This window comes from Oncorhynchus kisutch, linkage group LG29, assembly GCF_002021735.2.
Source record: "Oncorhynchus kisutch isolate 150728-3 linkage group LG29, Okis_V2, whole genome shotgun sequence".
NCBI lineage: Eukaryota > Metazoa > Chordata > Actinopteri > Salmoniformes > Salmonidae > Oncorhynchus > Oncorhynchus kisutch.
In genome coordinates this window covers 9590499-9655097 of record NC_034202.2, presented here as the reverse complement: position 1 = coordinate 9655097, position 64599 = coordinate 9590499, and the positions used below count along the sequence as shown (strand labels likewise).

Genomic DNA, 64599 nt, shown 5'->3' with positions numbered 1-64599 from the left:
AAGAGAGAGAGAGAAGAGAGAGAGACACAGAGAGAGAGAGAGATGAGAGAAGACAGAGAGAGAGAGCACAGAGAGAGAGAGAGACACCAGAATTAGCGCAGCAGCCTGGTTTGGTCTCCGAGGGGAGGCGAGACAGAGCCGAGCAGCTGTAAGTAAAGCCAATGAAAGCCTGCAGGGCTCTGGTCCCCTGGTACAGACAACCGCCACTGGCTCACTGTGATACTGGGTGGAGACCAGGCAAAGGCCTTAGCTGACAGGTGGCTGAAGGTCCTGGCTACGCGCACCGATTGCAAACTTGAAAATTGGGTTGACGCCCCGGTGCTTTGGGTCGGCCACGGTGAGGAACCGTTCAGTTACCACGGGGATCCTCGGTAGTGTCTGTTGGTCGGGGGGGAGGTAGAACAGGATCAGCCAATCAGCAGCCGCATAAAGCCGGCAGAGGTCAGCTCGAATAGGGATGTAGGGTGTCGTCAGACAAGACGGGACCAGAGAAACGCGGTGTCATCCTAGCGTCCACACACACACACACACACACACACACACACACGAAGCACAAACCTATCCCAAGTCAACAGCTCTCAGCATAAATTCCTTGTGTGTTTGTGTGTGTGTGACGTGGTGCTATGATTCTTGTGGTTGTCCGTGTAGGGATAAAGGGATAAAGTGTCCATTATCACACCGAGGCTACTCACCAATCTTCTGGTTGAAGATTTTGTCGAACGTCAGCTCATCTCTCTCCTCTAGGTACTTCTGCATCACACTGCGAATACTGAGAGAGAGAGAGAGAGAGAGAGGAGAATAAAATGTTAGAAACATACTTAATTACCCCTCTTCATCCCCTATGGGAAACAAGGCTACAATGAGCTCCACAATGTTTGAAAACTAGAGCCTACTTTAAAAACAAGGGAAATACACATAGACAGGGCATTGATACAAATCACAGAGCACTGGACTCCCCTCCCCACTCTGCAACCTCTTTCTCCTCCTCCCTGCCCTCTCCTCTCTCATCTCTCCTTTCATCTCCCCTCCACCTTCATCCCTGCCCTGGTTTGGGCCTCTCCCTTCCTGCCACCTGTCCCCGTCGGTCCCTGACAGGATGGTGAGGAGCAGGCAAACGGAGGACCGGAGCAGCTTGCCCTCGGAGAGGGTGTTAATGAGAAGAGGGCAGGGGGAGAACCTATCAATTAGCGCCCCCCCTCCACGGGCCCATTAGCACACACACAGGGAGAGAGGAAAGCTACCACACACCACACACACAGGAGAGAGGAAGTTACCACACCACACCAAACACAGAGAGAGGAGGCGTAAAGTTTACCACACACACACACACAGGAGAGAGCGAGGAAAGTTACCACACACACACAGGAGAGAGAGGAAAGTTACCACACACACAACAGGAGAGAGGAAAGTTACACACACACACACACAGGGAGAGAGGAAAGTTACCACACACACCACACACAGGAGAGAGGAAAGTTACCACACACACACACACAGGAGAGAGGAAAGTTACCACACACACACACAACAGGTAGAGAGTGAAAGTTACCACACCCACACACAGGAGAGAGGAAAGTTACCACACACACACACAGGAGAGAGATGAAGTTGACCACACACACACACAGTAGCGAGGAAAGTTACCACACACACAGGAGAGAGGAAGTTACCACACACACACAGGAGAGAGGAAAGTTACCACACACACACAGGAGAGAGGAAAGTTACCACACACACACAGGAGAGAGGAAAGTTACCACACACACACAGGAGAGAGGAAAGTTACCCACACACCACAGGAGAGAGGAAAGTTACCACACACACACAGGAGAGAGGAAAGTTACCACACACACACAGGAGAGAGGAAAGTTACCACACACACACAGGAGAGAGGAAAGTTACCACACACACACAGGAGAGAGGAAAGTTACCACACACACACAGGAGAGAGGAAAGTTACCACACACACACAGGAGAGAGGAAAGTTACCACACACACACAGGAGAGAGGAAAGTTACCACACACACACAGGAGAGAGGAAAGTTACCACACACACACAGGAGAGAGGAAAGTTACCACACACACACAGGAGAGAGGAAAGTTAACACACAGACAGGAGAGAGGAAAGTTACCACACACACACAGGAGAGAGGAAAGTTACCACACACACACAGGAGAGAGGAAAGTTAACACACAGACACAGGAGAGAGGAAAGTTAACACACAGACAGGAGAGAGGAAAGTTACCACACACACAGGAGAGAGGAAAGTTACCACACACACAGGAGAGAGGAAAGTTACCACACACACAGGAGAGGAAGGTTAACACACAGACAGGAGAGAGGAAAGTTACCACACACACAGGAGAGGAAAGTTACCACACACACAGGAGAGAGGAAAGTTACCACACACACAGGAGAGAGGAAAGTTACCACACACACAGGAGAGAGGAAAGTTACCACACACACACACAGCTGCAGGAGAGTAGAGCACGTTCCACATGGCAGCACATTGGCCAGACGGACACCTTGCCTGAGAGAGGGAGAGATCTTAGATGTGTCTATTACTGCCAGTGAGCCAGTGGCACGGGCGCGCGAGAGAGAGAGGGTGCGAGTGAGGGAGGGTATGGCGAGAGAGAGGGGGGCGCGAGAGAGGGGGGGTGCGAGAGAGAGAGAGAGAAAGAGAGAGAGAGGGGGGGGGGGGGGCGAGAGAGGGAGGGTTGGCGAGAGAGCAGGAGAGACGTGGGGCGAGAGAGAGGGGGGGCGGCGAGAGAGAGACAAAGCGTTTAGAGACAACCAGCTTCTGTTGTTTATTGTATTGATTAATTCAATGGGATTTATTTTGTTCTCTCAGAAAAGCACTTCAGCTGTAGACCTACTAGAGTTGGGCAGGAGGCCAGGCGCGCACGCGCACGCGCACACACACACACACAGCACAGTTTATTCGAAATTCTCTCGTGGATCGTTGTTTACCTGACATCATTAGTGTGGTGTGAATGGTTCTGCTGTATTGGGCTGGACCAGACCTGGCAGGTTCAGATAACACTGAATAACACTAGAAGACGCTAACTAGCGCGGCATACGCCAAGTTTAACAGTGGTTGATAATAGTGGAGACGCTAACTAATAGCTCGTTTTTAACACAGCAGGCAGATGCTAACTAAACCTATGGTAAAAGAGATGCTTAGCTAGCGAAAATACTAACTGCTAGTTCATAACATACCGGTTGATGCTAGCACCAATACTAACTGCTAGTTTATAACATACTGGTTGATGCTAGCACCAATGCTAAATGCTAGTTTATAACATACTGGTTGATGCTAGCACCAATGCTAAATGCTAGTTTATAACATACTGGTTGATGCTAGCACCAATGCTAACTGCTAGTTCATAACATACTGGTTGATGCTAGCACCAATACTAACTGCTAGTTTATAACATACTGGTTGATGCTAGCACCAATGCTAACTGCTAGTTGATGCTAGCACCAATGCTAACTGCTAGTTTACTGTAGTAAAATTGTCTGAGGCGCACGAAGACACTTTTACTGATGCCAGTACAGCACCAATAAACCCGAAGTAAAACCAGGGTAGGAATTAAACAAATAGTAGCAGCAGTAACAGCGCTGGTCCTGGATCTGCCTACGGAGGGCCAAACTGTACCCAGTCCAGTGTCAGTAATAGCTCTCCTCTGCTCTGTCTAACTGAGCCACAGGAACCAGGATACAGGAAGTAGACTCTTCCTCATTCACTGGGGGCCCAGGGGTGAGTCATAGGCATGCCTGCCTGACTGCTGCAGAAACAACAAGCCAGCGAATCCCTGGTGGACATGACTTGGATACATCTGAATGGGTAAATAAGCAACTTGGAGCCAATTCCTGAGTAGCCAAATCAGCCAAATCTGCTACGATACCGTAACAATCCAACCATTTCAGATGCATGAAGCACCTCGGCCGTAGGGAGGAGAGGCTGTTTCTGGACAGAGCCACGGAGAGGCTGTATTCCAGGCTCTCACAACCGGGCCGTGATCTGGAGTCTGGAGAGGAGACGAGGAGAGGAAGCTTCACAGCCCACAGCACCCATTTGAATCTGCCTCCTGCAACTGGGGGGGGCCCAGTCATCCTTCCAGTTGACACAACACACATCTCTCGTCTCTCCCTGATCCCACTCAAACAATACAGCGCCCCCCCTATCCTGGACTCCTCTCTATCGCTTCTAGTGCTGCCGTCAACATCCCACCTCTGCCCAGCAGGCAAGGCCTGGAGAATGTAGCAGCACTGCGCTCTCTACAACGTCACACACACACACACTACCCTAAATACACACCTCGAGAAACACAGAAACAACTCTTAAGACGACATATACGCACAGCCCCAAGCGCGCGCGCACACACACACAGAGCTGAAACAAACAAATCCACACACACACAGCAAGCTCAAAATACCAACTATTTATTTGCCTCACGGTTTCAGAAGTGCCTTTACAAGACATTTAAAAGCTCACATCAACTCTGGCTCTCAGCACACTTCCCCTTTCCCCCTCTACATCTCCCCCTCGGTAACTCCCCCCTCGGTAACTCCCCCCTCTACGTCTCCCCCCTCTACGTCTCCCCCCTCTACGTCTCCCCCTCGGTAACTCCCGCCTATACGTCTCCCCCTCGGTAACTCCCCCCTCTACGTCTCCCCCTCGGCAACTCCCCCCTCTACGTCTCCCCCTCGGCAACTCCCCCCTCTACGTCTCCCCCTCGGCAACTCCCCCTCTACGTCTCCCCCTCGGTAACTCCCCCCTCTACGTCTCCCTCTCGGTAACTCCCCCCTCTACGTCTCCCTCTCGGTAACTCCCCCCTCTAGGTAACTCCCCCTTCTACGTCTCCCTCTCGGTAACTCCCCCTTCTACATCTCCCTCTCGGTAACTCCCCCCTCTACATCTCCCTCTCGGTAACTCCCCCCTCTACATCTCCCTCTCGGTAACTCCCCCCTCTACGTCTCCCTCTCGGTAACTCCCTCTAGTCGGATTGTCATCATAGCCAATTCCAGGAGAGCACACACATTATCCCAGTGATAATCTTTTAAATCCTTATCAAATTAAAAACAAATCATTTCCATAAAGCCGGCCAGGGATCAGACGGGTCAGATCTAGTAAGTGTTTCTGGGACGGCGGCGGGGTGGCACTGTAGGCTAAAACAGTCACTATGTCCACTTGAGCCGCTTATGTTTGGAAGGACTAGCCTATGTCACAGCCCACTACAGTAGCGATGCTGCTGACCCTGGTCTGATGGTATTAGTGCTTTCTCTCAATCTGCTGTATTAATTCCCGCTGTGCTGTATGGTAATCCTGGCTTTAGTACACACACCGAGACAGACAGACAGACAGAGAGACAGAGAGAGAGACAGAGACAGACACAGAGAGAGAGACAGAGAGAGACAGACAGACATAGAGAGAGAGACAGAGACAGACAGACAGACAGAGAGAGAGACAGAGAGAGAGAGAGAGAGAGAGAGAGAGAGACAGACAGAGACAGACAGACAGCGAGACAGAGCGACAGTGAGAGAGACAGAGCGACAGTGAGAGAGACAGAGCGACAGTGAGAGAGACAGAGCGACAGTGAGAGAGACAGAGCGACAGTGAGAGAGACAGACAGAGAGAGAGAGAGACAGACGACAGAGAGACAGACACAGAGCGACAGCGACAGAGCGACAGCGAGAGAGACAGAGCGACAGTGAGAGAGACAGCGAGAGAGACAGAGCGACAGCGAGAGAGACAGCGAGAGAGACAGAGACAGAGAGCGACAAAGCGAGAGACAGCGACAGAGAGACAGCGCGCGAGAGAGAGACTAATGTAGCGTAAATCATAAAGAGCAGGCCATGTATAGCTTACTACTTCAGCCGGAGTTAAAGCAAACCCCACTATCACATGTTCTTTTATTACAGAAGAATAGCATCTTATCTCTTATGCCCTGTAAACAAATACTTAACGGATGATTAGCAATACAATTCCCATCTACACCTAAGCTCAATGCACACAGATACAACACACACCTGCCTAGAAAGCAATAGGCTAAATTCACAGAGATTGGCCTCTGAAGAGCAACCTCTTCCAAAGCTTATTAGATGAGGCAATCTTTTCCAGTCGAGATTGACACCCGCACACTTCTCCTGACGTGTGGAGTGGGATCGACGCTACGAGGGACAAAGGAGGAGTCAAACCATCTGGATACCGATCCCTTCGGAAGTAAACAGGACCTTCAATGTTGGGGCAGGAAACTTGCTCTCCACAGGGGGGGGGGGGGGCGGCGAACAGCAGGCCTACTCCGTTTCACTTTCACAACGCAGCTCGTTAACTAGCTCGGAGCCTGACAGAGCTGGGACTGTGAGAGGATGAGGAAGTCACAGAAGCCTGACTATGACTGGATAGAGCACACATAGCCACTTTCGGAGAAGTTGCCTCGCTAAATTGTAAACACCGACACTCACAGAATTAGCTAGCTTTCTCAGTGCCAGAACGTCTTTTTTTCTGAATAGCTAAGCACCCGATTCTACTAATCAAAGCCGTGGTTGAAGACTGACGATATAATATTAATCCGGTGCGTTACTGCTCTGCTGGAGCAAAGGCCTGCACCTCCCACAGTGGAAAAGACTCTGGTTTCAATATGAGACCAGTGTAGAACAGTAAAGAACAACAGTCTAAATTTGGTCTAGGTTGTAGTCTGGACCTGTTCATTGACAACATTTATAGCAAACAACAAGTGAACAAGGGGCTTTGCCAAATGGCCATGGTCAGTCCAGCCTGCCCTGAACACACACAGTGGGGTTTCTGTCAGCACAATGGCATCCATTTGTAGGCCAACTTTGGCCCGGTTCGTGATTTGATTTCATCAATAGATGTGACTAAACGCATCACGTATTGAATTTCACTAAAAAAAAGGATGTTACGGATATTATTTTTTGACTCTATCGTATCGGTGTTGACGTTAAATGGCAGTAGTGTTTTTGCACTAGTTTGCTGGGCACCAACACACTTCCTTCATGGCTTTGTTCTCCATCTCTAGAGACAATTTGTTTTCAGCACTTTTTTCCCGTCCATGACTGAAACGCGTGTTCTCGTGCCTCTCTCGTCCCTTCTGCAGCAGACACACGGCGAGAAATGTGTTCGGGACATCGGTGCAAAGGCATATAGAATCGTGAGAATCGCTAAAACATATCGTATCGGCACCGAAGTAGCATGATAATATTGTATCGTGGCAATTCCCAGCTCTGGTGTTTTAATCATAATAAATGACCGAAGGTTCAAGAACAACAGGTTTTTGGGGTGTTCCATGCCCAGTCAAGTACAATGTATCCCCTTGAATATTTGAGTCTCCCTTTCCAGGCAGGAGATTTCCGTGGTACCAGTGACGTCTCCTCGCTAGCACTTGCAGCACACTCAAACTGATGCTGAACAGCAACCTAGCGTGTGAACAAAACCACGTGAATAGCCAAGGAGCACGAGGACAAAGTCTCACTTTAGGAGACTTTCTGGTAAATGCATGTGCAGTGGGCTTCTAAAAAATGAATCTTTCAGCACTTCACTTACACAGCCCCTTACACACTTACACAGGAGGTCTGTCTGCACTACAGCTCCCGTCAGGCAGTGGTGAGGAGGTCTGTCTGCAGTACAGCTCCAGTCAGACAGTGGTGAGGAGGTCTGTCTGCACTACAGCTCCAGTCAGGCAGTGGTGAGGAGTTCTGTCTGCACTACAGCTCCGGTCAGGCAGTGGTGAGGAGGTCTGTCTGCACTACAGCTCCGGTCAGGCAGTGGTGAGGAGGTCTGTCTGCACTACAGCTCCCGTCAGGCAGTGGTGAGGAGGTCTGTCTGCACTACAGCTCCCGTCAGGCAGTGGTGAGGAGGTCTGTCTGCACTACAGCTCCCGTCAGGCAGTGGTGAGGAGGTCTGTCTGCACTACAGCTCCCGTCAGACAGTGGTGAGGAGGTCTGTCTGCACTACAGCTCCCGTCAGACAGTGGTGAGGATGTCTGTCTGCACTACAGCTCCCGTCAGACAGTGGTGAGGAGGTCTGTCTGCACTACAGCTCCCATCAGGCAGTGGGGCGCTGCTGCACAAAACACCAGGGGTGTGTTCGAGCCTCGCAACGGAAACAATTGACTGTTTAAAGAACCAAAATGGAAGTAAACAGACCTCCCCGTTTTCGTTCCGTTTGCCTCTTATTGGTTCCTAGAGTAAATGGTGTCTGTTGCAAGATGTTTCCGCAAAACACAAAACATTTTGCAACGGAATCAGTCTAATGAATTCACCCCAGGGTCGCAAAACCTTCAGAAAGAAATATATAATGGACAGACATCTAGCCCATCTCCAACTTGTAGAATAGGCAATTGGTCTAAAGCTCTTTTCACGACAGTTATATCTGCAACGTTACAGAAAGCTCACATATAGAGACTGTATTTTGTAGAATAGAAATGACCTGTGTCAGGTAGAATAGTGAATCATGTCAGCTCTATACTTAAAGTCTCTAAGCTAGTTGATGAACAACAGGCTACCTGCCATTTGGTAAAACGTTCAGCAAATCAGCAAGGCTCACTCGGATTAACGCAAACGTATCACATTATCAGAAACAACTTTGAGGAAGACATTGGATCTATGTTCGTTGCTCGCCACCACGCTACATATTACAACCGCGAAAAGTCCATCAAGCAATAGACGGAGACAGCATAACCTGCTGTGCTTCTGAAGCTTTGAGGCTTAAGCTTGGTAAGGGATTTTAAGCCAAGCCGTTACAGCCATGAGCCTAGGCTACAGACACTTCTTAACATTTTATCTCATGTTCAGCACGTCCATCCTCTTTTAGCTGTTCAATTCACATTTGACATAAACACCCTGAGAAACTGACGTTGAGAATGCCACCGATGTCTTTTGTTGGTGAGGAGTGGACATGGCCACCAAACCCTCCACCAGATCATTCTTCCCCGTGTAGTCTTGACTTCCTACTGTAACAGACGAGACAAACAAACCCTGACTAGAATTTAAATGTACAGCTAATAAGCTAAACTGGTGTGTGTGGGTTTGGCAGAGGAAGGTGTAGCCAAATCTGAAAAGGTCAAATTGGTTTTCTGTTATAGTAAGGCATTTTATTTGTATTTTTCTCAAATATCATATTAATCCTGTTTCACAAGTGTGTACTAATGCGCATGCAATTTGGAAATGTGTATATATATTTTTTTGCATATCCCAACTCTCCCTCAGTCACCCTTGGGGAGTGGGTCACGGCCAGGGTCATACCCAAAGTGCTTATAGCAAACAGTTTAGCATGAATCGTATCTAAAGGTCACAGACAACAGGACCTTTCCACACTACTATACACCTAACGGGAGATAACATCTTTGTCTGGACTGCACAGCAGTTAGCTCCAACAATAATAGCTGACAGAATGTGTTGCTATGGTGGCATCAATGGCCTCGCAAACACCACACACTCCAAAACGCAACATTTCCATCGCCTCGCATTTGCCTACAACATCCCAATGGTAGCTGCCTGCCTGTAAGCCTGTATTTGTTATTCAAAACTTGTGTGTTAATAGATATCTTAAAACACCAGTGATTGAGTGGGCAGAGTCAGGCAATTGAAGGGGAGAGATACACAGATGCGAATGGATGGATGTAGTCTGATTAAATGAGGCTGTAATACACAATTAATTGTTATACACAGCCTGAAACTAATCCCTGCAAAATAGTGTAAATGTTGCTTACATGCCAGAATGTTTAATAAAATTACATTTAAAGATGCACTATGCAGAAATCGCTTGGCCATTTCCTGGTTGCTAAAATCCTAAGTTTGCCTAATTTCACTTTATGTGACAAAACAAGCAAATATAGTGTAGAGAATCATTGTACCATCTAAACCGCTGTGAAATACATTTTCCAAAATGATTATATTTTCAGTTGTTTGAAGCTGGTGCATGAAACTGAAAGAAGCAAAAACAAAACATAAGAATAGGAAGCATAGAAATAATGCACATAGTACAGATCTACAGCTTCTTAGACTTGATTTTAATGAGTGACATATCTATAACTCACATTTCTATGTGAATTTGGTCAGGTCGCCCCAAAAAAAGTGACATATTGCCGCTTTAAAAGCTTACTCCACCGATTGTCTGTGCGGTTTGTCCTTCTGCTGTTCTGGAGACAAAATAACCACAGGAAAGCATTGTTTTCCCGACTTTTTAGAGAGCCAGTAGGTATATGGTTCTGTTCGTCAACAAGGTAAAAATTAGTTTAATATTGGATATTCATTTTTTATCTCGTCAATAGCTATTGAATCAAGCATGCAATGACAATGAAAATGGTATATTCTGAATCAGGGGAGGATGAGGAACAACTGACACCTTTTTTGTGTGTGACGTTTCTTTCTCCGCAAGCTTCAATGCCATACAACTCTCCTTCCGTGGTCTCCAATTGCTCTTAAATACAAGTAAAAACTAAATGCATGCTCTTCAACCGATCGCTACCTGCACCTACCCGCCTGTCCAACATCACTACTCTGGACGGCTCTGACTTAGAATACGTGGACAACTACAAATACTTAGGTGTCTGGTTAGACTGTAAAAACTCTCCTTCCAGATCCATATCAAATCCAACCACATCTCCAATCCAAAGTTAAATCTAGAATTGGCTTCCTATTTCGCAACAAAGCATCCTTCACTCATGCTGCCAAACATACCCTTGTAAAACTGACCATCCTACCAATCCTCGACTTTGGCGATGTCATTTACAAAAAAGCCTCCAATACCCTACTCAACAAATTGGATGCAGTCTATCACAGTGCAATCCGTTTTGTCACCAAAACGGATTGCCATATACTACCCACCATTGCGACCTGTATGCTCTCGTTGGCTGGCCCTCGCTTCATACTCGTCGCCAAACCCACTGGCTCCATGTCATCTACAAGACCCTGCTAGGTAAAGTCCCCCCTTATCTCAGCTCGCTAGTCACCATAGCATCTCCCACCTGTAGCACACGCTCCAGCAGGTATATCTCTCTAGTCACCCCCAAAACCAATTATTTCTTTGGCCGCCTCTCCTTCCAGTTCTCTGCTGCCAATGACTGGAACGAACTACAAAAATCTCTGAAACTGGAAACACTTATCTCCCTCACTAGCTTTAAGCACCAACTGTCAGAGCAGCTCACAGATTACTGCACCTGTACATAGCTCACCTATAATTTAGCCCAAACAACTACCTCTTTCCCAACTGTATTTAATTTTAATTAATTAATTTATTTTGCTCCTTTGCACCCCATTATTTTTATTTCTTCTTTGCACATTCTTCCATTGCAAAACTACCATTCCAGTATTTTACTTGCTATATTGTATTTACTTTGCCATCATGGCCTTTTTTGCCTTTACCTCCCTTCTCACCTCATTTGCTCACATTGTATATAGACTTGTTTATACTGTATTATTGACTGTATGTTTGTTTTACTCCATGTGTAACTCTGTGTCGTTGTATCTGTCAAACTGCTTTGCTTTATCTTGGCCAGGTCGCAATTGTAAATGAGAACTTGTTCTCAACTGGCCTACCTGGTTAAATAAAGGTGTTCTCAACTTCCCTACCTGGTTAAATAAAGGTGTTCTCAACTAGCCTACCTGGTTAAATAAAGGTGTTCTCAACTAGCCTTCCTGGTTAAATAAAGGTGTTCTCAACTAGCCTACCTGGTTAAATAAAGGTGTTCTCAACTAGCCTTCCTGGATAAATAAAGGTGAAATAAAAATAAATAAATAAAGATTTCCAAGAAATCTAAAGTAAACTAAGCATCCGTGTGGATCGTTCTCCATCCTCCTGATTTGGAATTTAACATTTTCATTGTCACGGCATCCTTGGTTGAATAGCTATTGATGGGAGAAAAACAAATATATCCAATATAAAACTAACTTTACCTTGGTGTCGAACAGAACCATATACCTGCCCCTCAAAAAGTTGGGTACAACTGCTCAGAAAACCAGAAGAGTACATTTAAATGACATGTTATTCAACATTCTAGCTTGTAGGGTGCATTTACATGATTTTGAAGACATTTGTTTCAGACCGGTAAACACATATTTTTTTAACTAGGCAAGTCAGTTAAGAACAAATTGTTATTTACAATGACGGCCTAGGAACAGTGGGTTAAAGGGGCAGAACGACCGATTTTTTTAGCTTGTCAGCTCGGGGATTCGATCCACCAACCTTTCGGTTACTGGTCCAATGCTCTAACCACTAGCCCCCCCCCCCCCCCCCCCCCCCCCCCCCCCCCCCCTACATGAACACAACATATCTATTTCAATCACTTCGGAGTATTTACTCATTTCTCTTACACTGGGCTGAAGTACACACCAAAGTATTTACTCATTTCTCCTACACTGGGCTGAAGTACACACCAAAGTATTTACTCATTTCTCTTACACTGGGCTGAAGTACACACCAAAGTATTTACTCATTTCTGTTACACTGGGCTGAAGTACACACCAAAGTATTTACTCATTTCTCTTACACTGGGCTGAAGTACACACCAAAGTATTTACTCATTTCTCCTACACTGGGCTGAAGTACACACCAAAGTATTTACTCATTTCTCTTACACTGGGCTGAAGTACACACCAAAGTATTTACTCATTTCTGTTACACTGGGCTGAAGTACACACCAAAGTATTTACTCATTTCTCTTACACTGGGCTGAAGTACACACCAAAGTATTTACTCATTTCTCCTACACTGGGCTGAAGTACACACCAAAGTATTTACTCATTTCTGTTACACTGGGCTGAAGTACACACCAAAGTATTTACTCATTTCTCCTACACTGGGCTGAAGTACACACCAAAGTATTTACTCATTTCTCTTACACTGGGCTGAAGTACACACCAAAGTATTTACTAATTTCTCTTACACTGGGCTGAAGTACACACCAAAGTATTTACTCATTTCTCCTACACTGGGCTGAAGTACACACCAAAGTACTTACTCATTTCTTACACTGGGCTGAAGTACACACCAAAGTATTTACTCATTTCTCCTACACTGGGCTGAAGTACACACCAAAGTATTTACTCATTTCTCCTACACTGGGCTGAAGTACACACCAAAGTATTTACTAATTTCTCCTACACTGGGCTGAAGTACACACCAAAGTATTTACTAATTTCTCCTACACTGGGCTGAAGTACACACCAAAGTATTTACTCATTTCTCCTACACTGGGCTGAAGTACACACCAAAGTATTTACTCATTTCTGTTACACTGGGCTGAAGTACACACCAAAGTATTTACTCATTTCTCTTACACTGGGCTGAAGTACACACCAAAGTATTTACTCATTTCTCCTACACTGGGCTGAAGTACACACCAAAGTATTTACTCATTTCTGTTACACTGGGCTGAAGTACACACCAAAGTATTTACTCATTTCTCCTACACTGGGCTGAAGTACACACCAAAGTATTTACTCATTTCTCTTACACTGGGCTGAAGTACACACCAAAGTATTTACTCATTTCTCTTACACTGGGCTGAAGTACACACCAAAGTATTTACTCATTTCTCCTACACTGGGCTGAAGTACACACCAAAGTACTTACTCATTTCTTACACTGGGCTGAAGTACACACCAAAGTATTTACTCATTTCTCCTACACTGGGCTGAAGTACACACCAAAGTATTTACTCATTTCTCCTACACTGGGCTGAAGTACACACCAAAGTATTTACTCATTTCTCCTACACTGGGCTGAAGTACACACCAAAGTATTTACTCATTTCTCCTACACTGGGCTGAAGTACACACCAAAGTATTTACTCATTTCTCCTACACTGGGCTGAAGTACACACCAAAGTATTTACTCATTTCTCCTACACTGGGCTGAAGTACACACCAAAGTATTTACTCATTTCTCCTACACTGGGCTGAAGTACACACCAAAGTATTTACTCATTTCTCCTACACTGGGCTGAAGTACACACCAAAGTATTTACTCATTTCTCCTACACTGGGCTGAAGTACACACCAAAGTATTTACTCATTTCTCCTACACTGGGCTGAAGTACACACCAAAGTATTTACTCATTTCTCCTACACTGGGCTGAAGTACACACCAAAGTATTTACTCATTTCTCCTACACTGGGCTGAAGTACACACCAAAGTATTTACTCATTTCTCCTACACTGGGCTGAAGTACACACCAAAGTATTTACTCATTTCTCCTACACTGGGCTGAAGTACACACCAAAGTATTTACTCATTTCTCCTACACTGGGCTGAAGTACACACCAAAGTATTTACTCATTTCTCCTACACTGGGCTGAAGTACACACCAAAGTATTTACTCATTTCTCCTACACTGGGCTGAAGTACACACCAAAGTATTTACTCATTTCTCCTACACTGGGCTGAAGTACACACCAAAGTATTTACTCATTTCTCCTACACTGGGCTGAAGTACACACCAAAGTATTTACTCATTTCTCCTACACTGGGCTGAAGTACACACCAAAGTATTTACTCATTTCTCCTACACTGGGCTGAAGTACACACCAAAGTATTTACTCATTTCTCCTACACTGGGCTGAAGTACACACCAAAGTATTTACTCATTTCTCCTACACTGGGCTGAAGTACACACCAAAGTATTTACTCATTTCTCCTACACTGGGCTGAAGTACACACCAAAGTATTTACTCATTTCTCCTACACTGGGCTGAAGTACACACCAAAGTATTTACTCATTTCTCCTACACTGGGCTGAAGTACACACCAAAGTATTTACTCATTTCTCCTACACTGGGCTGAAGTACACACCAAAGTATTTACTCATTTCTCCTACACTGGGCTGAAGTACACACCAAAGTATTTACTCATTTCTCCTACACTGGGCTGAAGTACACACCAAAGTATTTACTCATTTCTCCTACACTGGGCTGAAGTACACACCAAAGTATTTACTCATTTCTCCTACACTGGGCTGAAGTACACACCAAAGTATTTACTCATTTCTCCTACACTGGGCTGAAGTACACACCAAAGTATTTACTCATTTCTCCTACACTGGGCTGAAGTACACACCAAAGTATTTTGCAACAAGAGCCTTTCAAGGAGCTGTAATTTATGGTTTCACATGTATTTCTTTTTTGCACTCCATATTTTGTCACCGCCTTTCACCCTGCATTGGTATCTGAAGCCTGATTGCACTACGGTGTGATAAAAGTGTATGCAAACATGAACTAAATAGAAAACGGATATGTGAAAATGTACAATTGCAAAGCATGCGGAGTTCTAATGAGCTCTGCCCCGAAACAAGGCCAATAATAATACCCGTTTCATATTGTTATCTTTAATGATTTCTTATTGGTGTTACATTGTCGGGAAGGAACCTGCAAGTGCACATTCCATTGGACAGTGTATATCAGATATCGTAGAAGTAATAAAACGGTATGATCTGCTGCTCGTCTTGGTGGGATCATTTTCACATAGAAACGTTGCTTTCTTGCAGACGCCATTATCCGGGGCCTTGCTCAACTAAGGTAGATAAACAACAACATATCAGTCGTAGCAAGAAAAGGTTTCTGTGAGCTTCACTAAGATGCTGTCGCTGTTCGGCCCGGCTACTTGCAAATGTATCCTTAAATACAAAATACCTGCATTTTAATTAAATACATTCCAAAATCTAAGTATTTTGTTGTTTATCTTTCGACACATTGACCTTGGTGGTATTTAGCCATTCCCTGATTAATCAGGCTAGGGTGGATGCAGAAGACCCCTCCATCGATTGAGCTCTTCTACTCTTTCACCACATCATTCCACCATAAACAGATAGGCCTAACAGATTAATGTAGCAGATGAATTGCATACTATTTATATTCAAAGCAACAAACAAATAAATAAATAGCTTCTGCCAACAGATGGTGGTGGTGGTGTCAGCAGGGTGGTAAAAATCTACTTTTTGGTCCACCAGCCGCAGCGGCCGCAATTTTACCGGCCACTTAAATGTCTGAAATATAATTCGAATTAAGATGAATCACAGAAAAGACTGTACAAATCACAGAATAGTGTACACACCAACCCGCTTTCAGCACTTTAGCATTCAGATTCTCTCTTCCAGAGCTGACACACTCAAATATATATATATATCATTTATTTTTACCTCAGCTTTGGATAAAATAAACTGCCCCCAAATGCAATGCAGCTGGTAAGAATGGACATTTTACCAGACAATGCCAAAATCTACCCGCATTGATAGATGACTCTTGGTCTGGTCTTCAGAACCCATCGTTAATAAGCATCATTAAAATGATATAATTCTAGGATGGCATTATGTCAGATGCTAATTGAACTAAAAGTGGATTTGAGGGATGGGGCCTCAGATGGTAGGGACCCTGAAGCCAGAGACAGCTGACGAATTGTTTCCTTTAGCGAGATACTGCAACTGACTTGACACATTTAAATTAGTTTGGGTTTATCTCCCTACAGACAGACGCACACCAATTTGACTGGTAAACACTGACTGACCGAGGCACAATATAAGGCGGATGAGCAATTATGTACCTGGGTTCAGGCAGTATAATTTTCTTGCTCGCCCGGGCCGCTGGAGTAGATTTGCTCTTCTCCATCGCCATCAAATAGCTGACATCGGCGAGAACTGCTTCGAGGTCCGCCATCTTCAACCTTGGGTGGACACCACACCTGCCGTGGGAACGTTTTTTTTAATTTATTTAAGGAAAAGACGAAGCGAATGTCCACTGAATCTAGCTAGATCCAACCAGGGGCGACCAAGACAGCTATGCGGATGACAGGGGCGACCATCCGAATGGAGCGTGTCGTTTTCTTCCTCTAGGTCTGGCAAACACGGTCTCTCAAAACACAACCATTGTGACAGAAAAACAAACACACACAAAAACCAAAAAAATGTAGAGGAGATTGATAGCTCAATAGATGACTCGTTTATTGAGAGTTCACTCATCTGGTTGCGTGTTGTCGTCTTCCCATCAATAAGGTTCCGTTTTGTGTAAAACGTGTGTTGCGGTTTCATGGACTCCGAATATAGGCAGTTCAAAATAACAGCAGACAAGATTGATGAGATTTTCGTTTCTGCCTCCCCCCCACCACCACATTCAGAGCGCTTCACTTATTTAGATGGGCCACCTGCTAGATTTGGCTAACTAGCACGCCAGCTAGTTGGCTAATAACTGTCAAAGCCCACTGATCCTGGATGATTGGTTTTTTATCTTCTTGGCAAGCTAAAAAATCATGTCAACCTTGCGGTATGTGCGAAGCTTTCGAGCTTCCTAACGGCGCCTTGTCGCCTATGCTGTTAACATAAAACAATACATTAAGCGTCTACGAAGATGCTGCATAAAATCTATCGAAATGGCATCCGACGAAGACATCCCGTGAAAATGACGACAAGGGGAGAGAGCTAAAACAACAAGAGGAAGCCAGCTTCGCCTGTAATCACACAACAACAACAAATCGGACCACGAATGAATAGTCAGGATGCCGTATAAGGTAGGTTCACATGTATTCACCAAAACGAAGACTCGGGACAACAACGTGCTTCTTCATCAGGAGGACATTTGTCGCAGAACACGTCGCCATATAGATGCGGGTTGCTAGCTGAATATCCAGGCCAGCATTCATCAGCTAGATATCCGACTAAAATCCCTCTAGCTAACAAGAAAACTATGTTATTGGCGCTACGGTAACTATATATGCAATATTTAAACAAATCATGCCACGACAAAATCAGCCAGTTCACGTTAGTTAAATGTAGAATCTAGGGAGACAGGGTTGTCTACGACCAAACCGCTGCGCAAAACGTCGCTACTTCGGTAACGAGTCACTTACAGCCGCTTAGCAAGTAGCTAACCCCGTGCTGTGAACCAGTTCAATTTCAACTAACCCGCTAACGTTAGATAATATACTGACTCGGCTAGCGCAGGTAGCTAGCTAACAGCCGCTCTAGTCGCGCCGACGCGAAACCCACTCGTGGAGTTAGCGATCTCGGCTAACGAATCCCTTTCCTCGGGCAAACGCACCTCGTTTAAAAAAAAAATACGGACCAAACCGCACACCATTTGCCATAATCATTGCTTTCGCCCAGTGTCGTGGGCTCTGGCACGGAGACACCAGTGGCTAGCTAGCTGTTATGATGGGGGGAGGGGGCGTTGGAAGGAGGAAATTGGCTAGCTAACGTTAGCTCGGTGCGCCGTCCGCGGTCTCTCGCCACTGGAAGTTGAGTCTTTTCCCGGGCGACCAAACAACTTGCTAGCTAAACCAACGGGCAATGGGAGATAAACTAACAACCTAAGTGCATGTCATTTCGTCTTCCAATATCAGCTGCCTGTCAGTGTCTTCCTCGGTCAAGTGTTGTGACCATACGTTTCTTTTCCTCCTCGTTGCGCGCTACGCGAGACACGTTCCTCTTACTACAGTAGCCCGAATGGATCCGGTAACGAGATCCGCTGAGATCGGTGCATTCGGCAGAATCCGACGCCGAATGAGAACGTCTGATATCCTGTTTGTTTGCGTTCCTCAGAGGCACAGGAATTATTCCTGTTATCCCTGGTGAGTCCGAGTAGAGACCGTTGGCCGAGTCTCCCGTGTGCAGCTGTGTGGTGGGTTTGTGTCTCCCCCCCACCCAGTGTATTCTGTGTTCTCAGAAACGAGCGAGTTCAGCTACTGTGAAAGCCCCACTTCCTCACGCTGCGACCGAGAAGCCCGGAAACCATGTCATGGAGCCGGATCGCTCATGGACGGGGAACTACGTGATTATAAATGCCCTGTTACGATTTTATTAAAAGAAATACCATTATATTAAATGAGCACTAGTCTGTTTAACTAAAAAAGAAAATGCATTATTTGTAACAGTGTTCAAAAGAGGGCGGTAGGCACTGGGCACTCATTATGGGCATCTTTTTTTAAATTACTAACACATGAATAATAGATGGCTGACACATCTGGGAGATAACTAGCCGGATCAATCCAACGGACCATTCCCTGAATCATTAGACAACCCATTTGTGTATCTCCAAACCACTTTATTGTAGGCGTATGTTGGAGACCTGTTTAATCAGATTTTGAAGCATATATACACATATTACACATATTTAATTGGGACGTTTGATTTTCCTAAAATTCAGTAGGCAAATGAATTGGCCAGTAGGCCTTCAATTATGTGCTGCACTGTTAATAAAATACTAATTGCTGACGCATTTTGTTGGGCTTTACAACCTATACAACAGTGATTTATTTTTGGACAAGTATTTTACAAATGGCAAGCAAACATCTGATGAAAGCACTGCAAAATTGGGCCGCAATGGCCATCCCAAATGGTATGGGGGTCAGCCGAGCTTCCTCCAACCCACCTGACCCTTATCATAGCCTGTCTTCAAAGGCCACTTTGTCTCATAATTCTATTTAACAATGTACGTCATCACACTGTTATATTTGATTTAACCAAGCAATATTTTATTATTATATTTTGTCAATAGATTGATCTTTTTTGTTGTTGTGTGTGATTACTGTCATGGAGATGTAGCGCCACCTGCTGGCCAGTAAATGTAATGTTTTCTGAAGCGCTCCAGCCTAAAATGTCTCAGTAGCCATGTGGTTGTTTATTTGTTTGTTTGCCTTTAGCTATATTCAGAGAGGCACAAGCATGGACGGTAGGTCAGTGAGGTTTTATAAAGACAGTTTATTCAGCATTGGGTAACAGTGGGGTTAAGCTTGGGATAACGGTGAGAGGTTACTGCTGAATGCGGCGGATGGACTGGATCTGAGGGGTCTGGGAGTGGGATCCGAACTCCCTGAAGTGCTTGTACTCGCCACAGTGACGATCACACTCCATGATGTACTGGTAGCCACGGTATCCGGGGTACTGGTAGCACACGAAACTGGTAGGTAGAGAGACAGAAAGAGATTTCAGAGTCAGTTGGCGATAATGGATACTATGAGGCTAAGGGAGTAGTCAAACAATTAGATTGGAGAGAGGTTGAAAGAGAGGGAGAGAAGCAGATTGGAGTGAGAGAGAGAAAGTGAGTGAAGTAGAGGGAGAGAGAGGTTGACTGTGGTAAGGGCCCGGCTACTCACGCTCCGGACTGGACCCTGAGGGAGCCGACCTCGTTGTTGCACCAGCCCATGGCCTGGAGGGAGGGGTAGTCGTCGCTCAGCTCGCCCTTACGACCAAGGAAGTTCTCGCGCTCATAAATGGTCATACGACACTCCCTGTGGTTCTGGAGGGGAGAAGACGGAGGGGGGGGGGGGGGTTGTCAGTCAAGAGGAAGAGTGTGGAATAGGTCGTGATAGAAGCAGATAGGAGTAGATAGAGAGCGGTAGTTTAGTTACTCACAGCGCAGGCAATGGGCCTGAAGGAGGTCATCCTCTCGATATGGTAGGCATTGCTTCCTCCGAAGGCGTCGCACTGGGGGTACTCTCCTCTCTCCAGCACAAACTGCTGGCCCTGGTAGGAAGCATGCTCATAGCCAACCCAACTATAGGAGCGAGAGGGAGAAAGGGGGAAAAGTAAGACATCACATTGAGATCTCTCATTTTCCCATCAGCCTCTCTGAGCAATAGTTCTAAAGACTGAAACCAGCGAGTGGAAGGTCTGCTTTGAGTGTTTCTGCGGGTTGGGGATTTTTAAGTGGGGATTTGTGTGTAAGTACTCACGCTCCACTCTCCACCCTGAGGGAGCGCACAGTCTCGAACCCGAACTCCATCACATTGCAGCACTCGGAGGTGAACTCGTGCCGACGACCCTGGAAGCACTCCTCGTCGAAGACAATGATCTGAGAGAGAGAGACATGAGTTACATACTGTATCTGGTCTATTTACCTGGACAGGCTGCTGTAGGGGAGGACGGCTCATAATAATGTCTGGAATGGAATAATGGAATGGTATCAAACACGTGGAAACCGTGGGCTTGGCGCATTCGACGAGTTCCATTCATTCCGTTCCAGACGTGACTGTTAGCCCGTCCTCCCCAATTAAGGTGCCACCAGCAGCCTGTGGTGTGCAGCCGGAAGTGTCTCTCCAGCTCTTTAGAGTTAATATGGTCTGTGATTCGTCTAACTCCGCGGGAACAGAAAGAGTGTGCCTAGACCCGACCCTGCTGTCGACCGAACAGGCCCCTGTGACAAACGGTTTGTTCCTGAGCTCAGGTTGTCACATTGATCCCAGACACCTGTTTCTCCCGCATCTCTCTGGTTTAACGAGTTTTCCTGGACCCCACAGACTGAGCTCAAATACTTGACAAAAATCCTCCTTCTTTCCCTGCTTCCTTCCTTGAGGTAATCACTGATCTGCCACGGTTGGAGAGGTGGAGGTCAGAATTCGCCTGCATTGCTTTTAGGTCACGGACGGATGTATTTGAAACATGTCCACTGCAGGCCTTTGATATGATGCACACTCAGTCACCCAGTCTCACATACCTTCCAGTGACCGGAGAACTTGGTGCAATGGTGAGTCATCTTGTTGTCTGGAATGAGAGAGGACAGATAGCAGGGCTGTTATAAACAATAGTACTTTTTACAACGAGCAGAATGTGACATTTGGACAATGTGCAACTCGGGATGCTAATTAGACCGCTGAACGTTTCTTTCCCACCCATTCATACTGGCATTATATACACACACACACACACACACACACACACACACACACACACACACACACACACACACACACACACACACACACACTCTCTCCCTCACACACACACACACACACACACACACACACACACACACACACACACACACACACACACACACACACACACACTCTCTCTCTCTCTCTCCCTCACACACACACACTCACACACACTCTCTCTCTCTCTCTCTCCCTCACACACACACACTCACACACACACACTCTCTCCCTCACACACTCACACACACACACTCTCTCCCTCACACACACACACACACACATTCTCTCTCTCCCTCACACACACACACACACACACACACACACACACACACACACATTCTCTCTCTCCCTCACACACACACACACACACACACTCTCTCCCTCACACACACATACATACATACACACACACACACACACACACTCTCTCCCTCACACACACATACATACACACACACACACACACACATTCTCTCTCTCCCTCACACACACACACACACACTCTCTCCCTCACACACACATACACACTCTTTCTTCTCATATAAACACACACACTGCCCCAGACACGCAACAAAGTTCGGCAACAAAGTTGGCCCATATCAAAAATACTGACCATCGAACAAATTTTCAGGTGAAATATATATATATATAAATATATATAACAGAGTAAAGTAGCTGGTGGAGGGAGAAAACGGAGCAGCATTGTGCTTCATCCCCTATAATAGAGTCCAGTGGCAGATTAGTACAGCAGGACTCCCTCCCTGTGTAATAAACAATTCATATTGTACCACCGCATCAATGCTATTCTACGCTACATGGCTTTTATGTACTGAAACGGCCCGTACAGCTCGAATGCTCTAGAATGTGAAAAGGCTGGTTTAGCTATGTGTTGTTCAGGGCTAAAAGGCTTGGTTTAGCTATGTGTTGTTCAGGGCTAAAAGGCTTGGTTTAGCTATGTGTTGTTCAGGGCTAAAAGGCTTGGTTTAGCTATGTGTTGTTCAGGGCTGAAAGGCCTGTGAGTATAGTGTCCCAGCGAGTCCCAAAGCAGGCGCTGTGTAGTGACTGGCCTGAATAGCAGGACCATTGTGTGATGCTGGATTGAAAGCGTCAGCAGCTATTTACAGACCCTGTACTGGAATGAGGAAAGTCCAACAGACCAGGGGCCACATCTAGGATATTCCCCTTTAGGTCTCCTTTTCCTATTTATTTTTTTCTGCCACTCTTTTTCGATTTTTCTCTCTATTTTCCCCCTTTTTCTTCCGATTGTTCTCTCTCCATCCCTTGTCGGCCCCTGGTCCTTGTTCCCGGGGCCCAGAGTTATGCCCCTGGGCCTGCCTGGTTGCGGTGTGAAGTGGTGACGGGCAGACCGAGTCATTATGGGGCCTGCTACCCTACCCTAGGCACTCTGCCCTGCTCTGTCTTCCTGCCTGCCTGGCTGGGTGGATGATCAGGCTGGTGCTATGGTTCTCTGGGTGGGACAGAGAGACTCACCTTGCTTTGATGCCCTTGGCTGTCCCGGAATGAGAGTGAGAGGACTCACGCGCCCCCACCCTTTTAAAGCCTCCCCTGGCAAAGGGCCACACTGAAAGCCCCAGCTCAGCAGCGGGGAGGAGCCTCTCTTTGTCCCTCCGACAAAAGCGGGGGTTAATCTATAGAGGGACTGAAGTGCAGACGCCACACTATCACCCAGGGCAGGGACCAGGGGTAGGGAGAAGAGGAGGAGAGAAGAGACGAGTGCAGGGCACTTGGAATGTCAAGGGGTGATGAGAGGAGGGGGATTCCCTCCAAAAGCCACGTACAGTAGCCTACACTTGATTTCTCTCTCTCTCTCTCTCTCTCTCTCTGTCTCTGTCTCTCTCTCTGTCTCTCTCTCTGTCTCTGTCTCTGTCTCTCTCTCTCTCTCTCTCTCTCTCTCTCTCTCTCTCTCTCTCTCTCTCTCTCTCTGTCTCTGTCTCTGTCTCTCTCTACCTCTTCCTCACTATCCCCTCCTTTCATTTCTTCTTTATTTCTATCGTTCACAATCACATCTCATGGGTTCTTGTGGGTCTCTCAGCTAACGAGCTGTATCCCAAGAGCCCTCATGGATGACCCTGTCCTCTCTGTTGACAAGCATGTCATGTCCTTTACTCACCTGTAGGGAGAGACCTGTCTGTCTCTCTGTCTGTCTCACTCTGGTTCACCTCACCTCACCCGCTCCGTTGCAATCCCTGCCCCCTATTTCCTCCCAAAGGATCGATAAAGTATTCTGTCTGTCTGTCTGTCTAACTGACTGACTTAATTGTTATTATGTCATCACTAATGCCTTTGGTCGATTGTCACGGTAAAACGTTGACAGGACTGAAACCGAACATCTTCAATATAAACATACAAGTTCAACTTGTGCACGGTTGACTTTTTGAGACTGTTGATGACCGCCCCACCATGAGGCGCTGTCATTCCGTTTAGCCCCACCATGAGGCGCTGTCATTCCGTTTAGCCCCACCATGAGGCGCTGTCATTCCGTTTAGCCCCACCATGAGGCGCTGTCATTCCGTTTAGCCCCACCATGAGGCGCTGTCATTCCGTTTAGCCCCACCATGAGGCGCTGTCATTCCGTTTAGCCCCACCATGAGGCGCTGTCATTCCGTTTAGCCCCACCATGAGGCGCTGTCATTCCGTTTAGCCCCACCATGAGGCGCTGTCATTCCGTTTAGCCCCACCATGAGGCGCTGTCATTCCGTTTAGCCCCACCATGAGGCGCTGTCATTCCGTTTAGCCCCACCATGAGGCGCTGTCATTCCGTTTAGCCCCACCATGAGGCGCTGTCATTCCGTTTAGCCCCACCTTGAGGCGCTGTCATTCCGTTTAGCCCCACCATGAGGCGCTGTCATTCCGTTTAGCCCCACCATGAGGCATGGAGCGTCGAAGGGGCGCATCTTATTTCGCCCTGCCAATTATTCATAGTTAATCTGCAGCATGATCAGAGCGCCCCCATGTTTCATAACACAGAGCAGCAGGAGGCTCCATTTGGTGCTGGAATGTGGACATCTCGTCTGGCAGATAGAGAGAGAAACATAAACATAGAGAGAGAGGAATAGGCCGAGCCAAGAAATGAGACAGAGGACCGAGTTGGAAGAGGGTCAGCAGCAGGCAAGTCTTGCTCCAGCAGCTTTAGCAGTAAACCCTCAGACGGGTTACACGTCAACAGTGGAACGGACCGCTTCGAAGAAAGAGAAATGGTGGTTATGAACTATTACAGTTGGTTAACCATTAGGCTTAACCAAATGGCTATTGTCATTTGGACTTATGCTGTGTGTCCTTTTTATCCCGACGGGAATATTCTTTTATTTCATTAACTTTCCGAAATATGTTAACCATCACAACTGAATCAATTCAAAAGTATAAATCGTGCCTTTTACATATGCATTTATTTCATTTGATGTTGAACAAACTGTTGTTCTAATGAGGTCTGTGTGTTGCTGGTGTAGAGGAGTCAGGCGCAGGACAGCAGATATGCGTAAATAAACGTATTTTACTCAAAATAGACAAAAATACAATGAAAGCATGCCCACATAACAGACCGTATTACATACAAATAAACATGGGGGAACAGAGGGTTAAATAATGAACAAGTCATTGGGGGATTGAAACCAGGTGTGTAAGACAAAGACAAAACAAATGGAAAATGAAAAGTGGATCCGTGATGGCTAGAAGGCCGGTGACGTCAACCGACGAACGCCGCCCAAACAAGGAGAGGGACCGACTTCGGCGGAAGTCGTGACGGTTGTAGTGTTGTAGGTCGGTACAAAAAGAAGAAAACAATTACTCAGAAAAACTTCACAGCACTAAAAGAAGGTTGCTTACAATCATTTATTCATTCATGAACACATGTTGTTATGACATGTTGTTATGACATGTTGTTATGACATGTTTTGACAAACTCTGTTATAATGCGTAAGCTGTTTATAACACATTAGCCATAGCTGTAGTATTGGACATGGCTTTTGCATTAGCCATAGCTTTAGCATAGCCATGGCTTTGGATTAGCCATAGCTTTAGCATAGCCATGGCTTTTGCATTCGCCATAGCTTTAGCATAGCCACAGCTTTAGCATAGCCATGGCTTTGGTGTTAGCGAGCACAGCGCTGCGCTGGCTGTTATGACAGCAGAGTGACGACCCAGTCAACCATTAGTCAACAGAGAAAGGAGCAGAAACTAGACTGGTACTAGCCTCCCTCTCTCTGACTGGATCCTGTGGAAAGATGGTATCTACGGCTGTATGGCTGCCTTTACACAGCCAGCTCAATTCGAATCTTTTTTTTTCACTAATTGGTCATTTGACCAATCAGATCAGCTCCTTTTCCCAATAAAAATATCAGAATTGGACTGCCTTTGTAAACACAGCCTATGTTTCTGATTCTACACGGGCCTGCTAAGAATGATAAGATAACATAACAGAAGAATGACTCTGAATTACAAATAATACAGAGATAGCTTTCCTAGACATTGATAGGTGCCCAGGTTTCCATGTAAAATTGGTCTAATGTATTTTTGCATTTTATCTGTTGAGATCATCATTTGCCATTATTTTATACACTTTTTTTGTACCCTTACTCAACCAACTTTTACTCTTCCAACCTTTACTCTACCAACCTTTACTCTACCAACCTTTTACTCTTCCAACCTTTACTCTACTAACCTTTTACTCTTCCAACCTTTACTCTTCCAACCTTTTACTCTACCAACCTTTACTCTACCAACCTTTTACTCTTCCAATGTTTACTCTACCAACCTTTACTCTACCAACCTTTACTCTACTAACCTTTACTCTTCCAACCTTTACTCTACCAACCTTTACTCTTCCAACCTTTTACTCTTCCAACCTTTTACTCTACCAACCTTTTACTCTTCCAATGTTTACTCTACCAACCTTTACTCTACCAACCTTTACTCTACCAACCTTTACTCTTCCAACCTTTTACTCTACCAACCTTTTACTCTTCCAATGTTTACTCTACCAACCTTTACTCTACCAACCTTTACTCTACCAACCTTTACTCTTCCAACCTTTTACTCTTCCAACCTTTTACTCTACCAACCTTTACTCTACCAACCTTTACTCTACCAACCTTTACTCTTCCAACCTTTTACTCTTCCAACCTTTTACTCTACCAACCTTTACTCTACCAACCTTTACTCTACCAACCTTTACTCTTCCAACCTTTTACTCTTCCAACCTTTACTCAACCAACCTTTACTCTACCAACCTTTACTCTACCAACCTTTACTCTTCCAACCTTTTACTCTACCAACCTTTACTCTACCAACCTTTACTCTTCCAACCTTTTACTCTTCCAACCTTTACTCAACCAACCTTTACTCAACCAACCTTTACTCTACCAACCTTTACTCTTCCAACCTTTTACTCTTCCAACCTTTACTCAACCAGCTAGTTTTGGACTCATTATGCCCTAGTAGTGGATTGTCATCACAGCTGTACCCTTGACATTCTATGACACACAATGGAGATAGGATCGAGAGAGATGGAAGGAAAGAGTAGTGAGACTAAAGGGTTGGACATTCTCCTCCAGGTTATTTCTATTATTCCACCTCTCTCTTCCATGTCGCCATCACCCTCCTTTGCCACACTTCTAGGTGCTTTTTAATGCTGTGGTGCTGTCTGTGTGTTAGCTTCATGTCTATGTGAAACGTGTGTGCTGTCTGTGTGTTAGCGTCATGTCAGTGTGAAACGGGTGTGTGCTGTCTGTGTGTTAGCGTCATGTCAGTGTGAAACGTGTGTGTGCTGTCTGTGTGTTAGCGTCATGTCTATGTGAAACGTGTGTGTGCTGTCTGTGTGTTAGCGTCATGTCTATGTGAAACGTGTGTGTGCTGTCTGTGTGTTCACTTCATGTCTATGTGAAACGTGTGTGCTGTCTGTGTGTGCTGTCTGTGTGTTAGCTTCATGTCAATGTGAAACGTGTGCTGTCTGTGTGTGCTGTCTGTGTGTTAGCGTCATATCAATGTGAAACGTGTGTGTGCTGTCTGTGTGTTAGCGTCATGTCTATGTGAAACGTGGGTGTGCTGTCTGTGTGTTAGCGACATGTCAATGTGAAACGTGTGTGTGCTGTCTGTGTGCTGTCTGTGTGTTAGCGTCATGTCTATGTGAAACGTGTGTGTGCTGTCTGTGTGTTAGCGTCATGTCTATGTGAAACGTGTGTGCTGTCTGTGTGTTAGCGTCATGTCAATGTGAAACGTGTGTGTGCTGTCTGTGTGTTAGCGTCATGTCAATGTGAAACATGTGTGTGCTGTCTGTGTGTTAGTGTCATGTCAATGTGAAATGTGTGTGCTGTCTGTGTGTGCTGTCTGTGTGTTCGCGTCATGTCAATGTGAAACGTGTGTGTGCTGTCTGTGTGTTAGCGTCATGTCAATGTGAAACGTGTGTGCTGTCTGTGTGTTAGCATCATGTCTATGTGAAACGTGTGTGCTGTCTGTGTGTTAGCGTCATGTCAATGTGAAACGTGTGTGTGCTGTCTGTGTGTTAGCGTCATGTCAATGTGAAACGTGTGTGTGCTGTCTGTGTGTTAGCGTCATGTCTATGTGAAACGTGTGTGTGCTGTCTGTGTGTTAGCGTCATGTCTATGTGAAACGTGTGTGTGCTGTCTGTGTGTTAGCGTCATGTCTATGTGAAACGTGTGTGTGCTGTCTGTGTGTTAGCGTCATGTCTATGTGAAACGTGTGTGTGCTGTCTGTGTGTTAGCGTCATGTCTATGTGAAACGTGTGTGTGCTGTCTGTGTGTTAGTGTGTGCTGTCTGTGTTTGGGAGACAAAAAAAGACAGTCTGTGTGAGATATTATCAGGTCTTTTACATGTTCTTTGATAATAATATTACATCATTTTACCTTTATTTAACCAGGCAAGTCAGTTAAGAACACATCCTTTATTTAACCAGGCAAGTCAGTTAGAACACATCCTTTATTTAACCAGGCAAGTCAGTTAAGAACACATCCTTTATTTAACCAGGCAAGTCAGTTAAGAACACATCCTTTATTTAACCAGGCAAGTCAGTTAAGAACACATCCTTTATTTAACCAGGCAAGTCAGTTAAGAACACATCCTTTATTTAACCAGGCAAGTCAGTTAAGAACACATCCTTTATTTAACCAGGCAAGTCAGTTAAGAACACATCCTTTATTTAACCAGGCAAGTCAGTTAAGAACACATCCTTTATTTAACCAGGCAAGTCAGTTAAGAACACATCCTTTATTTAACCAGGCAAGTCAGTTAAGAACACATCCTTTATTTAACCAGGCAAGTCAGTTAAGAACACATCCTTTATTTAACCAGGCAAGTCAGTTAAGAACACATCCTTTATTTAACCAGGCAAGTCAGTTAAGAACACATCCTTTATTTAACCAGGCAAGTCAGTTAAGAACACATCCTTTATTTAACCAGGCAAGTCAGTTAAGAACACATCCTTTATTTAACCAGGCAAGTCAGTTAAGAACACATCCTTTATTTAACCAGGCAAGTCAGTTAAGAACAAATTCTTATTTTCAATGACGTCCTAGGAACAGTGGGTTAACTGCCTGTTCAGGGGCAGAACGACAGCTTTGTACCTTGTCAGCTCGGGGATTTGATCTTGCAACCTTTCAGTTACTAGTCCAACGCTCTAACCACTAGGCTACCCGCCTCTAACCACTAGGCTACCCGCCTCTAACCACTAGGCTACCCGCCTCTAACCACTAGGCTACCCGCCTCTAACCACTAGGCTACCCGCCTCTAACCACTAGGCTACCTGCCTCTAACCACTAGGCTACCCGCCTCTAACCACTAGGCTACCTGCCTCTAACCACTAGGCTACCCACCTCTAACCACTAGGCTACCCACCTCTAACCACTAGGCTACCTGCCTCTAACCACTAGGCTACCTGCCTCTAACCACTAGGCTACCTGCCTCTAACCACTAGGCTACCTGCCTCTAACCACTAGGCTACCCGCCGCTACTCCATTATGATCCTTCTCATTTGGAAAATACGAATAGGGAGCATAACTTTATTTTATTGATTGCTCTCAACTAACCAGATGAAGAAGAAGAAGATCACCAAAAAGCACCAGTCCGGACAAAACGTACATGAATGGAAATAAATTGCAATCCCCCCCTTTTCTTAATCAACTTTTCCCACTTCAAAATCAAATGTTTTGCCATTTTGAATCATAAGTCTTTTATCTTTTCGAAACTAAGCTCAGTGCTGGTGCAGTTTCACCTGTTAGAGTTAGAGAAAGATACAGAATGTGTGTGTGTGTGTGTGTGTGTGTGTGTGTGTGTGTGTGTGTGTGTGTGTGTGTGTGTGTGTGTGTGTGTGTGTGTGTGTGTGTTAACTCCTTGCTCCCTCCAGGTCTATGCATTCATGTGCCCTAAATGCTACTGTAGCTTACAGGCCCAGCTCACTAACAGAGGGGGAAAGTGCCATTGTCAGGGCTTTCCATTGACAGCAAAGTGCCTACAGGCAGCGGGGGGGGGGGGGGGGGTTCTGGTTGTTGCGATGACCCAGGGGGCTTTGGTCCAAACCAACTCTGATGACGCTGGTGCTTCTATTGTCCACCGAGCCCTTGCGTTCAGCCTTTGCCAGGGTATAAAAGCTAGGGTTCTGCGCTGAGATGGCCAGCACGATCCAGCCTACCCCACACGGCACAGCAAGCTGTACACGCAGGTAAGGACACACACCACACCAACTGAAAACAGCAGTCGATCCACAGCAGCAAACAGCGCACAGAGGCCCACTCCTCTCAGCCTACCATGCCCGGGTGTGTCACCCCCAGGCGGGGCAGAGCCCCTAACAGAGGCTCAGGCCTCAGGGCCTACATGATGCACTCAGACCCCAGGCTGGATTGGTACAACGGGTGGTTATTTTCTCCTTGGAGATTCTGATCCATCCAATGGAAGTGTTTGGCTGCTGTTTCCTGCCTCAGTTAGTTACAAGACTAAGAAATAGTAACAGATACACAAACAAAACACATTCAACTATGTAGTGAGAACACACCTTTACCTGATCTGTGTTTTGATCTTTTTTTCTCTCTCCCTGTCCCTCTTTCTCTCAATCGAACTCTCCATCTCCCACACTATTCTCCCTTTCCCTTTCTGCTCTCTCTCGCCCTCTTTCCCTTCTTACTCTCTTTTACTCTCTCTGCCTGCCCCATCTTCTTTCCTCTGACATGCCTCTCCTCTCCCCATCATCTCACATCTCTCCATTCTCCCTCCCTCTAACCCCTCTCCCTCAATCCATTCCTTCTCCCCCCTCCGCGCTCTCCGTCAGAATCTCCTGATCCCTCACCATGTCTCAGACCGCCAAGTCCGCCTCCAGCCAGGGCACTGATGTCAAGGACAAGGGAGCCCCTGCCCCTGCTGCCACTAGCAAGGCCACTAAGACCGGAGAACCCAGCGTTGGAAACTTCCGAGTGAGTCGTCACACGTCCATTTAGACATACAACACAACCCAGTTGAGAGCAAAGTCCACCCGTTGTGTGGGAGCAGCAAACAGCTTAACGTTAGCCATTCTCTTTGAACTTTTCATCTGAGCCGGGCTAATTGACTACGGATGGAACATCGTACAGGGGCGTTCGTTGTGGTTGGTAAATATTGCTACTTAAGTCGGCGTGTCTTAAGATGACCCCAGAGATCTTGCAGCCTTCACAGCAGTACGGGTCGGCTTTGGATTTTATAGTGGAAGGCGGTACAGGTAGTCCGAGGACAGGAAGAACGTCAGAGCTTTCTAACGGATCGACAAACTGAATGGTACAAACGGTAAAGGGCTCTGAGACCTCATTACATACCTACAGTAGTAAAAGGCACCAAATGCCCTCTAATTCTATGGCAAAAGGGTCAACATAGAAAAACAAATATCTGCGGACGACGGACAGTATCTCACCCTTGACCTCTTCCAGGGATAAATGGCATCTAAACTCTGACCACTCACTACCCCCCTGTAGATCATGCTGTTCGACCAGGAGAACTTCCAGGGCCGAATGATGGAGGTCCAGAACGAGTGCATGAACGTGTGTGAACGCGGCATGGACAGAGTGCGCAGTATCATCGTCGAGTGCGGCCCGTAAGTGGACACACACACCTACAGGGCAAGATTACACACACACACACACACACACACACACACACACAGTCACACACACATCTACAGGATACAATCAATCATCTCTACATGCTAGTCCAACACACAGGAAGACAAACTCAGACTGAGCCCAAAACATTTGAGCCCAAAACATTTGAGCCCAAACACTGATGCTGTCATTTTTCGTGGCCTTTTCACGCACATTTAATTTTGACCCGTCTTCTAATCCCTCTCCCCCTTGTCCCCGGCGGCCACCCCTCTCCAGCTTTGTTGCCTTTGAGCAGACTAACTTCCGTGGGGAGATGTTCATCCTGGAGAAGGGAGAGTACCCTCGCTGGGATACCTGGAGCAACTCTTACCGTAGCGACTGCCTCATGTCCCTCAGGCCCATCCGCATGGTGAGGAACACACACATTCCCGAAACACACACTGTCACATTTTCCTATATACGCTCTCTCACACACATTCCAAACATGACAGTGTTCCCTCCACACCACAGGACAGCCTGGAGCACAAGATCTGTCTGTTTGAGCTCTCCGACTTCAAGGGCAATAAGATGGAGATCCAGGAGGATGACGTGCCAACCCTCTGGGCGCACGGCTTCACCGACAGAGTGGGCAGCGTGAGGGTGCCCGGCGGAGTGTGAGTGTACACAGACACACTCGTACTTACGCACACACACCAGAAATCAATTTCATGGATACTGGGACCGAAAAACCCTCACCTATATTGAAGATTAAAAAAAAAAAACAGATCTGTAGGCTGAAGCAAGACATAGAGCAGCAATACATTAGCATGATGTATAGTGACCTATGTGTGGCCCAGAGCCTGAGGCAGAGTTGCAGGTTCCTGCCTAGTGACAACATGAGGCCTTGTGGGAAGTGTCACTGTATAAAATGAAGTGTTCAGGCAGCCACGGGGAGGAGGGGCTGGGTTTAGAATGTCACACTTTAAAGTGGAAACACAGAACTCCAATGTGACTCATGTTGTCTCTAAAAAAACAGCCTAAACAGCCTATGACTATCAATGCAAATGTAACAACATGACCTTCTCTCCTTTCCTCCTCTCTCCAGGTGGGTGGGTTACCAGTACCCCGGATACAGAGGCTACCAGTACCTATTTGAGTGTGGTGACTACAGACACTACAACGAGTTCTGTGCCTTCCAGCCTCAGATCCAGTCCATGCGTCGCGTCAGGGACATGCAGTTCCACCAGCGTGGTTGCTTCAACCTCACCTCCGCCAGCAAGTGAGCGACCTCTGGTGGATGCACGCTGTAACTGCAGCCAGCCAGCCAGCCCTCCCTCACTCAACCCGCCCATCGGGCGCTTTTTATTTCTCCAATCCTATTCCTCCTTTCCTTCCCTTCACCCACCTTCACCCCTCCATCCTAAAGGGATGGAACGGCAGCATCGTACCGAACGGAACAACTTAAATGACTTTTTATGATGCCAAATAATAAACATGTTTTGAAAAACTAGAATTCCTTTCGCCCTGGACTACTTTATTCAAAGCCTTGTGTTCACTGTGACAACATTTTGTGACAACATTTTGTGCCTCATTGTCCCTTTCTCTCTGTTTGATATTCCTTGTTTCTTTCTCTCTCTTCCCTTTTTGTCTGTCCAACTGTATTCTCCCTATATGTCTTCCTTCTGTTCTTCTCTCTTCCATCTGTTGGACTGAGAAAGGACCATCTGATTAGTGAGGGGTTAAAGGCTGAACACAGCCCCTCTCACCCGCTGACAGACAGTCCCGGGCTCTCAGTTGTAGATTGAACAGTAGAAATGATTATTGCCAAACAATGAGGATGCATGTAGATAAAGCATTGTATAACGTTAATCAACGTCACCTTGAGTCGGCTCGCGAGTGGCGCAGCGGTCTAAGGCACTGCATCTCAGTGCTAGAGATATCACTACATGCCCTGGTTCGATTCCAGGCCGTGCTTGGGAGTCCCATAGGGCGGCGCACAATTGGCCCAGTGTCGTTAGGTTTTGGCCGGGGTAGGCCGTCATTGTAAATAAGATGTTGTTCTTAACTGACTTGCCTGCTTAAATAAAGGTTACATAACAATTATAATACATCTCTGAAGGTTCCGAGAGCCCACGTTGTCCTCCAAAGCTGTTGCTAAGTCATAATTGACGCTTCCGCGTTGTGCTGTTTTATTTCCGATCGTTTTCAAAACCTCCACAGATACACAGCAAGTGAAAGCAGATCTGCAATTTGTTGAAAGCACAACGGTACAGGCTTGGATGCACATCATGCTAATCAATAAAAACCTTTACATTTGCTACTGTGTTTTGCTTGTTTACAGCGCCGCTTCATTTCATAGGGAAATTGTCGCGATGCGCTCGATTGTATCACCAAACATGTTATACTTGTCTGAATTCTATATGGGTCTGGTCTGCTTAGTTCATTGACTGTATATGAACCAGAACTAAAAATAGGGAGTGGGATGTCTCGCGTCCTCTTCCGTCTCTGTATGATTGCACAAGCAGCACACTGAGGATTCGTCAACATGGCAGCACTTTTCAAAGCTAGAAAAGGTCTGTATTACAATCAATGCACAAACTATTGACGTGCTCATTTGTCTCTCAAATACAACGTTTTTTTGTACTTGCTCTTTTGGTGTGTTGACCCTTCGACAATTAAAATAGACTTGGGACAGTTATTTGCCGGGGTTATAAGATGTGTATAACTAAGCTCATTGGTCTATCTGTGCTAACACTAATGGCGAAGTAACGACCGCTAGCTGCATATGTGAGTGTGTGGTTAGCTTCTAACCCATCTCTAAAATAAACCCAGTTATGCATTGCTAGAACCCTGCTTTTTATAGTGGCGGTCAATAATAACTTCCAAGGCAACGTGAATGGGGTTAATGATCGCAGTCGTAACGTAAGCATCATTGACATAGTTTATCGTTCACAGAAACCCTGTTTGCGCTGGCTGCTTGGGTGGTTATCGATGTCGCAAATACACACGATTGGCATTGTACCGTAGTGAATATATTCACATTTCTAGTTTTCTGGTGTCACCTCAAGTCTTCACTCGAGCAGGCGCGTTCTCAATGGGACACGTTAAGGACGCGGTGGACGGATGATGACCTTTCACCTAGTTTACCGCTGTGCTGGTCAGCTAACCCGGTATGTAGATTATTATCTAGATCCTGTATGGGTTCAGTATATCACATTACATATTCTTGAGGGAATTTGCACAGGTGAATGACTATTCTTTGTAGTTAGCGAGACACACAGCCTACATCCATCAGTCAAACCTTAGATTAAGAGAGCAATCAAGGTTGCTATATAATAACTACATCATCTTCATCAACTTCATCATCGGTAGGTCATTTTTCATGTCCACTTTTCAACCCTTACCCCAGAGGCAGGGAGTTGTGGGCGGGTGGGTTGGGTCCATTTATGATCATTGGTTGGGTGTCACACAGAATCGACCTGGACAGTTGGATTCACACAGGTGTAATGCAACACTGATAACTGTCTAACAATAGTGTCACGATGATGTAAATTCATGCTAGACATGAGCAGGTCCTACAGTACTAAAGTCTCTCTGTCTCTCTCTCTCTCTCTCTCTCTCTCTCTCTCTCTCAGCCCTTGGCCTGTGTGGCTGTAGATCTCTGTCCTCGCTAGCTGGGCTACCAGAGATGCATCAGATGATGAGACAGACCTGTAGAGACTATGCAGACAGAGAACTGGCTCCTATTGCTGGCAAATTAGACAAGGAGCACCTCTTTCCCGCCCAACAGGTACTCACACCACTAAACAGGAGGTACACACACACTCTTAACACAGTGGTATTCAAACTTTTTCAGCAGGGACCCCCAAATCTAATGACACAACAAATACCCCAAAATCCATTACATTTTCATCTCTCTTATCAAAATGAAAATAAACTAATACATACTCTACGTCTTTCTCAAAAAAAAAATGTTATATTGTCCCATGTTATAATCTGTGCTCATAATTGTTTTGTCTCCCTCATAATTGTTGTTGTTGAATACCACTGCATCCACCTGTGTGTTTGTACAGGTGCGAGAGCTGGGTGCTATGGGGGTGATGGCTGTAGAGGTTCCTGAGGCGCTGGGAGGAGCAGGTATGGACTACCTGGCCTACTCTCTGGCCGTGGAGGAGATCAGTAGGGGATGTGGCAGCACTGGATGTGTGGTCTCGGTCAACAACGTACGTAAGCGTGTGCGTGTGTGTGTGTGTGAAAGAGACTGTCTTTTGTCTTGCACTGATACAAAAGTGTGTGTGTGTGTGTGTGTATAGTCCTTGTACATAGGGCCGATATTGAAGTTTGGAACACCGGAGCAGAAGGATCAGTGGATCACCCCTTTTACAACCGGAGAGAAAGTTGGCTGCTTCGCTCTGAGTGAACCAGGTACAAACACCTTTGTCCCAGAACCCTCCACTCACTTCTACGCTCCAACCTGGGGAAATGAGTGGTTGTTTCACTGTTGATGTCTTTTCTATCCTCTCCTTCACTCTCTCTCTCTCTCTCTCTCTCTCTCTCTGTCTCTGTCTCTCTCTCCTCTGTCTCTCTCTGTGTCTCTCTCTGTGTCTCTCTCTCTCTCTGTGGAAATGGGTGGTTGTTTCATTGTTGGCGTCTTTTCTATCCTCTCCTTCACTCTCTCTCTCTCTCTCTCTGTCTCTGTCTCTCTCTGTGTCTCTCTCTCTCTCTCTCTGTGGAAATGGGTGGTTGTTTCATTGTTGACGTCTTTTCTATCCTCTCCTTCACTCTCTCTCTCTCTCTCTCTCTCTCTCTCTCTCTCTCTCTCTCTCTCTCTCTCTCTCTCTCTCTCTCTCTCTCTCTCTCTCTCTCTCTCTCTCTCTCTCTCTCTCTCTCTCTCTCTCTCTCTCTGTGTCTCTCTCTCTGTGTCTCTCTCTCTGTGTCTCTCTCTCCTCTGTCTCTCTCTCTCCTCTCTCTCTCTGTGTAGGTAATGGTAGTGATGCAGGGGCAGCGTCTACATTAGCCAGACAGGAGGGAGGGGAGTGGGTACTGAACGGGACTAAAGCCTGGATCAGCAACTGCTGGGATGCCTCAGCTACTGTCGTATTCGCTACCACCGACAAGTCACTCAAACACAAGGTTAGATACACCGCTGTTGGAGTCGAACCATGGTTAAACACCTCTAGTCCCCCTCTCTCTCCCCCTCTCTCTCCCCCCTCTATCTATCTCTCTCTATCAATATTTTATTACTTTATCAATGTAACTCATGCACGCAATTCATCTTGTTGCTGCTATTTGTGGGTCCGACAACAAAAATCATTGTCCCTTCCCTCCCTCAGTGTATATATTCCCTCCCTCTGTAGGGTATCAGTGCATTCCTGGTGCCCATGCCTCACCCTGGCCTTTCCCTGGGGAAGAAGGAGGACAAGCTGGGCATCAGAGCCAACTCCACGGCCAACCTCATCCTGGAGGACTGTAGGATACCCCTGGGCAACATGCTGGGGCCACGAGGGTCTGGCTTCAAGATAGCCATGGTGGGATTGTAGGGTAGGGTGGGGTGGGGGGTGTTGCGTGTGCGAGGGGACGGGTGTATGTTTTGTGGTCCATCTCCGTGCGTGTGTACTGATCCCCTCTCTCGCCACAGCAAACCCTGGACGGTGGGCGTATAGGCATAGCATCCCAGGCTCTGGGCATCGCTCAGGCAGCTCTGGACTGTGCTGTGGACTACGCTCACAAACGCACCGCCTTCGGAGCTCCCATTGGCAAGCTTCAGGCCGTACAGGTATGCGTGTGTTAAAGTCTGTGTTTGAATGTTAAGGTGTGTAAGTGTCTGTTATCAAAGGGGTGTGTGTGTGTGTGTGTTTCAGTTCAAGCTGGCGGACATGGCTGTAGCTGTTGAAAGCGCTCGTCTCCTCACCTGGAAGGCTGCAATGCTAAAAGATGCCAAGAAACCCTTCACCAAGGTACATACACACACACACACACACACACACACACACACACACACACACACACACACATTCACACACACACCACACACACACACACATACACATACACATACACACACACACACATACACACACACAACACACACACACACACACAACACACACACACCACACACACACACACAACACACACACACCACACACACACACACACAACACACACACCACACACACAACACACACACACACAACACACACACACAACACACACAACACACACACCACACACACACACACACACACACACAACACACACACACACACCGTCCTCTCTGTCACACTACGTAACGTTGTACTCCGTCCTTCATGTCCCTACAGGAAGCAGCGATGGCCAAACTATCAGCGTCGGAGGCCGCTACCTTCTGCGGCCATCAGGTACGCATCACGGAGCCCGCGATGTCATGTTTGCTAGTGCCTGACTCTATTGATCAATAGCGGATTTGACAGAATTCACAGAAAATCTCAGATTGCTAACTCCTTCTAATGTTCTTTGCCTTCTGCGGAACTACAAGTCGATCCAGGTTCTTGGGGGAATGGGTTACGTGACGGACATGCCAGCAGAGAGGCACTACCGCGACGCGCGAATCACTGAGATCTACGAGGGCACCAGTGAGATCCAGAGACTGGTGATAGCCGGCCAGCTGCTGAAGGAGTATGTACCATAGAGACTTGCGGGCTGTGCCCCGGATGGCAGTCTATTCGCTACATAGTGCACTATTTCTGGACAGACCCCAACGGTCAAAAGTGGTGCACTATATAGGGAATAGGGTGCAATTTCAAATTGGCCCATAACAGCCACGACACCCAGGACTGCGTTCAGGACTGCAGTGTTCAACAGTGTTGCACAGTGTCGTCAGCGTCAGTCAGCTACTGAACTGAAGGAATGTCAGACATGGAGACAGACTCGCACAGCTCTGGGTAGAAGTTGCCCTTAACCACAGATCTAGGATCAGATTGCCAAACTAATGCCCAAATCCTAACCTCAACTGTTACGGAGAGAATATTTGTCCCTGGACCAGTGGATAGAGGCACCTTGTACCTACCACTCCAAAGGGACAAGAAGACCAGGCCTGCATTCAGGACTGCGGTGTTCAGCAGTGTTGTGGAACACTGCAACATGCATCCCACCTTACAACATGCATCCCACCTTACAACATGCATCCCACCTTACTTCAACTTTGTATAACGATTGCAAAACAATCCAAGACTGTCTCCGGTTTGAAGCCATTTTGTAACTGTCGATATCAACATGGAGATAAATATCAACCTTTCCGCCTTCATAATATTATCTGCTTTGAACTGATGGTGTCTGGTAATACAAGCTAGTAGACCCTGTCGGTGTGAGGTGCAGTGCCTACTAGAGCCACAGGAGGGGAGTGTAGAGTTTGGACTGCCCTGTCCTGCCGTCACCTGCACTTCAAACGACGAGGGAAATCACAACAACAACGTTTGAACACGTGTAGCATCCCTCCTTAGTCTCTGCCGTGTAAATATTCACTGATCTAAAAGTTCTGTAGTCATAAAACAAGGACTCCACGGCATACTGTAGTTGGCTAACGTCGTACCCAGGCTAGGCTGGTGGATGAGACTAGTAGTTAGCCTCCTCCTCCATGGAATCGGATCAATAATTACTTCAAGCAGGGGGGGGGGGGGGGGGGGTAGAGATGCATTTTGAAGTAATAAACAGGGTCACACACACACCTTAGTGTTCCTGTCGGTGCCTGGTCTGATGCTGCTCTCCAGGCTGCACAGAACCAAACATATGTTTTTTTAAATGGAACTGCGACGACTAGGAAGTAGTTTAATGTTTTTTTTTTGTCTTTATGACCGTCAGTTTTTAGGGTTAATGAATTCATCTCAGTTTTGATATAAAGATCTGTTCAGATGAAACTGTAAATGCCACAGCTGGAGAACCTGTTTCTGTCTGAGTTTCAAAGATGAAAATGATATGTTTTACGATGATGCCCTACACAGCCCAAGCTTGTGCCTCAACATAAACTGCTGTTGTTCATATTTTATCATAATTGATGGTACATGATGAAATAAAAAACATATTTTCATGTTAAATAGTGACGCTCCGAGGCTGTTTTGTGACATGGCAACATGTCATTATTAACAGGTGGCAGCTGAATTGGGGAGGACAGGCAGGGACAGAATGAAGAAAATTGTGTTGAACACATGGTTACCATGTGGTTGATACCGTTTCATTCACGCCATTATTATGGGCCGTCCTCCCATCAGCAGCCTCCTGTGCTAAAGGGCCGGTTTCACAGACCCAGGTTAAGACTAGTATAACACAATCACACACATTGTTTCACATCAATTGCTTTTAATTTGCCATGCACTTAACTCTTAACAATCATTTAAATCATGTAGCTGTTATTTAACTCTTAACAATCATTTCAATCATCAGGCAGATTAGGACTTAATTTGACTCCCATCAGGACAGACATGGGAAATAAATTAGAATCATCATTTTGTAATGTCGCAGATCCAGGGCCCAGTTTCAGGATCGCGATGGGAATTTATGCTTAGGAGTGTTTTAACGATGCATTTCTCCTCCATCAACCGAAGATGTAACGTGCGCATCCCAAAACATCCCGCAAAGAGAACGTTCGCTAAGTGTGTCGTTGAGGCATGTGCCGATACTGATTGGATCGAAAGAGACAGCGCTGCTCTCGGGAGGTTGGATGATCTTTCTCCACTGAAATCTTTCCTTAATTAACATTAGAATGATTCCACAATAATGATGACGGATCAGCTACTAAAAAGATATCATCACTTATGGCAGCAACTATTGAGTCGGATTATTCTAATGCTTACCCCATAATGCAATAAATCAAGATTTTTGCACATCATTGCGCACATGTTGATACACACCGTGAAAAATATCGAGGCAAAATGACAGACAGTAGCATACAATTAGCAAAATAGAACTCAATTGAATGAACGTGACATCTATTTAAATATTATTGAATTATATAGGCCTATGTCGCCTATACTGTAGGCTAATTATCTTTTTAATGCAGTCATTAAGTGATTCACAAGTATCAACCAAGGAGCATCAATAAGTACATATTCTAATCTAAAGTAAGGGTTAGTGGCAATCATTGGCGACCTGTCATTCAGGGCAGGTGGGGCTGTTTTGAGCCCCACATTTTTAGCCCCCCCAAAAATATATATACAGGCTTGCCTGTTTTGCATGTTATTTTGGCATTCATACGAGTCACATAGCAGTTTCCAAAATGTAGGTGTTTCAGCCTCGCTCAGTGCTTTCTGTGGTGGTGGGGCAAGCCAGCAGAAAATACAGAGCGATGCGCCACGAAAACTTGACTTCAGTGAGTTCATGACAACTGGGAAGTCGGGAATAAAGGAGCTCGGACTGGGAAAATAGGTTTTGAACAGTCATCCAACTCGGAATTGTAAATCCAGCCTCTTTCTAGAGCTACGACATGAAGGTCAATGACGTTCTCATGATTCAACCTTGTTTTTTTCCCAAGTTCCCAGTTGTTTTGAAAGCACCATAAATCCAGAGATTGACAGACTTTGATGACAAAATTTGCCAACAAAGACAGCATAACAAGGTGAGTCCAAAAATGTCTTGTATGCTGCTGCATAAATGATGTAATATGCCAGGGAGATATATATACTGTAGCTAAGAAAGTAATACTAAGTGTATGTTGTGTAGTAAGATGTTAGTAGCCCATGTACCTCACTCTAATAATTTGGTCTATTTACCCCTCTTAATTTCGCACACTGTTCTGACTTGGTGGTGCACATGTAGTCTATAACCTGTTTTAGAGAAATGTAAATCATTGAATATTGTAAGAGCTTTCATTGTCTGCTTATATGCATCCTTTATCTTTCCTATGGTTCTGACTTGGTGTGCAGGGAGAACACTGTAATAACGGCCCATGTTCTGAATTCTGTCGCTGTACATTTCAAAAGTTCTGAACAAATAGTTACATTGACTACATCTGTCCTAGCTCGCTATTGTCTTCGTCGAAATTATGGATTGCCTCTGATCCGCTTATGTAGGCCGTTTGTGGGCACCGTTTGTCACTGTTATAGCGCAATTAATGTATTGTTTAGTGTTGTGGATTTGCTGGCATGCATCCCACTTTTGTTATTTTTTGACCCACCAAAATTCACATGTTAAAATCGCCACTGGTGGCAATCACTACTCTCCCCTACAGCCATGCCCTCTGTCTTTGATCTGCATTCTCACTCTTCCTCCATTCAAACTTTCTCTTTGTCTTCCTTTTAATTGGTCTTGGGCGCTGGTCGTGGCCACTGATAGGCTGATGGTCAGAGTTGTAGGTGTTTCTCTCCAGGAGAACCTCACCATTGGTGGAGTAGATGGCCTTGGACCAGGTCAGCACATTACCAGGGGTGTAGGACCAGTAGGACTGCCACCCAGACATGTAGGCCAGTATCCAGCTTGGGGAGAGGACTCTGTCCCACACTTCCACGTCAGTTACCTGCCCCTCAAAATTAAACACTTTCAAGACAGGAGGCCCATTGGTCACCTACACACGCACACAAAGAAATACAAAGAAAAATATTGCATAATTAGAATACATCATATCTACTAAAGAAAAACGCTCATCTACATTATGCTGAATTACTTCATTAAACTCAGGAGTTTAATAGATTGTTTAAGTAGCTCTCAAAAGTTGACAATCTCAAGTCATGTTGAGAGGCACTGGGTCAGCAGCGGTGCCCCACCTATACCCCCCCACTCCTCTCCTAACCCAATTTCTCTCCTCTTACCTGGCCAAACACCCTCTTCCTGACGCTGACTGTCCCGCCTCTCCACACCTGGGCCATGCCTGTCTTTTTCTCCCAGGTAACACACAGGCTGGTCCAGGGGTGTGCCTCTCTGACAGCCCTGAACAGCTTATAGGAGCTAAAGTCCTGGGAGGAATCGATGGAGAGGTGGTCCATCCCCCAATAATACCTTTTCAGTAAAAGGTTCCAGTTGTTCCCCTGAGTGAGGCTGAAGAAAGTCAAGTCTTCTCCCTCCTCGGCCATGTAACGCAGACACACAGTCAGAGGAGAGGGAGAGGGCGATGGAGAGGGGCTGGTGTAGGGATATGAGGTGGAGGATGGAGAAGTGGAGAGAGAGGAGTAGGGGGAACGGGAGAGTGAGGGAGCGATCGCATCTGTGTACATGGTGAGTTCCCCTCCATTTGTCACTGTAAACATCTGACCATGCAGGTTTAAGGTGGAGGGGCCTGAGGCAGAGAATCAACAAATCCATCAACCAATGTTATCTGTGTAGCACTATAAAAAGTGATTTGTCACTAAACACTTCAAAGAACCCACACCTAACACAGTATCTGTGTGTGTTTGAATACGCTACCTGATGGCGTTATTCGATATCTTGCCCAAGTTAGGCCCAACACCGACATCAGCACAAGAGCGTTAAGCAGCACCGAAACCATCTTCTTGTGAGCTTCGGCAGTGTGAGAAGATTTTGAGCATTAAGATCCTTACACCCGTCCTCAACAGCGTGTGCAAAAAAAGAAGAAAAAAGCTCTCCGATAGGTGTAGGTTTCGTTTCCCAGCAAGGCTTGCGAAAGAGTTTCGTTTCTGCAATGTCACGCAATTGCAGACGAACCACATTGACTCGTCTTTTCGTTTTTTTTTTTGTAACAAAACCAGGAATAGAATAGTGAGAAATCAAATAATGACCGAAATGTTGTTTTATAATTTATTTTAATTTTAAAATGTTGGTTTAATTGGAAGTAAACAGACCTCAGAACCCATAAGCTCCGCCCATTGTGCGTGGTGAGGCGGGTGTTTTTCCACAAGGCTGCTGTCAGTAAAAGCTTCATGTTTATTAGTTGAGTGTGCCCTCAAAATGCTTCAAACTTAACCCTCGGAGAATAAACAGGTGCATTGTATACATTTGATATTTTATGCCATACTCAAGGTGTTAGGGGACAAAATGAAACTTTGGTTCTAGTGGTATACTTTGTATTCCATGTTATAAAAAGGACCCCCAGGAACACAGAACACTTCATTTCATGAGGATAGAGATTTACCATTGCTGAGATATCTTATTATTGTAAAAGGTTGCGGACAGGTCCATGTTAATCCCTAGTTAATAATGGCACCAAATCACCTGTCTGAATTCTTAAATTCAACACTTTTGTCCAATATTTCAAGATAGGCTGGTAATATTGTTACAACATTTCCAGGGCTGATGTAGAATATACAAATAAAATGTATGAAATTAAAATGCTATATTATGCAAATGAAGGAACTTAATATGCAAAGTAGGTACTACGGAATACATCGTTACAGTAAATTAACCATATAGCTACCCGGACTATCTGCGGTGACCCTTTTTGCACAAACTTTTTTTGACTCCTCACATGCGCCGCTGCTACTGTTTATTATCTCTCCTGTTAACGAGTCACTTTATTCCTAGTTATATGTACATATCTACCTCAATTATCTCGTACCTCGACTCGGTACTGGTATACAGCCAAGTTATCCTTACTCGTTGTGTATTTATTATTACTTGTATTATTATGTGTTATTACTTTTCTACGATTGATCGACTTTCTTTCTCTCTGCATTGTTGGGAAGGGACTGTAAGGAAGCATTTCACCGTTGGTCTACACCTGTTGTTTAAAAGCATGTGACGAATACAATTTTATTTGATCATTTAAGCCCAATAATTAAAGTTACGATTGTCATATTATTAACAAATCTTCATGCAAAGCTGAGTTTGTAACAATTTATGAAATTAGAATACAACTTTGTGTACTGTTTTATGCAAGTTAGATACTTAATATTCTAATTTGTCAGTACGTGAATGAAAAGAATACAGCATGTTAAGCCCATTAATTAAAAGTAAGGTTGTCATATTGTTAACATATATTGATGAGTAAGGTGCCGCCAGCGTTGTAGTACTCGAGTCCGGTCTCGAGACACTCAATATGGTCTTGTCTCGGTGTTGGATACATTTGTACTCGGTTTTGACTCGGTCTCAGACAGAGAGGTCTGGCTGAGACCAGCAGAGTAAAACAACTTTTATTGATATTTTGAGAGTGAAAATCGGACAAAAAAGCCTCATAAAAAGCATAGGAAAACATATACTTTTTCATGCAGGGTGCCTTTCCTTTGCTGGTCGTTTGGGAACTTCTGGGAAAAATTTGAGTTATACCCACTTCTCCAGGCACCACTACACCACTGCATAGGGCCGATGGAAAGAAAGCAGTCACACACAGCATGATGTTAGAGCACCACTACATAGGGCTGATGGAAAGACAGCAGTCACACACAGCATGATGTTAAAGCACCACTACACCACTGCATAGGGCTGATGGAAAGACAGCAGTCACACACAGCATGATGTTAAAGCACCACTACACCACTGCATAGGGCTGATGGAAAGACAGCAGTCACACACAGCATGATGTTAGAGCACCACTACATAGGGCTGATGGAAAGACAGCAGTCACACACAGCATGATGTTAAAGCACCACTACATAGGGCTGATGGAAAGACAGCAGTCACACACAGCATGATGTTAGAGCACCACTACATAGGGCTGATGGAAAGACAGCAGTCACACACAGCATGATGTTAGAGCACCACTACACCACTACATAGGGCTGATGGAAAGACAGCAGTCACACACAGCATGATGTTAGAGCACCACTACATAGGGCTGATGGAAAGACAGCAGTCACACACAGCATGATGTTAAAGCACCACTACATAGGGCTGATGGAAAGACAGCAGTCACACACAGCATGATGTTAGAGCACCACTACATAGGGCTGATGGAAAGACAGCAGTCACACACAGCATGATGTTAGAGCACCACTACATAGGGCTGATGGAAAGACAGCAGTCACACACAGCATGATGTTAGAGCACCACTACATAGGGCTGATGGAAAGACAGCAGTCACACACAGCATGATGTTAGAGCACCACTACATAGGGCTGATGGAAAGACAGCAGTCACACACAGCATGATGTTAGAGCACCGCTACACCACTACATAGGGCTGATGGAAAGACAGCAGTCACACACAGCATGATGTTAGAGCACCACCACATAGGGCTGATGGAAAGACAGCAGTCACACACAGCATGATGTTAAAGCACCACTACACCACTGCATAGGGCTGATGGAAAGACACCAGTCACACACAGCATGACGTTAGAGCACCACTACACCACTACATAGGGCTGATGGAAAGACAGCAGTCACACACAGCATGATGTTAAAGCACCACTACACCACTACATAGGGCTGATGGAAAGACAGCAGTCACACACAGCATGATGTTAGAGCACCACTGCATAGGGCTGATGGAAAGACAGCAGTCACACACAGCATGATGTTAAAGCACCACTGCATAGGGCTGATGGAAAGACAGCAGTCACACACAGCATGATGTTAGAGCACCACTACACCACTACATAGGGCTGATGGAAAGACAGCAGTCACACACAGCATGACGTTAGAGCACCACTACACCACTACATAGGGCTGATGGAAAGACAGCAGTCACACACAGCATGATGTTAAAGCACCACTACACCACTACATAGGGCTGATGGAAAGACAGCAGTCACACACAGCATGATGTTAAAGCACCACTGCATAGGGCTGATGGAAAGACAGCAGTCACACACAGCATGATGTTAGAGCACCACTACACCACTACATAGGGCTGATGGAAAGACAGCAGTCACACACAGCATGATGCTTTAGGATAAGCAGTCCATAAACCTTGACATAATAAGCCAGTAGGTCCCAATCATAAGAATACAAAAACACAACTATTAAGCATTTCCCAATCAAAATGTACCACTATAACTTCACATAAAAAAAATTAAAAAAAACATTTCATGTTTAGCACACAAAGTAACCGGTGACCTAAAGTTTAAAGTCGAACTGACAGCCTTTTAACTCATTTGCAGATATGAAACCAACAGACAATCATAAAATATCAGTCAAAAATATCAAATTCACAGTTTATGCTACAAAACCAACTTTATAAGAGGTTTTAAAAATAGGTTATATTTTAGTCAGAGTTCCAAGACACACACTAAGACATTGTTGGCAGTATAGATGGATGCAGTTCAATGCATGATTCATATAATTCACTCGTACATTTCTTGGTAGTCCCAAAAATATGTACCAGCTGACCTGGTACCTGCCTGCATTCAGGATGCACTGTTTCAGTTTCAATGACTCAATATTCTGGACAAAAAACTGACGAATGTAACTAAGGCTGGGAATGTCAATACAATCAAACTAGCAAGAGCAATGATCACAGGTCAGTCATAACATGGCTAATAGGCTAGCATATCTATTTATGTAGCAAGATGAAAACACAGAGCCTAACATTAGCTAGCTGCTAGGAGGATGTCATGCCATTGGAGGAGTGGGTGAGTGACTGACTTTTTCCCCTCATATTGTTTTTTTGGTGGCTACACACAGCTAGAGATACAGATGTAATTTGGTTAGCTAGCAAGAACTTAAATGACTGTTATCCAGTGAGCGTACAGTATCTCTTGCATTTTCAAATTCACTATCTACTCCGTTTCAGAGCACTCTTGTCTGAGTGTGCCAGAGTGCAGAATAACTGATGAATTTACGAATGCGTAACACCCTCTGTATATGACCGGTGTCAGTTAACGTATACAAAAAAAGTAATAGTTAGTCAAGACAGCTCTAGATAACATGTAAACAGCCTAACCAGCTCTGCTACTGTCACACCCTGACCTTAGTATTCTTTGTTTTCCTTGTTATTTTGGTTAGGTCAGGGTGTGACATGGGTGATGTATGTGTTTTTGTCTTGTCTAGGGGTTTTGTATGTTTATGGGGCTGTTCCTTTCTAGGTATATTGTATGTCTATAGTTGCATAGATTGGTTCTCAATTAGAGGCAGCTGTCTATCGTTGTCTCTGATTGGGAACCATATTTAGGCAGCCATATTCTGTGGGTACTTTGTGGGTGATTGTTTCCGTGTCTGTGTTTGTTTCACCACACGGTACTGTTTCGTTTTTTTTTTCACGGTTCGTTTATTGTTTTGTACTGTTTCGGTTTATTCATTAAAATCCACTATGGACACTTACCACACTGTATTTTGGTCCGATCCCTGCTACACCTCTTTTTCAGACGAAGAGGAGGAATTCAGCCGTGACGGCTACAGTGAAAATGTTGTTCTCTCATTTGTCTAGAAGCAGCTAGCAAGCTGGCCAACTTTAGCCAGTTAGCTCGGGTGCTTGGTTGGGACGAGCATGCATTGGTAGGCAAGCTGCAGAAGGACGAGGAGGCTACAATTCCCCATTGTTTATCAGTTCAATTTTGACGGCCAAGTAGCTGAAAAAGTTTGAGAAGGTTTATCTAATGTTCCTTCATTAGATTTAAGCTCATCTTGCTCTGGCTAGCATTAGTTGTTGATCTTGTTGTTGTTGATGTTCATAACTGAGGGAGAGGGAGCCCACCTTTTTCATAGTTGTTTGATCAATAGGACTGTAAAGATCCCAAATGTAAGAGGACTCCTGTGGTGTTTACATATTTGCAGTAATCCATTCAGGTGTATTTGTTGTAATGATCTAAAGTCACGCTGTTCCAACTGCCTGTAAAAACACAGTGTATGTGGCAAACGGCCTGTTTGTATAAAACACTGATATAATACGCATTCTGACTGAGTGATAGGAAACTTGGCTGCCCGCTGCAAATGGAGGACACACAGAACCACCCTCCGCTCGCTGCTCCTAATCTGCAGCTATTTTGCAGTGAGAATGTGCGGGGGTATTTGCCAACATCTATGTCGGCATATTAAAACACGTCATTTTTTTCTTCTAATCACGAGTATCATCCGATCCGACAATCGACTGTCAATTTACAGATACGATTACGAATACGTGTATGACCATGTCGGCACACCACTAGTAATATATTACAGTCATGTTGTATTCAGTGGCCCAACTGAGTGCCAAATAATGCACCCATCACTGTGCCCGTGCTGCCTGCATTCACACAGACACCACACAACCCACACGCACAGCATCCTCACACCGCACACACACACAGCCTAACGCAGACACAGAAACACACTTCTAAGCATCCCCACACACTCACACAGCACCCTCACCAACACACACACATATCACACATAGCATAACACAGACACACACACAGTCTAACACACAGACACACACTTCTCACTAAGTCTGAAGTCTAGTAACATAGCTTCCTTCTAAGATAGGCCTACACCTGAGATGGGTTAAATTGTAATGTTATTTTTGGTGTTGATGAGTTACTCTGGTGATGGGAGGATAAACTGCACCGTTTCCAGAAAATCATTTGCCTGTGTAACGGATGTGAAACGGCTAGCTTAGTTAGCGGTGCGCGCTAAATAGCGTTTCAATCGGTGACGTCACTTGCTCTGAGACCTTGAAGTAGTTGTTCCCCTTGAGCGATGGGTAACGATGCTTCGTGGGTGACTGTTGTTGATGTGTGCAGAAGGTCCCTGGTTCGCGCCCAGGTATGGGCGAGGGGATGGTCTAAAGTTATACTGTTACACCTGTTAGCACACTGCACAGAAATATAGACGGGACACATTTGAAATTCGCTGGTATTTATCTATGTTTTTATCGATTGGAGGGCTGTAGCCACAGAATTCTGGTAGGTTTTACTAGAAAGAATAAAACTATCCATCACAAAATTCGCAGCTGGCACAGTACAGCCAATGCCACGCAGCGCTGCCTCCCGCCCGGCTCGTTGCCTCGGCGATTGGCACTCCCACACAGCTAGCGTTTATTTTTTATTATTCACAATACAAAAATCAACTTACATTGCTACATCAAACATGTCTAGCAAACCAAACACAGGTATTAACAATGCTCAAACATACAAAAAATATAAATACAATACAAAAAATAAACAATTTAAGTGCAATTATATTCACTCTGAAAATATCTTATAATGATTAATGAAGATGTTATTCTTGTTGTTATTCACTAGGGTTAGTGTTTTAATAAGATAATTAAATTCAATCAGAAAAATGTGTAATTTTGGTATAGAATTTTGGAATTTTTGTTTGTGTATAAAGTATTTGGCAACAAGAATGTTAATTTTTTTTATCATTTCAGTGGGTTTTGTTATCATTGCAATAGTAACATATTATATATTTTAGGTTAAAATTATAGGCAGTGTTCATAATGGTAAATAAGTACTTTGCAAGGTTTTCCCAAAATTCGGACACAAATTTACATTCAAAGAACAAGTGAGACAGATTCTCACCTTCTTTTTCACAGAAAACGCAGATATCATCAATAGCCACAAATTTGGACATCATAGAATTAAATGGATATATCTTATGCAAAATGTTGAAGTGCACTTCCTTAACTTTGTTATACAGTATTTGTAAGGTCTTAACCATGCATTTTTCCAGACAATGTCAGAAATAAGCATGTTCCAGAAAAACTTTCCTCTCTGTGTAAGTTGGTTTTGTGAATTAAGAATTTGTCTTATATATTTATTACAACAAGATTTCTCAAGTAAGCCCACGCCTTCCAATCTGAGTTCTGGATAAACTTTGTGATCATTCCCAAAATTAAGATGACTTTTCATAAGTGTAGATAGACCACTGGGAACGGCTTTGACCACAGAAATAAACTCTCTGAAAGGTCTTGGAAACTCTTTCAATGTTATAAATTGTTCATATGTGAGAATATTACCCTTGTTGTTGAAAATATCAAGGATAAAGTCAATATTCCTCTCATGCCAGCTGGGGTAGAACAATGACTTATTCCTTACAGTTATGTCTGCATTATTCAACAAAAGAGCTTTATGAGGAGAAAAATTGTGCAGGAAACATATTTTCAAGGTCAGTAAAGCTTGTTGGTGAAACCTAGCCAATTTAGCAGGTAATCTTTCAGGAATATAATTACATTTCAGTAAAAATGTCAGACCTCCCAATTTATTAAACACATTATTTGGAATGAAATACCATATTGAATCAGTATCGAGCAAACATTTTTTCAACCAGTTTATCTTGAAAGTGTTATTTATGTCAACAAAGTCCAACACTTCTAGACCGCCTTCAGCTCTTTGGTAAGAAAGGACATATTTTTTTAGTTTGTGAGGCTTATTTTTCCAGATGAAGTCAAGAAAGGTCTTATTGATCTCTTTACAAGTAGCTGGATTTACACATAACGATAATGAGCGGTACACAAAAGGAGACAGTCCCTCTGCCTTGGACAGAAGTACTCTCCCAAGTATCGAAAGATCTCTTTGTAGCCAATTCTTAAATATATTTTTTGTTCTCTTAATTTTAGGAGAGAAATTCAAATGTTGTCTGACTAAGCTGTTTTTTGACAGATGTATTCCTAAATATTTAACACAGTCCTTTACAGCAATATTTTCTTTGTCATCAGAGTCAAATAAACATTTCACATTTAGAAACATTCAGTTTTAATCCTGATGCAATAGAAAATGCAGTTATAGCTTTAAGGGTATGTGCGACCTGGTCTTTGTTTCTTAAGAAAAGAGTAGTATCATCACCCAGTTGGGAAATTTTAATTTCTTTGTTAAAAATTGTTAAGCCATACAAATTTGCATCATTCAGAATATCTAGAGATAGAAGTTCCACAACCAAAATGAATAAAAATGGCGAAATTGGGCATCCCTGTCGTACACTTCTGTTGATACTAAATCTTTTGGAAGTATTAAGGTTTAGTAGCACAGAACTATTTATATCTTTGTAAAACATGCAAATTACTTTAATAAAATGTTCACCAAATCCACAAAGTTTAAGAGACCTAAAGAGAAATTCATGTTCAATTGTGTCAAAGTCTTTACAGAAGTCCAGAAATAGGACAACCGCATCTGAGTCAATTGCATCTGAATAATCTACAAGGTCCAAGACTAAACGAATGTTAGAGTTTATGTGACGGCCCTTCATAAATCCTGTTCGAGTCTCATTCATAATGGTCTCTATTCCTTTCTTTAATCTTTTGGCATAAAGCAGAGCAATCAATTTGTAATCAGTATTTAATAAAGTAATTGGTCTCCAATTGTCAATGAGAGAAGGGTCTTTATCAGGCTTCGGAATCAGTGAAATAAGGCCCTGTTTCATAGTGGAGACCATTTCCCCTTTTTTAATGCAATCTTGAAACATATTGAAAATCGGGTCTTCTAGTAACTCCCAAAACTGTCTATAGAATTCAACTGACAGGCCATCAGGGCCAGGTGATTTCCCTTTTTTCATTGAATTCAGAGCCTCTTTAATTTCTCCAATTGACACAGGTGAATCGCAAACTGAGTGGAAATCATCCTCAATTACAGGGACACAATTGTGAATGTGGCAAATGTAACTTTCACAACCAACTTACTGAAATTGAGAGTTGTAAAGGTTTTCATAAAAGGAATTGACAAATGATGATATTGTAATGGGATCTTTGCATAAAACATTGTTAATTTTGAGTGCAGTTATAGATTTTGTTTTGTAGTTTCTCTTTTCAAGTGCAAAAAAGTAACTAGTGTTTTTTTTCCCCCTCTTCAATCCATTTGGCTCTTGACCTTACAAAGGCGCCCTTTGCCACACAGCTAGCAAGCTTTGCCACACAGCTTTTTTTTTTTTTTTACAGTTAAGAGACATTTAATCAAGAACTATCATAAAAAGTGCAATTTTTTGGTCCCAATTATTTTTTTAAATATTTTTTTAAATAAAAAATATTTTGTCAAATAGTTGTCCAATGTCAATAGTTTACCATTTATTTATTTAATCAAACTGAACAGAAAAGTGTTGTATAATACACCGAAAGACAGAATATATCTTCTTTTTTTTAAAGTAATGAAAATAAAGTTCTCTACTTGGCAAAAATGTGCCTGTAAAAAGACCCCATTTTGTTTTACTGTTGATAATTGGGTCCTTTACAGGAATGTTGAAGGATAGACAGAAGATGAGATGTTATATTGATAAATGACTTCAAAACCAAAAATGAACGTTGATATTTACAGGTCACACAAATACATATCACATGGGCTTCCTCGAAAATAATTTGGGCTTTAAAAAATAAAATGCTGATCAAATATCATTCTTTATATTACACTGTTGCTTATAGCTAAAACCACATTCAAATAGTGCAAGTTATGGAGTTTGTTTATTTATTGTTTATTTATGAGAAAAAGTGTTCAAATCTAATGGTACCAATTTAAAGGAAATTAGTTTTTTTTATTTTTATATAAAAATAAAATACTTGATAAAAGCCTTTATTGTTTTGAAAGAAGTGACTTTGATTGAGGATGTTCATCAGAAGCTGTGCCATTTGTCAATTAAAAATAGCTTGCCCCCCCAAAAAAAATCGTAACAATTTTGTGTGTAAGTGTTTTAGTAATGATTGTCAATTCAAAACCCTTGAAACTGGCACCATCGCAACAAAGTGGTACCAAAAAAACAAAAACAAAAGCCCCAGTTTGTCATCTCAGCTCTAGTGAAAGGCCGGCACGGATTCAGATGGAATGGCCGCCATTATGTCCTGTTCCAGATCCTTACATATCTGCCTCCCAGGTGTAGGTCTTCATATTCTTCAGGTGACGGACTCTGCCGGTGTACTCCTCTCCGCTGGCTGGTGTGAATCCAACACTCTTGGTGAGGTGGAACTGCCATCCCTGTTCGAAGGCCAGGTCTGTCTGCTTGGCGTCGGGGATCTCCACGCCGTTCTTCAGGAGCTGGATGCTGATGTCAGGGGGGTGGAAGCCACTCACGTGACAGATCAGGGTGTTCTTATCGCCAAAGTTGCCAGGGTTACGGCTGTACACCTGCACCTTGGGGTGAGATTCTTTGGCCTCCACAGCGCTGTAAATGAGCCCAAGTACAACGATTGTCAGAATAGACTTCATATTTGGTGTAATTCGGAATTATTCGTACTCAAATAAAATAGAGAATGGAAAGATCCGTCTGCCTTTGCCTGGCTGTGGAAATAACCTAACTCAAGCTAGCGCCTCTCATGAACGACACATTACGTATGGGTGACGACACATGCATTTGGACCAATCCCTGACAACCCATAAACCGAAACGTAACTACAAAGCTACCTTGTAACCTGGTATGTTTTCTTTCATTTCTGAATGACAGAAGCGAAGAAAAAGCGGGTTCGCTTATATTTCAGTCAAACGATGCCTTATGACCGTGAAACACCTTCAGAACTGTCCCATACTTGTTGGCAATACAATGTCACATCCGGTCTTTTTCTCATAGGTTGACGAATACCCATCGCAAAGAGCAAACGTGAACACACCTATTTCGTGGGTTTCACTAAAAGGGCTGTCCCACAGATATGAACGTTCTTAGCACGGCACTTGCTTTACATCTGGGCTCGCGTAAATATCACAACGTACACTATCGGGATTTTTAGACATGGCTAACAACTGTCACATTGTTTTCAAATGATTTATTATGTATTTTGTTTGACGATCACATTATTGATATTTAGTGAAAGCAGATTTGTTAACAGCATTTTTTGTTGTAGAATTCACGCATAGCTTCCATTGTTTATCCCGTCACCTACCATCCTACCGTACTGCAGTTGTATCACACTGCTAGATAAATAGCCAGGGGAAATTCGGCTGTGCCTGCTAGCTAGCATACAGCTAGCATACAGCTAGCATACAGCTAGCATACAGCTAGCATACAGCTAGCATACAGCTAGCATACAGCTAGCATACAGCTAGCATACAGACTCAGGTGTTGTAAGGAAACAGCTATGGAGCCAGGCCACCCTGGAACTCTAGCATTGTTATAGTTCGGTAGTTGGCTGTTGTGATATCGGAGAGGAGATAGCTAGCCACATGGAATTTGACCAGGTATCTGAAGATGTGTCTGTCTGTGTGTGTTGTGTGCACATTCACATGTTGGTCTGTCTGTCGGTCTGTAAGTTGCCCAGAAGGCAGAATAACAGAGCAGAGTCAGTTTGAAGCATTTTGAGGGCACATTCAACTAATAAACATAAAATCAAATTTAAAATCACAACACACACAGTAAAATATAAAATAATGGAGATAAAAGAAAACAAAAATAATGAAGGAAATTAAATCAAGGAACATAAAATAGACAGCAGCAATGTAAAAGTAAAAATAGCATTTTTTACCAGCTGCATTAAGTAGTGCAGTGCATCTCCTCTTCATGGACTGCACCAGATCTGCCAGTTCTTGCTGTGAGATGTTACCCAACTCTTCTGCCAAGGCACCTGCAAGTTCCAAGACATTTCTGGAGGGAATGGCCCTAGCCCTCACCCTCCAATCCAACAGGTCCCAGATGTGCTCAATGGGATTGATATCCAGGCTCTTCGCTGGCCATGGCAGAACACTAACATTCCTGTCTTGCAGGAAATCACGCACAGAACGAGCAGTATGGCATTGTCATGTCAGGATGAGCCTGCAGGAAGGGTACCACATGAGGGAGGAGGATGTCTTCCCTGTAACGCACAGTGTTGAGATTGCCTGCAATGACAACAAGCTCAGTCCGATGATGCTGTGGCACACCGCCCAAATCGATCCCGCTCCAGAGTACAGGCCTCGGTATAACTCTCATTCCTTTGACGATAAACGTGAATCCTATAATCACCCCTGGTGAGACAAAACTGCGACTTGTCAGTGAAGTGCCCTTTTTTGCCAGTCCTGTCTGGTCCAGTGACGGTGGGTTTGTGCCCATAGGCAACGTTGTTGCCAGTGATGTCTGGTGAGGACCTGCCTTACGACAGGTCTACAAGCCCTCAGTCCAGCCTCTCTCAGCCTATTGCAGACAGTCTGAGCATTGATGGAGGGATTGTGCTTTCCTGGTGTAACTCGGGCAGTTGTTGCCATCCTGTACCTGTCCCGCAGATGTGATGTTCGGATGTACCGATCCTGTGCAGTTGTTGTTACACGCGGTCTGCTACTGTGAGGACGATCAACTGTCCGTCCTGTCTCCCTGTACCACTGTCTTAGGCGTCTCACAGTACGGACATGGACATTTATTGCCCTGGCTACATCTGATCTGCACAGAATCTCAAACCATGTACTTGAATGAAATCTCAACCGACGACTTGACGTCACGACAACTAGAAGACGTCAGTGCGACTTGCGGGCAATGGGTTGAGAACAATAATAAATCACTGGCTCAACAACAATGACAAAACCTTCTACAAAGACATTTCCTGTGGCCGGATATGGACTCATATGATATCCTGAGATATGTGACATCCTATTTTCTCTAATGTTTAAAAATACTGACTGTATACATTTTATATCTGTGTTTTCTCCGCACATTCAAGATAGGAAGTTATATTGAGTCCAGATATGTATATAAGGGCACAAGGCGAGACCCAAATGCAGACACAGGAGGCAGATGGTAGAGCTCCGATATTTATTATAACAAAGGGAGTAGGCAAAGGTGGGTCGGGGACAGGCGAGAGTTCATAAACCAGGTCAGAGTCCAAACAGTACCAGACAATAGGCAGTTTCGAGGTCAGACCAGGCAGGGGTCAGAAGCCAGATCCGAGTCCAAAACAGTACAAGGGGATGGGCAGGCTGGTAGTCAGAACAGGCAGGCGGGTTCAGAGTCAGGATAGGCAAGGGTCAAAACCAAGAGGACTAGAAACAAACAGAGACTGGGACAAATAGGAGCAAGGAAAAACCACTGGTTGACTTGGCAAACAAGACGAACTGGCACAGAGAGACAGGAAACACAGGGATATATACACCGGGGATAATAAGCGACACCTGGAGGGATGGAGACAATCACAAGGACAGGTGAACCAGATCAGGGTGTGACAATGTATCTCTTGGCTGAGGTCCATATCCGGATTTTGACATGCTTTTTAATATGCTGAAAATAAGGACGAGATTTCAGCATATGTTCAATAATTTGACAAATATTAACCTCTAAAAGTCTAAGCATTTATTTGACAGAATATTTAATTTGGCCTTTACTGCTATAGGCCATATAAACGCATTGGATAACACGTTCATAAATATCAAAAGAGATAAATAATAAATAATAAGGAATAAAGTTTAAGGGGGGGCAAAAAAAAGTCTTATTAGTTTGTAGCCCAAATGGTTCGGACGCTACAGATTGAAGTTGGCACATCGGTGGTACCGCCTTCAGACGAGTCCCGTGACACCTGTGAAGGTTGTAGAACAAAACAGAGAACACCAACTTGTTCGTGAGAGTCTCATATTTCCATGGAGTTGTCATATTAGCTCGGACCGAGGTTTTTGTGTGAAGAGCAATTTTCTGAATATCTCCTGGTCTGACAAACAGCACTGTAACTAAGCCACTTTCCACCACAGATGTAGAAGGCCAACATAGGCCGATGCGGTAATTTGAGCCCATACAAAAAACAGATACTGTATCTCTATCTTAAACAGACTGGTTTTGGTGGGGATTATTGTTTATTATCAAAAAATGTTTTATATTTTGGTATTTTAGCACCTTTTTCTTGTCTCATCGCTGCAACTCCACAATGGGCAAGCGAAGGTTGAGTCATGCATCCACCGAAACATGATCCGCCAAACCACGCTTCTTGACACCCGACCGCTTAACCCGGAGGCCAGCCTCACAAATGTGTCGGAGGAAACGCCATTCACCTGACTACCAAGGTCAGCCTGCAGGCGCCCTGCCCGCCACAAGGAGTCCCTAGAGCATGATGAGCCAAGTAAAGCCCTCCTGGCCAAACCCTCCCCTAACCCGGACGACACTGGGCCAATTGTGAGCTGCCCGATGGGACTCCCGATCACGCCCGGTTGTGATACAGCCCGGGATCTAACCTGGGTCTGTAGTGATGCGGTGCCTTAGACTGCTGTGCCACTCGGGAGGCCAATGGGGATTTTTTTGTTATGCTAATTTGATTCACGTACGGGTGATCTAGGGTTAATTAAAGCCATATCATTTCTAATTTCTGAAATGTTGTATTTATCTTAGTAACTACAATCGAGAACTTTAGGTAATTTGGCCCATACCAGTAGGGCTAGCTACCTAACTAGGCTTGATAGGAAGTAAAAGCTAGCTTGTAGCCTAGCTAGTGTTTTAAAACCTCAAGGTGACAGCTAATGTTTTATATAAGCTAACTAGCTAGCAAGCTAACTAACTACCTAGCAACTTGGCTTGCTAGCTAGTTCCAGTACGTTTTATCTTCATGAATAAAGCAGCTAGAGTAGATACCTTGTGGTACGGTAATGTGAAATGACAATAACTTCTTGCAATATTGACGCAATTTGGATTAATGATTTATCCATTGACAGTTTGGAGTGAATCATAGACCGACACTCTACCAACACCTTGGGTCTGGACTAGAGGTCAACCGATTAATCGGAATGGCCGAATTCAAGTTTTCATAACAATCTGTAATCTGCATTTTTGGACACCGATTGTGGCCGATTACACTCCACGAGGAGACTGCGTGGCAGGCTGACTACCTGTTACGCGAGTGCAGCAAGAAGTCAACGTAAGTTGCTAGCTAGCATTAAACTTATCTTATAAAAAACAATCAATCTTAACATAATCACTAGTTAAACTAGTAATATCATCAACCATATGTAGTTATCTAGCATGTCCTGCGTTGCGTTGCATATAACCAATGCGGTGCCTGTTAATTTCTCATCAAATCACAGCCTACTTCGCCAAACAGGTGATGATTTAACAAGCGCATTCGCGAAAAAGCACTGTTGTAGCACCAATGTGTACCTAACCATAAACATCAATGCCTTTCTTTAAAATCAATACAAAATCATATATTTTTAAACCTGCATATTAAGTTAATATTGCATGCTAACATGAATTTCTTTTAATTAGGGAAATTGTGCCACTTCTCTTGCGATCTGTGCAAGCAGTCAGGGTATATGCAGCAGTTTGGGCCGCCTGGCTCGTTGCGAACTGTGTGAAGACCATTTATTCCTAACAAAGACCGTAATTAATTTGCCAGAATTGTACATATTTATGACATAACATTGAAGGTTGTGCAATGTAACAGCAATATTTAGACTTAGGGATGCCACCCGTTAGATAAAATACGGAACGGTTCCCTATTTCACTGAAAGAATAAACATTTTGTTTTCGAAATGATAGTTTCCGGATTTGACCATATTAATGACCTAAGGCTCGTATTTCTGTGTGTTATTATGTTATAATTAAGTATAAGATTTGATATTTGATAGAGCAGTCTGACTGAGCGGTGGTAGGCAGCAGCAGGCTCGTAAGCATTCATTCTAACAGCACTTTCGTGAATTTACCAGTAGCTCTTCGCTGTGCTTCAAGTATTGAGCTGTTAATGACTTCAAGCCTATCAACTCCTGAGATTAGATTGGTGTAACCAAAGTGAAATGGCTAGCTAATAGCGTTTCAATCGGTGATGTCACTCGCTCTGAGACTTTGAAGTAGTTGTTCCCCTTGCAGCTTTTGTGGACGATGGGTAACGATGCTTTGAGGGTGGCTGTTGTCAATGTGTTCCTGGTTCGAGCTCAAGGTAGGGGCGAGGAACGGGACGGAAGCTATACTGTTACGCTGGCAATATTATAGTGCCTATAAGAACATCCAATAGTCAAATCCTATAGAGAGAAATTGTCCTATAATTCCTAAAGTAACTACAACCTAAAACCTCTTACCTTGGAATATTGAAGTCTCATGTTAAAAAGATCCCCCAGCTTTCATATGTCCCCACGTTCTGAGCAATGGCACATATTGCACTTTTACTTTCTTCTCCAACTCTTTGTTTATGCATTATTTAACCAAAGTTATTTATTTGAGGTTAAATTGATTACATTGATGTATTATATTAAGTTAAAATAAGTGTTCATTCAGTATTATTGTAATTGTCATTGTTACAAATAAATAAATAATAATCGGCCGATTAATCGGTATCGGCATTGAAAAACCATAATCGGTCGACCTCTAGTCTGGACTGCACGGGACCACAGCTGACAGCCCAGTCTGCACCCATCACATCATCCTTAATAACAAACACCTACAAGCACACGGGTGTGATCGTTCTACAGTGGTCCCTGCAGTGTACGCTCAAACTGGTGTAATTAGAACACTTCTTTAGAACGTCCTAGTTACGATTGACGCAACAGTCATTGTTTGAGCTGGCCACACTGATTTCTTTCACAGAAACATTTTGCACAAACACAGTCTTTACAACTTTATGTGCTCAATGTGAGCAGTTTATTTTTGGATGCAATGTTCAGACATTCACAGAAGTAGCAACATCATAACACAATTCTGTGTTATGCTACCTTAGTCCTAGCGCTAACTGAGGAAAGATTAACCCAACACAAACCGGTAATATTTAGCCAGCCATTACCAGCTCTCGGCTGACAGAAACCATAATATGAATTGGCTAATGGTAATGACTATTTACAACGCGTCACATCACGTGTGAGCTCACCAGTCATTTAAAATAATTGAGTTTCTAAAAGTCTTAAAGTAATCCAATGGTGGGTAGTTTGTGCGTGCCACCATGGTTTGTTTTTTCCTCATCAATCAAAGATAAGAAGAGGTGACAAGATGAGTTGGGTCTGTTTGCTGTATGCAAAGGGTTGTTGTTGAAGGCGAGGGGGGTATGTCGTCTACCAGCATTCATTTCCTATCATTCACTTCTGGAAGTTTGTTATGACATATTTTCTCTGAAGATGTTTACCCAGAATGCTTTGAATGGTGTCAACAAACATGGCTCCACACATAGCCGGCAAATAACTTAGCATTAGGGCTACCGAGTGGTGCAGCGGTCTAAGGCACTGCATTTAGTGCTAGAGGTGTCACAACAGACCCTGGTTTGATTCCAGGCTGTATCACAACCAGCCGTGATTGGGAGTCCCATATGGCGGCACACAATTGGCCCAGCGTTGTTCGGGTTTGTGTGTTAGGGGAGGGTTTGGTTGGTGTAGGCCGTCATTGTAAATACGAATTTGTTCTTAACTGACTTGTCTAATTAAATAAAGGTAAAATAAATTTAAAAAATTGCTCATCATAATCAGTACAAGCTTCCAAAAAAGTATTTTACACACATAAGTTGTGTCCATTACAATCTATGTAATAATCGGAATGCATGATTTGCTACCAGTACTTGAAAACGTACAAATTAACAGTAAGTAAAATGAACACCAAGCCATTCTCTGATAGTGACTTATTGATACAAGTAGCCCATGACGGTGTTATGATACTGATCATTGATACTGATACTGATCATTGATACTGATACTGATCATTTGTCGCCACATATGGTTTGTTTACGTTTTTACTGTTGCGGCCACATGGAGTAGCTAGGCCTATAACAGTTCTATCTAGTGGTCTTGTTGGGGATAACAGTTGTTGACAACTGTAGCATTGTAGCTAAGCCTAACCCTTTTCCTAACCTTAACCTCATTCTCTTAACCTCCTACTTCAGTTCACCTATTCTGCTGTGTTAGTTCTCCTAACCTTCCACGTTAATTATCCTAACCTGCCATATGGACAATCCACCTGTGGAGACAAATTATCAGTATCACCACGCCGGCAGCCAATCGTGTCAGCTCTGACACTCACTTGTAGCCCTTCAGTGTTGTTGTTTATGTATGTAGCTTAGCTAGTGGGGCTAAGTTGTAACATTAGCAATGTCTTTCAAAATGAGGCAACTCACAAATGCGGAAATTCTGGAGATTTTTGTAAATTCTGACAATGATTCTGAGTATGCCAGTGAGGAATCTGACAGTGACAGTGAGGAGCTGCCCCCCAACCTTGTGGCCATTGAGAACCCTTAAGCTGAGGACCCCTTGCCCACAGACAAAGTCCTAGGTCCCTCTGAAGATGCTGGTGGTGATGGAGGCACACCAACAGTGGTGTGAAATACAGGAGGTCTGTTGTAGCTGGAAGGCCTCCAGCCATTTCACCCCTCCTGGCCCTGCTGTTGGCTTTGATGAGTCCCAGTCTGGAGTGCAAAGCCCCTTGCCATATCCCTCTGAGGCAGAGTGCTTCAAGCTGTTTCTGACAGGGGGGCTGGTGGGAAACATAGTGGAGGAGACCAATCGCTGTGCCTTGGAGCTACAGGAGAAGAGAGAGCCACAGGGAAGGTGGACCACCTGACGGGAGAGAGAAAGTTCAAACTGTGTAGTTGGCTATAATTGCGAAATGGGGGCAGTGGATAAGGTGGATATGATAAACAGCTTTGTGGCTTGCGCTCGGAAAACCACCAAGTGGTATAAGAATGTATTTTTCCATGTGATCGACACCGCTGTCCTCAATGGCCACATAGTTCACCGCCACCTAACAGGTAAGATGATTCCTGAACCAGGTTTTTTGTAATTGGACATACAGTTCACATACAAGTCAAATGTAGTTCCATAATGCAATTATATCGACAATATCTCACTCACCTTCCCACTCCCTCATCATCCTCATCATCCTCTTCAGTCCCTCATCATCCTCTTCACTCCCTCATCCTCCCTACTCCCTCATCATCCTCTTCACTCCCTCATCCTCCCTACTCCCTCTCCAAACAGTATGTTGCTAGCAAACAAAAGCTGTCCTCAATATTTGGCATGAACAACGTCCAGTTCCACTCATGATGTTGACAAGTTATGTTCAATATTGTGTGTGTGTGGTTTCTGAAAGTACAGAATGAAGAGGAATTATTAGTAATTAGAAGAAAATGTCAGCATAGCAATAAAACAATATTACAAGTAACATAATAACTGAAGAACTCCACAAGGGCTCCACAAGGGCTCCACAAGGGCTCCACAAGGGCTCCACAAGCATGTTATCAAATGTATTTTAAAATATAATAAAACAATTCCATATTGTTCCATAAGTTTTCAGACCCATCCTGTTTCCATTGATCGTCCTTGAGATGTTTCTACGACTTGATTGGAGTCCACCTGTGTTAAATTCAATTGATTGGACATGATTTGGAAAGGCACACAACCTTCTATATAAGGTCCCACAGTTGACAGTGCATATCAGAGCAAATACCAAGCCATGAGATTAAAGGAAATGTTCGTAGAGCTCCGAGACAGGATTGTGTCATGGCACAGATCTGGGGAAGTGTACCAAAAAATGTCTGCTGCATTGAAGTTCCCCAAAGACACAGTGGCCGCCATCACTCTTAAAAGGAAGAAGTTTGGAACCACCAACACTCTTCCTAGAGCTATTTATTCCATTTTAGAATAAGGCTGTAACGTAACAAAATGTGCAAAAAGTGAAGGGGTCTGAATACTTTCAGAATGCACTGTAGTTACAGATAGTACACTCTGCATAGTGTTTTGAGGGTGGACTGACTGTATTATTTGGCATTAATAGTCTGGTTTTACTCTCACTAGGGGAGAGTGCGAGGACGACTCATGTCATGCAGGTTCAGATAGCCTATTCAGGGCAATTGTATATTCAAAAATAAATCATTTGATAGCTGTTTAGTATACTGTTGCATTGAACATTTATTTTACAATTATCAATGTTGAAATTTCCAACTTTAATTACTGAACAATGGCAGCATTGCGACACTGTGTATAGCTTCGTGAAATGTTAGGCTTAACATGATCAAACAGGCCTACCAATAAACATTTATCCATAAGCTAAAGCAAAGCTAGACCGTGGCACCACAGAAAGCCTATCATCGATTCGATAGGCATTCGGCATCATAGACATGTCGCAATTTCAGCACCATGGTCAGCGATCGGAACTCTCCGACCTTGCGGGGTCCAGAGAAACTGCGTTACGCCAGTGACTGTGTCAAGACTACTTCAGGAGAACAGCCCGCCATAATGCCCTCCCAATCCATGTGACTGGGGAGCACAGAAATATATTGTTATATTTTAAACTAGGTGGTTTGAGCCCTGAATGCTGACTGGCTGAAAGCCGTGGTATATCTGACAGTCTACCATGGTATGACAACACATTTCTTTTTACTGCTTTAATTACATTGGTAACCAGTTTATAATAGCAATAAGGCACCTCGGGGGTTTGTGATATATGGCCAATATACCTCCGCAGTTGCGTCGTGCATAAGAACAGCCCTTAGCCGTGGTATATTGGCCATATACCACACCCCCTCGGGCCTTATAGCTTAATTATGTAGTGATATACTGTACATATTATTCACAGATTCTGTGTGGTTTTTCACGAGTGTAACTTTAAACAGGTTTTGCAAACTGGCCCTGATATCGATATGAGTGATGGACAAATAATAATAATTTCTCTTTCCGTTTTGGTGACCCCCAAATCAAAATGCATCCCTCCAAATTGTAGCTGACTGTTTTCAGCAGGTTGTCCCCTAACCAGTGATGTGAACAATATTTCCAGTTCGTATCTAAAATTGAGTACTGTTAAATGCCAGGACTCATTTAAGCTTTTCATATAGAATTCACTGCACACTTTTGGGGAATTTCACAGCCACAATGCATTGGAAGAGGGGGGCTGTGAGTTTTGATAGCTAGCTAGATCTCTTCAAGTAAACAACAAAACAACTTGGAAGATGGTGAATAGCGAAGCTTCTGCAGTGGTGTTCAAATGCAAGCAGTTTTTGTTCTCCTTAAAATAATCCAGACTATTTCAGCGTAACGTTAAAATAGATCTGTTGCCTGCCATGGCTTTAGCTAGCGACGTGCTTTAGTGGGAAAAATACGTGGGGGAATCATAAGCAAAAATACACAGTACACTACTGTATGTTGTCCTGCCATTTATTGCTGTGCAGTACTAATAAAGTACCCCTGTTCTCTGAGAGCAATAACCTTTACCCATCTATTTCCTATGCTTCACCGGCACATTCATGTACGTGTGAAGATATACATGTTAGAAACGTTCAAGTATTCCAGAGAAATGTAATTGGCATAATACCTTTTACCGGGCTTAACATGTAGTATGTTT

At 44.3% G+C, this 64599-nt stretch overlaps 5 protein-coding genes across 7 annotated transcripts; 2 read left to right on the top strand and 3 right to left on the bottom strand.

The window, feature by feature from the left end:
- Positions 1-19683: 19683 nt before the first annotated feature.
- LOC109874033 (beta-crystallin A4) lies at positions 19684-23262 on the bottom strand. The gene is made up of 6 exons (XM_020465774.2): positions 23154-23262; positions 21443-21489; positions 20682-20800; positions 20362-20503; positions 20103-20245; positions 19684-19906 (listed from the first exon to the last, which is right to left on the bottom strand). The coding sequence occupies exons 2-6, from the start codon at positions 21479-21481 to the stop codon at positions 19759-19761; spliced, it is 591 nt and encodes a 196-aa protein (XP_020321363.1). The 5' UTR covers positions 21482-21489; positions 23154-23262; the 3' UTR covers positions 19684-19758.
- Positions 23263-30247: 6985 nt separating this feature from the next.
- LOC109874032 (beta-crystallin B1) lies at positions 30248-33245 on the top strand. Its single transcript, XM_020465773.2, has 6 exons — positions 30248-30351; positions 30955-31096; positions 31628-31746; positions 32030-32162; positions 32264-32406; positions 32838-33245. The coding sequence occupies exons 2-6, from the start codon at positions 30974-30976 to the stop codon at positions 33013-33015; spliced, it is 696 nt and encodes a 231-aa protein (XP_020321362.1). The 5' UTR covers positions 30248-30351; positions 30955-30973; the 3' UTR covers positions 33016-33245.
- An 806-nt stretch (positions 33246-34051) lies between these two features.
- Positions 34052-39804, top strand: LOC109874413 (short-chain specific acyl-CoA dehydrogenase, mitochondrial-like). 3 transcript variants are annotated; one of them, XM_031808919.1, is made up of 11 exons: positions 34052-34305; positions 34816-34902; positions 35368-35522; positions 35806-35955; positions 36046-36157; positions 36714-36865; positions 37090-37260; positions 37371-37508; positions 37594-37689; positions 38056-38112; positions 38250-39804. In XM_031808919.1, the coding sequence occupies exons 3-11, from the start codon at positions 35421-35423 to the stop codon at positions 38400-38402; spliced, it is 1131 nt and encodes a 376-aa protein (XP_031664779.1). In that variant the 5' UTR covers positions 34052-34305; positions 34816-34902; positions 35368-35420; the 3' UTR covers positions 38403-39804. The 3 variants fall into 3 exon arrangements, with proteins under 3 accessions (XP_031664779.1, XP_031664777.1, XP_031664778.1); XM_031808918.1 differs by having other exon boundaries at positions 34227-34305; positions 34801-34902; XM_031808917.1 differs by lacking the exon at positions 34816-34902 and having other exon boundaries at positions 34175-34305.
- Positions 39805-40049: 245 nt separating this feature from the next.
- On the bottom strand, positions 40050-43527 carry LOC109874005 (jeltraxin-like). Its single transcript, XM_020465740.2, has 3 exons — positions 43103-43527; positions 42511-42974; positions 40050-42266 (listed from the first exon to the last, which is right to left on the bottom strand). The coding sequence occupies exons 1-3, from the start codon at positions 43182-43184 to the stop codon at positions 41928-41930; spliced, it is 885 nt and encodes a 294-aa protein (XP_020321329.1). The 5' UTR covers positions 43185-43527; the 3' UTR covers positions 40050-41927.
- An 8952-nt stretch (positions 43528-52479) lies between these two features.
- On the bottom strand, positions 52480-53720 carry LOC109874006 (beta-2-microglobulin-like). Its single transcript, XM_020465741.2, has one exon. The coding sequence runs from the start codon at positions 53628-53630 to the stop codon at positions 53280-53282; it is 351 nt and encodes a 116-aa protein (XP_020321330.1). The 5' UTR covers positions 53631-53720; the 3' UTR covers positions 52480-53279.
- Positions 53721-64599: the final 10879 nt, after the last annotated feature.

Excerpts from the sequence above, each read along its gene's own strand:
- LOC109874033 (XM_020465774.2), bottom strand. The coding sequence starts at position 21,481 with ATGACTCACCATTGCACCAAGTTCTCCGGTCACTGGAAG. Across the intron at positions 20,246-20,361 it reads TCAGGCCCATTGCCTGCGCT|AACCACAGGGAGTGTCGTAT; the intron begins GTGAGTAACTAA and ends TCTCCCCTCCAG. Across the intron at positions 19,907-20,102 it reads CTCAGGGTCCAGTCCGGAGC|TTTCGTGTGCTACCAGTACC; the intron begins GTGAGTAGCCGG and ends TCTACCTACCAG.
- LOC109874032 (XM_020465773.2), top strand. The coding sequence starts at position 30,974 with ATGTCTCAGACCGCCAAGTCCGCCTCCAGCCAGGGCACTGATGTCAAG. Across the intron at positions 32,163-32,263 it reads CCCTCAGGCCCATCCGCATG|GACAGCCTGGAGCACAAGAT; the intron begins GTGAGGAACACA and ends TCCACACCACAG. Across the intron at positions 32,407-32,837 it reads GTGAGGGTGCCCGGCGGAGT|GTGGGTGGGTTACCAGTACC; the intron begins GTGAGTGTACAC and ends TCCTCTCTCCAG.
- LOC109874413 (XM_031808917.1), top strand. The coding sequence starts at position 34,278 with ATGGCAGCACTTTTCAAAGCTAGAAAAG. Across the intron at positions 35,523-35,805 it reads ACCTCTTTCCCGCCCAACAG|GTGCGAGAGCTGGGTGCTAT; the intron begins GTACTCACACCA and ends GTGTTTGTACAG. Across the intron at positions 37,509-37,593 it reads GCAAGCTTCAGGCCGTACAG|TTCAAGCTGGCGGACATGGC; the intron begins GTATGCGTGTGT and ends TGTGTGTTTCAG.
- LOC109874005 (XM_020465740.2), bottom strand. The coding sequence starts at position 43,184 with ATGGTTTCGGTGCTGCTTAACGCTCTTGTGCTGATGTCGGTGTTGGGC. Across the intron at positions 42,975-43,102 it reads ATATCGAATAACGCCATCAG|GCCCCTCCACCTTAAACCTG; the intron begins GTAGCGTATTCA and ends TCTCTGCCTCAG. Across the intron at positions 42,267-42,510 it reads GGAAGAGGGTGTTTGGCCAG|GTGACCAATGGGCCTCCTGT; the intron begins GTAAGAGGAGAG and ends GTGCGTGTGTAG.
- LOC109874006 (XM_020465741.2), bottom strand. The coding sequence starts at position 53,630 with ATGAAGTCTATTCTGACAATCGTTGTACTTGGGCTCATTTACAGCGCT.